The sequence below is a fragment of the Arvicanthis niloticus genome, chromosome 4 (assembly GCF_011762505.2).
Source record: "Arvicanthis niloticus isolate mArvNil1 chromosome 4, mArvNil1.pat.X, whole genome shotgun sequence".
NCBI classification, from domain to species: Eukaryota; Metazoa; Chordata; class Mammalia; order Rodentia; family Muridae; genus Arvicanthis; species Arvicanthis niloticus.
In genome coordinates, this window is record NC_047661.1 from 46,182,906 (window position 1) to 46,254,994 (window position 72,089).

Sequence of the window (72,089 nt, forward strand, 5' to 3'; positions counted from 1 at the left end):
GCAATGAATCCATTACTTAAATGTACCTTGCAGTTTACAAAGATTTGAGGTTTGAGATGGTTTGTAGCCACTGCTTAATGCCAATGATCACATCCAGTTCTATTGCCCTGCCTGGGGGCACCGCTGATGCTTTCCTTTCTGGTAGGCTGCTCGGTCTCTTCCTGGGGTAACGACAAAGGCGGGGCTTGCACGGCCACGCCTCCGAGAGGCGTGGCCGGTTAGAGGCGGTCGGGCGGAAGCTGGAGGCGGGAGTAGCGCGCGCTTCTGTGTTCCGAGGCGGTGGTAAGGTTCTGTGCTGCTGCTCGGCTTCACGCTTCAGCCGGTCCCGTTGCTGTGCGGCTCGCGTCCAGGCCCTGCCAGCGGTCTGCGCCCGCGGCGCTGGTCCCCGATGGCCCTGTGCAACGGTGATTCCAAGGTCGGTCTGTGATTGGCGTCTCTGCCGCCCTCCGGCAGCGAGAGCGAGGCCTGGTGGTCCGTCCGCCTCCCTCGGCCGGATCAGCGGCGCTCCGCATGTGCCAGTCCCGCCTGCTGCGCGGCTTTCCGGCTTCGGAGGCGCTTTGTTGGCTTTATTAGTGTGCGGATCCGAGCGGCCCCCGCGGCCGAAAGCGTCGAGTTCCAGCGCAGAGGGGTCCGGGCCGTGGGCCGCGATTCTTGGGGACTCCGAGGCCCTTCAGCCCCAAGGCAGGGTCGGGCCTCGCTTGTGGCGGTCGCGCCAGGCCGTCCTGCATTCTTAACAGCTTAGTGCACGCCTTTCTGTCTCCCAGTTGACCGCAGTTTCTGTTTCTGGTCCCAGGTGTGCTCCGTCACCCTCTTCTCCCGCCATCTTCCGAGGGGAAGAGCCTGTGGCCAGGTTCTGCTCCTGCGCACTCTGTCTCTGTCTCGTGTTTTACGTGCTAGTTTTGAGGGACGTGTTTTCCCGCCTTTGGGGGTCTTACTGGGAGCCGAGGTCTCCTCGGGTGCTGGAAAAAGTTGGCTAACTTTAGTTAGCCAAGACGCCAGAACGTTGGGCGGTTGATGCGCGCTTGTGGCCTTCAACTCCCAGTCTCAGACTTCGTTCTTTCTTGCCTGGCCTCTGAATTGGCTCCCTTTCCCTTCCGATCTAAAGTCGTCTCTGATCTGGAGAGCTTTCTTTCCTTTACAAAGTCAGTTTTGTCAGCGAGAAACTGCAGTGTTGAATTCATTTTTAGCAAGGTGTACATCACTCGTGTGCATGGTTGTGGCCTAGCTTTAGCAATCTGGTTAAATTTCTCTTCAGGTGTATGAAACTCACTGAGTGAGGATAGCTGTTCTGCAGCCAGGAATAATTTCTACCCTTACAAACATGGAGCTTAAGTGTCACAACCTCGTGAATGGCTTTTTAATATGTAGTAATCATTCAAAACCTGTATTGAACAAATGAATAAACATTGTGAGGTAGCTTCTATATTCTCAAATCTAAGCACCTGTCATGCTCTGAAGAATAAGTCTCACCTTACACTTCTGTACATTTGTCTTTAATTTTTAATCTTAAAACTCACTGGAAGAATTCATCTTTATGGTGGATGAGTTCACTGCGGTATTATAGAACATACTACGATCTAGGAGAGTTCACAAAATTATCTCAAACAGTGTGAGCATATTTTTCTTAAGATGATATTTTCTTAAGATGATATTTTTGATCATTGTGATATATTTGAGTTTAAGGTGAATAGCTAAGGTCAAGGTCATGTGGCAGAGTGAGCAACTCAACAGCTTTCTATAATTTCAGCGCAGGTGATCCAGCGCCCTCACGTGGCCCCTGTGGACACTGCATGCAAATAGTGCAGACAGACATGCAAGCAAAACACTGTTATAAGGAATTTAAAAATAAAATGCAAAAAACTTAATAAAAATAATAAACTAGTTCTTAAGCGGGCCAATTAGAATTAGCCATTACAGATGCTAGTACAGCACCATCAAAGTGGACTCATACTTCAGTTTAAGGCTAGCTTCCTACACACACACACACACATTTGTGGGTGTTATGCTTGCATGTGTGTCTGTGTACCTTGTGTTTATGCTTGTGTGTCCATGGAGGTCAGAAAGGAACATCAGATCCCCTGGGGCTGGAATTACCGACAGTTGTGAGCTGCTATGTGAGTTCTGAGAATTGAACCTGTGTCCTCTGGAAGAGCAGCCAATTAGTGCAGTGCTCATAACCCTAGAGCCATTTGCCTGTTTTTAAAGCTTTTAAAAATTCTGTTAAAATATTTTATGTAAATGAGTGTTTTATCTGGAAAGATAGATGGAAAGCAGTTGAGAAAGTGCCCTCCAGGTGAGGGCACTTTTTTTAATGTGAACGAGATGGCCGGCCTTGTGGGAGGTGCCAGGTCTGGGCAGGTGGACCTGAGTTGTAAAGTACTATACCACTACACTATAGTGAGTATGTTACTATGACATATCACTTAGCTATAGCCATGGGAATGGTAATTGGCAGCCACAAAAATAAGGAACTTGAAACTGTATTATTTTTCTTTGTTCAGAAATTTGTGGGCCACTTGTCATTGTCTAGCCCATTTTATCTTGTCTCTTCTGATGCTAGAAAGCTCTTGATTTTCTCAAAATGGTGGCAAACTGGAAACAAGACCAATAAAGGGCTTTTCACTTTTCAGGCAGGCAGGCATAGTCTACTGGGCTACATCTTCCTCTTTGTTTCCTTCATTACTCTTCTTCCTCCTTTCCAGTGAGTCTCTGGATCCTCTCCCCAGTCCCAGGTCTTGCAGAAACCAAGTGAGAGCCTAGACTAAAATAGTGCACTGGATTTATCACCCAACTTCAGTTGCTTTTGGAACATGTGAAATGTCGTTGCATTCATGCCCACTCTTCTGCTTTTGCATTATTGTCCAGTACATATCTCCTAGCACGTTTGCGCTACTGTCCTTCTTTTCTATGATAAGACATTTGGACCACAGGCAACATTGTAAGGAAAGGGGTTGGTTTGGTTTACACGCCAGTACACAGTCCATCATTTCAGGAAGTTAAGACTTCCCATGGAGGAATGTTGCTTGCAGGCTTGCTTTCTTGCTTCTTTCCAAACTTAAAATTGGCTAGCTTTCTTTAATACCCTAGGACTGTCTGCCTAGTTATGGGTGGTATTCTTTCTGTGGGTTGGGCCATTCTATAGACACTAGCCCTCAGACAGTGCCCCACAAAGAAGCCCACAGGCCTAAACAGAGGCAGTTGAGGTTTTCTTTCACCACCCACCCCACCCCCGGGACTCTAGGTTATATTAAGTTGGCTGTAAAAAATAAATAACACCTCTAGGTTTTGCTAAATTACTTTCTAGAGGTGTTAAAAATGTATGCTTAACAGTCAAGTTTGAAAGTTTAAAAGTAAAACTTAAGTGTTCTAGGTTAGATATGTGTGTGTATTCTGTTTTTCTCAGGTAGTAAAAGATCTTAAAGTGAATTTTGCCATAATTACACTCTAGCAGCAGGTTTTAATTACCTCATTAATATGTTTCTTAGGAATGCTGTCTCTAATGAGATGATCATACAAGTAATACGAATGCTGGCATAAGAGGCAGGGATCAGAACTGCTAGCAGAACAGGATTGTTTTCCTGCTTGACGGTGTACATTAGCAGGAGTGACCACATCAGTCTGTAGTGGCACCTTGTACTCACAGGTTCATGTGTCCACGAGAAGGTGTATACTAACATCTTCCATGTAAAAGAACGTCTGAATCCATAGCTTAGAAATACAACATAGGTTAACAGTTTGCATTTCTTTATGGTGAAGCTGACAGTGACCACCTATTTTTTTTTTCATTTTTTTATTGGATATTTTATTTACACTTCAGATGCCATCCCCTTTCCCCATCCCCCCACCCTTAGAAAACTCCTATCCCATGCCCCCTTTTCCTTTTTGCACTTAAACATTTTTAAAAAAATGTTAATCAAAGGCTTTATAAGTTTGGTATTGCTCAATCAGAAGTGTAACCCACCACCCAACCTAGATATATCAACTATCTTTGACTGGTGGAGATACGTGAGCATCTGCCTCCCTGTCTTCTCCCCCTCTTTCTCTCTCTTATCACCTAGCTTCTCCTCTCCTTCTTATCCTCCTCTCCTTACTCCTTCTCTTCCTCTCAGTACTCCTCCCACCTTAGCTCCTCCTGCATATCACCCTTCCTGTTGAAATAAAACTTTTCTCTCAAAATACAATTAGAGCATAATTATGCCAATTTGTACCAGTGAGGTACAAGATAGTCCTAATACCCAGTCCATCATTTTGTTGACTAACCAGAACCTCTGTCATCTCTCCTAACTAAAACACTTAGTTCTGAACCTGGCTTTTTCCTTGGCTTTAGAATGAATGTCAGCTGAAGACCATCCACTCAAATCTTTTCTCTCATGGTAAATAGCCAGGATTAGCTATGAGGCTATAAGTTTTCAACCCCGTCAGAAATCCAGAATGACTGAGTTAACTATAATTGTGGGAAGCACAAAGCATAGCTTCTAAAACTTAGCCAATTTATAGAGACCTCTGAACACCTGGACACTCCCTCTACTACAAAACGTTGGAGCATCTGTTCTTCCGCCTTCTGGCCCAGGATCATCTGACAGATCTTAGTGCTGCAGAATTATTAAGAGCTAATTACTCTGTCTAGGCAGATATAATCAACTATTCTGCAAGTGTGTCCTTTTCTGGACAGTAATTTGTCTGTAGAAGGAAAGAGGCAATTCTTGTCTAGTGGCTGTCTCACTACAACTGGAGTAACTCCAAAGATGCTCAATTTCTTCTTAGAATTCAATATAGGAAGCTGTCAGGAGCAGACAGGTCTCTAATCAAAATGAACATTAATACAGAAATGTTTGTCACGTCAATTCTGTGGATTTCTGATGTTTTGAAAACCAACTATCCATGTAAGGTAATCTGGACTGTTGTCTGTTGACTCCACTCAGCCAGTTCTAACTAAATAAAACATAGAAAACACCCTAATAATAAACTCAGAGCCATGAATTTCCTTAACTCAACAGGCTGACCATCTCAAATCAGTTAAAAAGGTTAAAGAAGGACTGGGTCTATGCCTTGTATTCTTAAATGTGTTATACTGGTACAATGCCTATGAGAGTATCAATATTCATCTCACTTTTATATCAATAAGAAGCTCGTACCAATGAAAACTTTAAAATTTATGATCAAAGTAAATTGGTGCCATTTAAGAATTTATATCTTCATCTTGATAATAATTGTACAGATTTCTACTAATAGGTTATGGCTATGCAATAAATCCTAGCTAATCCTCTCTATTCCCACAAAACCAGTACTTTTCCCTAGAAAGACAGCCCAACACTTACCACCTCAGTCCCCAAGCCCAGGGAATAGGGGCGCTGACTCTTCCTTAGCTTCTTCAAGCTGATGATGGGCGTTGAGATATTAGAAGAGGAGTGGGGGGGAAGAGTAATTGATAAGCCTCTGATGCTGTGTCTTCGCTGCCTCCAGATGGAATTCCAGGACCTCAGAGGTTTGAGCAGGTCTGCCCAGCTTGCTTGATGAGTAGATACACCAAGGCTGATCATTCTGCAATATACAATTCTCAAAACAAATTTTAGTATCAAGATAGTTTTTTTTTTTTTAAGAGGGCTGATATTTTATTAAGGATGTTGGTTCTAACCGCTTTTCTTTTTTCCCCCTCTTTTATTGGATATAATATTTACATTTCAAATTTTATCCCCTTACCCCATTCCCCCTCACCACCCAGGAACCCCTTATCCCATCCCCCCTCCTCCTGCTTCTATGAGGGTGTTTACCCACCTACCCCCCACTCCCCCTCCCCACCCTCAGATCCCACCCCCACCCCCCCCCAGTGTTCAACCTTCTAGGTACCAAAGATCTCCTCTCCCACTTATGCCCAACAAGGCCATCCTCCCCTACATATACAGCTGGAGTCATGTGTCTCTCCATATGTGCTCCTAGGCTGGTGGTTTAGACCCTGGGTAGCCCTGGCTGGTTGCTATTGTTGCTCTCCTCATGGGGCCACCAACCTTTTTGGCTCCTTCAGTTTACTCTCTAACTTCTCCATTGGGAACCTTTGATCAGATTAATGGTTAGCTTCGAGTATCTGCCTCTGGGTATGTCAGACTCTGGACCCCCCCTATTTTTTAAAACAGTGTAATTAAAAATTCTATTTTGTATATATGGAGACCCACTGTGCTACAGCATGCACGTGGAGGTCAGAGGAATAGCTTAGAGGAATTTCTTCTCCTGGTGCTTTGCCTCAGGCATCAAATTCAAGTCCTTGGGCGTGGCTACAAGTCTTTTCCTGCTGAGCCATTTTACTAGCCTCTTACTAGTAACACAGTTATTGTAAACAAGAATTTCTGTTTTGTTTTACTTGTAGCCGGAGAATGCTGGAGGAGACCTTAAGGATGGTTGTCATCACTACGAAGGAGCTGTTGTCATTCTGGATGCTGGGGCTCAATATGGGAAAGTCATTGACCGAAGAGTGCGGGAACTCTTTGTGCAGTCTGAAATCTTCCCCTTGGAAACACCAGCCTTTGCCATAAGGGAACAAGGATTTCGGTAGCCTCTGATTGATACGTCCGCAATGAGATTGAGTTAGAATTTGGAATGTTTTATAATTCATTTACTTGGGCATTGACTTTTTCTATAAAAATCCAGCATAGTTTTTAAAGAAAATTTCTATAGTTCTGATTTGGAATTAAAAAGGAATAATTTACACTTCTAGTTAAAAAAATTACTTTGCTGTTTTCATTTTTTTGTTTGTTTTGATGGTGCTGGGGAGTCTATCTTGATTTTCATGATACAGCAGACGGCCTTGTTGAATAGTTTATATTTTATATGATTTGTGGGTCACAGTTCGATGCAGTTATAGTGATGATTATTGTTCATTCCTTTTAGAGCATTTAATCAAAGGAAAAATGTACAAATGGTTGGTAGGGTATCTGAAAGGGAAGAAGTATTTATACAGAAGTCCCTTTTGTTTCCAACCCTGAAAAACTAGTTGCTAAAGGAGAAAAACCTAAGCCATATAAGGCGAATTCCAGTGACTCATGTCCCTGCCAGGCAAGATAGCCAAGTTATGTGAGGGTTTTTGGCTCAGCAGTTTTTTTAATATTCTGTCCTTTCGTATGGACTAGTGCTTGACTGGTTTTCCACAGTAGTGACTGCAGTGGCCATTCTTAATTGACTCAGACTTTTATACTAGGTGAATGAAAATCAATAAAAAAGGAAGGACATGCCCACTCTTAGGGATGGTGGAGGAGAAAATTTATTGCAGGAAAAGAAGAGAACACAGCCAGAGGCAGGCAGGATTGAGAAAGTCCAGAGCAAACATGACCTTGAGCCGGGTTATGTAAGGAGAGTTTGAAGGGTGGAGGAATTGCCTACCAAGAGGGGCAGCCTTGGCCAAGAGAATAGGGCTAGACCAAAAGGGTAGCAAACCAAAATGGCTAGATTGTGTAGGGGATAGCTGGGCTGGAGAAGTTCATGGTAGGCAATGGCATATGCCAGCTATAGCCTGAGGGATATAGGGAGCCTGCAAACCTGGTGGTCAGTGTACACTTTGATCTCTTAATGGGCACTTCAGGCAGTTGTCTGGGGTTTGAGACTTAATGCTAAGTGTACTGTGTTTCTTGTCTAATGTCTTATTTTTAAAAATTAAACTCTGCATGTGTAGCTTGAGGCAGTCAGAAGACAGTTTGTGGGGTTGGTTTTCTCCTTTCACCATATGAATCAGGGGTCAAACTCAGGTCATCAGGATTGGTAGCAAGTGCCTTTACCTGATGAGTCGTGTCACTGGCCACTGTGTATTTCTGCTTTTCTTTATAAAAAAGAAAACAAAACAATCTCTTGCCTTATAACTTTGGCTGTTACTGAATTCAATATTGTAGAAATTGGTGGTGATTCTCTTGCTTCAACCTCCCTCCCAAATACTAGCATTAGAGACATGTACTACAAGGCTCAGCTATGCAGTTTCTTGTTTTCTTTTTCTTTCTTTTTTGAGTCAGGGTCTTTATATAGTCCAGTCTGTCTTTGAACTTGGAATGTAACTTGAGGGTAAGGTTGAGCTCATGCCTTTCCTGTCTCAAGTGCTGCTCCTCCTCCCACTGCTCCTTCTCTCCTTCATACAGGTTTTCCTTCTCTATACCAGAGGCCTCTGCTGCACACTCAGCTTTTCAGTTTGTGGTCTAGGCAATTTTTCTCACCCTACTCACTCTTTTCATCATATTCCCAGGGGTAGTTGATACAGAGCTGTCTTGCAAGTGTGTTGAGTGTCAGGAACAACTACAGTATTGAAATCTGTACAGAGGACCTGTGTTTGCACCTTTTTTTTCTTTGCTTCAACCTTTATATATATCGTAGTATTAAATAATAAAAAAAATAGTAGCCACATTGTTTACTGACTCCTTTTCCAATCAATCTACAGGGCTGTTATCATATCTGGTGGACCTAATTCTGTGTATGCAGAGGATGCTCCCTGGTTTGATCCAGCAATATTTACCATTGGCAAGCCTGTTCTAGGAATTTGCTATGGCATGCAGGTATAGCTGCAAATTGAGTTTGAGAGTTGATTTAATGTTTTCTTCTTGTGATTTAAGCACTATTTGTCTTTAAGATAATTTATGCAAAGTACTACTGTATATTGATTGCTATTCTGTGATGGAACTAACCTTATAAGGAAACCTGTTTGTAACTAGATCACTTAGCAAACCACTATTTGTTTGTTTGTCTGTTTGTCCACCTGTCCATCCATCCATCCATCCATCCATCCATCCATCCATCCATCCATTCATCCATTCATCCATTCGTTTATTTATTTGAGATAGGGTCTCACAGTTAGCATTGACCAGCCTAGAACATGTTATATAAGTTAGGCTGGACTTGAACTCACAGAGATCCTCCTGCCACTGCCTCCCCAAGTGGTGGGATTAAAAGTGTGCACCTCTGTGCACCACCATGGTTCACTTTTAAACAGTGAGACTTCCTGTTGTTTCTCCTAGCTACTTTGATTTGTTGTATTCTCAGTTGTGGCCATTTTAAGCATTTATTAGACAAGAACAATATCATTGAACACGACAATAGATAACATTAAACCAAAACATGCTAAGACCTCACTTATCAAAGAAACAGTTTGATTAAACAAGATCAAGGGAATAAAAACATAAACCAGATATGTAAGTTCTCCCTGATGCTTGTAAGCCTAGGATTATCACGGTACAACACTTAAACATTGGCTTATTTGATTGGATCAACTGGAAACAGCTAGAAACCATCCTTACATAATGTATTATGATTAGTTGCATATTAGCACATTTTCTGTGCCCTTCTCCATCCCCCTCCTTTCACCCCCCCTCTCCTTTTCTCCTCCACCCTCCTTCCCTCTCTCATCTTGCAGAACTTTTTGCTGCATAGTCCAAACAACCCAGAAATCGTTACTTGTCCTGCTGAAGTTTCTTGAGTACTGTAACATTCACTTAAAAAATAATCTCTCCTCCTCTCCCAATATTAGTCAGGGTTCTCTAGAGGAACAGAACTGATAGAGTGAATCTGTCTGTCTGTCTGTCTGTCTGTCTATCTATCTATCTATCAAAAGGGAATTTATTACAGTGGCTTACAGGCTATGGTCCAGCTAGTCTAACATTGGCTGTCTCCTAATGGAAAGTCTTAAGAATCCATGAAACCATTAGTCTGAGACTGAGTCAGCTGAGACTTTTTCAGCTGGACTTCAGTATGCATCAGAATCCCAAAGAAGTAGGCTCTATTGGCAGTAAATCAAAAGCAGAGGTAAGCAGGCAAAGGCAAAAGTTTGTTTCTTGTCCTTTATGTTGGGTGCGAGGAGAAGGTGTCCTCTAGATTTTGGAGGGGACAAGGGTTCCTTTACCCTCAATCTGGATTTAAAGGTGGGTCTTCCTATGTCAAATGAGCCAATTAACTAAGAACTTCTCAGAGATGTGCCCAGCAACATTGTCTTCAGTTAAATTTTGTTATAGTCAAGAATAGTCATCATACCCATATTTGCTTTTAAATTCAAGAATATATATTAATTATATTATTTACTATATTAATAATTATGCATATACTCTTCCCCACCTTCTCTCTTAAGGCTTTTTTTTTCTCTATGTTAAGGATAGCCAAAAGGCTGGAGAGATGATTCAGTGGTTAAGAGCAGACGCCTGGGCTTGAATCCCTGAACCCACATGATTTGAGTAACATACCATAGTTGGCTACTTTTGTAATTTACAGATAAAATTCATGCCCTTTTTTCTTTTTTTTTTTTTTCTCTTCTTTCCTTTTCCTTTCTTTTTTTTTTTTCTTGATTTTTGATACAGGATTTCTCCATGTAGTCCTGCTATCTCATTCTGTAGACTCTAATTCAGAGTTCTACCTGCTTTTGCCTCCCAGGTGCTGGGATTCTAGGAGTGCACCGCCACTGCCCAGCTAGTTCACCCCTTTACTACATCATCATTGTTAATCTCTCCCCTCTCCCAAGTCATAGATTCTCTGTATAAGAGCCCTGCTGTCCTGGAATTTGCTTGGCAGACTAAGCTGGCCTTGAACTTTCAGAGATATGCCTATCTCTACCTCTGTCTCCCAAGTGCTGGTATTAAAGATGTGCTCCATCATGCCTGTATGCCCTTTATATTAAACACAAGACTTGATTGTCCTGCCCTCATCTAATGTCTGTTTTTGCCTCTCATCTTGTCATTCTCTAATTCAGCCATTCAAACTTGTATAATTATCATAATGGTTCATTCATATATATATATATATATATATATATATATATATATATATATATATATATTTTGTCATGCTCTAACTCCTGTGTTGTTGCTACAGTCTTTACCTGCAGCGGCTTTTAAATCTCAAAGTACCTTTGTAGATTAAATTCTGACTTAAGTATTAAAATTTTCTCTTTGTTTTTGAGATAGTCTCATTATGTAGTTCTGGCTGTCCTGGAACTAAACTCTATAGACCAACCATGGCCTGAGCTCACAGAGCTTCACCTGCCTATGCTTTCTGAGGGCCAGGGTTAAGGACATATGCTCCTGTACAGCTGGCTGAAACGTTTCTTTTTATTGTTAATTAAAGTACACCAAGTGGAAAGTCTGTCAGTGTTTAACAGAGATTAACAACCTCAGGTCAAATTCCTAGTCAAATTATGTTATAAATGTATGCCTCTTAATAATTTTATATGCTAATAATAGTTACCTACAGACATTAAACACTTGTTTACTCAGATATATTTATGGTACAAATAACGTTTTGAAGGCAAAGGATATAAATAATTATTAGCATACAAACTTCTTTTGATTCATATTAATGTATTAATCTTTTTCTTTGAACAGATGATGAATAAGGTTTTTGGAGGCACTGTGCATAAAAAAAGTGTTAGAGAGGATGGAGTTTTCAACATTAGTATGGATAATACGTGTTCATTATTCAGGTATATGTTTTAATTACATTTATTTAATTTTGTGTCTATCCATACATGTATGCCACAGTGTGTGTGTGTGTGTGTGTGTGTGTGTGTGAGTGAGAGAGAGAGAGAGAGAGAGAGAGAGAGAGAGAGAGAGAGAAGACAATTTGTGGGAGTTGGTTCTTTCCTTTGTCAGGCTTGGTAGCAGATGCATTCATCAGTCCAGCTATTTTGCTAGACCAATGTGTTTAATTTATATGTGTGTTAAATTTTTTGTTACACTTTTTTTGTGTCTACACACATGCCACTGGAGCATATGTTGAGGTCAGAGAATAACTGGGAGTTGGTTCTCTACTTCTACCATGTGGGTCACAGGGATCAACCACTTCCTTTTCATATTTAAAGGCCATTGCTTTTGGTTTTTTTTGCACTAGAGTTCTACCTTGCCTGCTGGGTTGTGCTTATTTCTAGGTGTTTTTGTGAACAGTTAGGCAATATGTATTTTCTTTTTTAGAAAGATACAATCAGTATATATAATTATTTTATATTAATGTAAAAGTTTATAGGCTATTTATCTAACTGGTTTGATTTTAATACCTCTTACTCTTAGGCCTGCTTGCCTGCCTGCTTTCCTTCCTGTGTGTGTGTGTGTGTGTGTGTGTTCATTCATTCCATGTGTGTGCATACTTTTGAGATCAGAAGAGGGTGTTGGATCTCCTGGAACTGGAGTTATAAGTGGTTGTGAGTCCTCTGATGAGGGTTCTGGGAACAGAATGTTCTGGAAGAGAAATCAGCGCTCTAAACCCTGGATCCATCACTCCAGCCAGTCTGATTATATAACAACCTGCACTTTACATATATGTGTACTGTACATACAGCTGTAGAATAACAGTATAAGCATCATCATTGCTGATACTATTAAGTCATTGAGACATCTGTTTTAAAGATAAAATCTCAGAAATGAAATGTTGAAATTACAGATTTATTTGTGATTTTTTTTAAGTGTAATTAGAGTACCAGCTTTATTCATCAGTTTGGTTTTCAAGCTTAAAAATTATTCTATGTGCGCGCGCATACACACGCACCCTATATGTGGTGCATGATATGTTTGTATGTGTGTGCATGTGCACATGTGTGCTGTATGATGTGAGTGTGCTATACGATGGGTATATGTTGTGTTTGTTTATGTGTGTTTTTATGCACAAGTGTATGTTAGACACCCTATTCTACTGCTCTCTGCCTCATCCTCTTGAGCCAAGTTCTCTGACTGAACTTGGAGCTAGACTGGCATCCAGGAAATACCTGTGACTTCCTGTTTTGTTAGCCTGCAGGATTAGGGTTACAGGTGGCTGCAACTGGCTTTTTATGTGGATACTGGGGATTTGAACTTTTATCCTCATGCTTGTTTTAAGCAAGTATTTTAAATCACTGAGCTTTCTGTATAATTCTCTAGTGTAGGTAAAAATAGCTGGGGAATGCTGAGAGTTCCTTCAGGACAGGCTGTGTGTAGTTGCCTGGGAAAGCTCTGGGTTCCTCCAGCCAGAAGTTAGGCCCCGCTGCTCACTAAAGGCCTCTCCACGGTTCGAGAAAGTCCATAGGTTTCCAAAACAAGTTTATTGGCATGACGGATGGTGGATGGATCTGGATGCATCCCCCCAAAACCCAGGGCAGACCTGAGTTAAATAGGGAGGGAAAGAGGGGGAAGGGGCTGGGCAGGAATACTTATTTGGTTCCACCCTCTGGCCTTCAGGTATCTCATTAGTATGTAAATCTCTCTAGGGCCTGAGGCCTGTTTATCACACCCTCCACTTGTGTCCTACATGACTGAAAGGTGCAGGTTGAATGGAGATTAGACCTCCTGTCAGTTCTCAATTTTTATTAGTTGTCTCCTTTTCAGGTTTAATATCTTTTATTGACATTATAATAATGTATGTATGTTCATATATAAATTTTGTATAAATTCTAACAGGGATGCATCGCTACATAGCTTTTACCTCCTGAATTTGTTTGTTTGTTTGTTTGTTTGTTTTTTTGAGATAGGGTTTCTCTGTGTATTTCTGGCTGTCCTTGAACTCACTCTGTAGACCAGGCTGGCCTTGAACTCAGAAATCACCTGCCTCTACCTCCCAAGCACTGAGATTAAAGGCGAGTGCCACCACTGCCCGGCCTCCTGAATTTTCCTAATCTACCATACAATAAACTTATATTTCTAAACAAAATGACTGTTGTAGTTAGGGTTACTATTTCTGTGATGAAACATTACAATCAAAGAAACTTAGGAAAGGATTTATTTAGCTTATTTATTCTTAAGTCACTATTCACCTCGAAAGTTAGTCAGGACTCAAGCAGGGCTGGGACCTAGAGGCATGAGTTATGTAGAGGCCATAAAGGGGTGCTGCCTACTGGTTGGCTCTTCATGGCTTATTTAGCCTGTTTGCTTATACAACCCAGGACCACCAGCCTAGGGATGACCCCACCCATAATGGGTAGGGCCCTCCACAGTCAATCACTAATTACAAAAGTGTCCTACAGATTTTCCTACAGCCAAATCTTAGGGAGGCATTTTCTCAGTTGAGGCTTCCTCCTCTCTAATATTATAATATTATAATATTATATTATAATATAATATTATAATCTTGATATAAGATTTGATTATAATCTAATATTCTAATATCATAATCTTGATACAAGATTCTAGCTTGTATCAAGTTGATATAAAACCAGACAGTTTGTTATCAATCATGTTTCTCTTTGATGTATTTGTGTGTAAATTTTACTTTTTATATGTTTAGGGGCCTGCAGAAGGAAGAAATTGTCTTACTTACACATGGAGACAGTGTAGACAAAGTAGCTGATGGATTCAAGGTTGTAGCACGTTCTGGGAACATTGTGGCAGGTAAAAAATTCTAAATTTTGCAGATTTTATTTAAACTAATTTTTCAGAGTGATTATGATTCTGTAAAATGTTTATTTTATTTTGTTTGGTTTTTTAAAAACTTGTATTGTGCCTGTGGGTCAGAGGACTGCTAAAGGGTTTGTTCCTTCACCTATTTGGATCCCATTAGGTTCAGGTTTGGTATCAAGTGCCTTTACCCATTGAGCTGTCTCGTGGGTCCTTTTTTATTTTTTTCATTGCTGTTGTAAATGTGGTAAGATCCATTATTAACCAAGGAAATTATTCAGTGGTCACATAATGCTTTAAAATGCTTAGTTTAAAAAATAAATATTCATATGAGTAAATTAATACATATGACTGTATGTGTATCTATATATGTGCCCAAGAAGCTACTAGTGGTGTGGATGCTCGGGAGCTGAGCTGCAGGCAGTTTGAGCTGTCTGATGTATATTCTGGTGATCACAGAATAAATAAAAAGTAAAGTTTAGAGCAGGATGTAGAAGTGACTAGTCATATCTTTGAATTGTGATAATGCTCTTAGTGGAGGGACAAAGATTTGCTAATGGATTGAGTGTGGCATAGCCAAGTTTTAGATGCTGGATTTTTTTTTTTCCTGAGTAACAGATAGGTGGAAAGGACTAATGGATGCTTTATTAAATGAAGTCCTAATGGAAAGGACTTCAGGATACTTTATTAAATAACATCAAAATAAAGGTGTCTAGGTAAGCAATGTACATCTTGATTTCAGAGGAGAAACCTAGGCTGGAAATAAACAGATGGGCAGAAGTATAGAATATTAGGTTTATGAGATCACTTAAGAGTTTATGAAGAAGATATTTAAGACCTGAGGTCTGGCAGACTCTCTATATAGAGATAGGCCAGATGAAGAGGGACCAGCAATGAAGAGTAAGAAACAGCACACAGTGAAATAAGTCAACTGAGAGTGGTATACTGGAAGACACATAAATTATAAATGCCTCAGATCTTGAGCCTGCCAAGTATGAGTTATAAGAGTTGAGACAAATTTTTTGATCCATGAACCATAAAATAAGGATAATGATGCGCATGTAAAGCCCCTAGCTTAGCACCTGTTGCTTAGCAGATAATCTATTAAACTCTATGGTCAAGTATGTGCAGTCATACAGTAAATATCCCCAATCTGAATACCTGAAGTTGTCCACAATCCAAAACTATTTAATTACTAACAAATGTTGCAGTTGCAAATTCTTTAAGTCCTAAAATGACAAGTTATAGTCAAAATGCAAGTACACTTAAAATACTATGTATTTTAGGCTACTTATCTATGTGACTTTCATGTTCGTACTTGGGTCTCATCCAAAAGTTAATAACAGTGTCTGTTGTGTGAGAAAACTTTTCTTGTGGAGACACAATACACAGTTGATAGTGAACCCACAACAGACCAAAATATGGGTATCACCAAGTCCAGTTAGGTGAATCAATGAATTTCCCTGGGGTTACAGGAATATGAGTGAGAGGTTACTTATAGCAGCAGGAATGACTGAGACAGTTGCATTACCAAAGCCTACCACAACATGGGTGACAGTTCACAAAGCTGCGAACTTGGAACACACTGCACTGCTTGTTGGCATTTTAACAGGTTGGAGAGTATCTTATTTAGGTGCCAAAATGGGTCTAAACTAAACATCTTCCAGGCAGCCCAGCTGGTTTCTGCTTCTTCCTGGCAGCTGGTCTGGTCTTGGTTTGTCTTTGTAGCTCAGGTTCTCCCATCCCAGAGAGACTCTAAAGAATCTGCTCAATTTCAGGAACTTCCTGAAGCTATTTGGATTGTTTACCTTTCTGCTTAAGAGCATACTAGGAGGCAATGTTTCAGTCTTGGAAACTGTTACACTATGACAACTTAAAACACTTCTCAACCCAGATATTTCAGAGTAGGGCTATTCAACCTGTATTTGTAGTTACTGGAACTGGCAAAGAAAATAATAGAAAATACTGAAAAGTTTGTTGTATAAAGGTTTTTTAATGTTGGGCATTGGAGGTTGCTGAGTATTTGTGGAAGTCATGTAGGACTGAGAACCAAAGTTGAGTTGTTTTCTATATTAAATAGAAAAGAAAATCACAGTAATGATAGAGAAATACGAATCTAGTGAAATAGTCTCTGCTCTGTCCTAAACCTCATTTTTTACTGTATACTTTATAAAGATTACAGTAACATAACTTTGTTTATTATATATCTTCTGTCTGTGTAATTTAAAGTTGAACAGGGCACATACATTTAACATTTACAGAGAAAGATTGTGAGGAATAGAGAATGGATTGTGAATGTTAGTTGTATCTTCAACGTAAAGTTGCTTTATGATTTGTTTTCTCCATGAAGGCATAGCCAATGAATCTAAAAAGCTGTATGGTGTACAGTTCCACCCTGAAGTTGGCCTTACAGAAAATGGGAAAGTAATACTGAAGAATTTCCTATATGATATAGCTGGATGCAGTGGGAACTTTACTGTGCAGAACCGAGAACTTGAATGCATTCGAGAGATTAAAGAGAAAGTAGGAACATCAAAAGTGTTGGTAAGTGTTTGATCTACAGTGGTCTACAGACTTAGGTCAGAAATATTGCAATTCAGAGTACATTGATTAGCTCTGACAACTGACATATATAGTTTGTGTGTTGCATCCCCTCAGAGTCTTTTTTTTTTTAGTTATTGTACATATCTTGATATATACAGTAATCATACAAGGTAGCAGTGTCTCTATTTCTTGTTTATCCTGCTTGATTTTTTTTCTCTTCATTTTATTTACAGGTTTTACTCAGTGGTGGGGTAGATTCAACAGTTTGTACAGCTTTGCTGAATCGTGCTTTGAACCAAGATCAAGTCATTGCAGTACACATTGATAATGGCTTTATGAGAAAGCGAGAAAGCCAGTCTGTTGAAGAAGCCCTCAAAAAGCTTGGAATTCAGGTCAAAGGTATATAGTTCATCATGGAGAAGTTCATTTTCACCAGGGGTATTTCTTCAAGCTGTGTGTTTTAGTTCAGTCCAATCTTAACCATGTAGTTTTCCCTATAAACTAAAGTCTAAACACACCTTTTAGTTCATATGCATAATTTCCTCTGTTTGAAGAAAAGTTCATTGACTGTTATATTAGGTTACTGAAATTTGTAAGCTTCCATTTTGGATTTACCATTCTGTCCTCAAAATCTCCCCTCCCTTATTTCACAGCGTTCTTTATGCAAGTGGGTACCTAAGCCCGTCTATAAATACAGGTTGTTTTCAGTTAAGCTCATTTGGAGAAAGTAGACTAAAAGTCTAAAATTAGCAAGACATGTTTATTGTATGCACCTGTAATCCCAGCTTCTTAGGAGATCAAGGCAGGAGAATTGTTTGATACCAGGAGCTTGGAATTAGCTTAGGCAACATTGCCAGACATAAAGCAAGCCATGTATGTAGACAGGAGCATGAGGATCTGAATTTATCTTTAGAATCCGTATAAAAATCCAGATGTGTCTGTATGTCTATAATCCCCCTCACTGGGAAGATGGAGACGGGTGAATCCCTGGGGCCTGGTGGCCAGCCCACCTGACTCAACTAGTTAGCTCCACGTTTAATGAGAGACACTATAAAAAGTTGGTGGAACATGGTGGAGAAAGGGAGACACTGATGTCTTCCATGTGCAGCTGCCTGCTTGCAGACACAAAATTGAAAAGATTCTCAGTTACTGTTACTTTAAAGGTCAGTGATGATCACTAATAAACTTACTTTATATTTCTCCTCTGAAAAATGTATAACTGATGACTACAATGATGAAATAATATAATAGATTAAAAGTACTGTTGGACACAGTTATATTATCAGTTCAGTTGATGCTAAAAGGCTGAGAATAAGGTAATTAGTGCTATATAAGCACTTTGCTTTTTGAAATAAGACTACCAGCAAAGGCATAAACAGGTACAGTGATAAAGGTGGAAGGAATAAACAGTTCAAAGAAGACTGGAGTAAAATGCAGGTGTCTGAGGATAAGCTAATCAATTTTAACTTTGATGGTCTCTTAGTTGTCTTCTTACAGAGTCCCAGCAGGGACCTAGCATGTCTTTACTTGTCCAAATATTTTTGCAATTTACAAATTACAAAATTTAATGGACTTTCTTATATGAGCTTGATTGCAAAACAATCTATATTTGTAGAAGGGCTTAGATACTCACTTGCATAAGTAAATATGCACGTAAATTTACAAATTTTCAAATATATATGCATACAATGTATATACAATGTATATGTGTACATGTTATATATATAAAAAATGTAACTGTCTCTCTTATGTGGGGTTTACTGTGAACATTTTGAGGTCAGGCTAAGAATAAGTTGGCCTAGAGATGCCTTTAGTTTTAGTTTACTAGTGTTTGCAATAATCATTTTTGTGTAGTTACATTTTTTTCTAAGGTAGCCTTCAGAGTAGAGAAACTTAAGCGGGACAAAGACTTGGACTAGTGGAATGAAGGAGTTCAAAGTCTTAGTGCTAAAGTGGAAAGGAAACCAATAGGAAACAAGCTGACTTGTCCTGCAGATTTCTAGGGGAGGCTCGGGAAGTGGGAACATTGGATTTTGGGAGAAATAGGTCACTGGGCGTGTCTAAAGCAGGGAGTATTTGAAAACACGAAGCAGAGTATGCTACCTCTGTGCCCGCCATGAGAAAGCTAATGGTTTACTAAGAGACCTTGGACTTGCAACACTGCACCAGGCATAGTTGTGGTTACAGGTAGGTTCAGTAGGAACAGAACTAAGTGACATTAAATGGTGATTCCTTCCTTCCTTCCCTTGCTCAGTTTAACTCTACAAATGTTGATGGGTAGGAGCTTGTGGCTAACTGACCAGGTTACAAGAAGAAACTATAGTATCTGATGGACTCTAATTGAAACAGCCAGCTACTTCATCATCTCATGCTGAAGCTTATTGGTAGTTATGCTCTATTACCAAATAGTGGTCATAGTGTTTTATCTTTACAAGCTTCTCATTTCTGATAGTGTTAGGAATCAACACACGGCCTCGTAGGCAAATACTTTACCACTGAACTACCATGGTTATTTGACCTTATATAATAATAAATAAAAGAAGACCCACTTAATTGCAAGTGTTCATATAGAAGTTCGGAAGAATCAGTGTGCTGGTCTGAGGACTTCTGTAGAGTCTGAAGTTTTCTGTAGAGAAGCCACTGCTTTTGACTGTCTTGGGGCTATATGTATCTACAGGATTGTTCTAGTTTAACACTGAACAGAGAGAAAGCAGTCAGCACTGTCCAGGGTCGTTGCCTCCTATCTAATGCCACAGAGGTTCTGAGATTGAGAGACCTCTGGTCTCTAAGTCTGGCCTCTCACTGCTGGTTCATGGCTAGTTTTTTGAACACATAGGAAAATGTAAGGGATATCAAATGGTGGGTATGTCTTGGTTTTCTTTCTATACTTTGACTTATTTATGGTTTAAAGAAATAGAATAGTTTAAAATACTTCTCGCATCTCTCCCAGTGATAAATGCTGCTCATTCCTTCTACAATGGAACAACTACTCTACCAATCTCAGATGAAGACAGGACCCCACGGAAAAGAATTAGCAAAACATTAAATATGACAACAAGTCCGGAGGAGAAAAGAAAAATTATTGGTGATACTTTTGTTAAGGTACCTTTCTTTTAATATCTGCAATGTATACTATTTTATGTTTGTTTTAGTGGGTTATTATTATTTCAAATACCAAACTTTGCTAATTCTGTTTTATTTTTGAATATGTACACTGTGTGTGTGTGTGTGTCTGTGTGTCTGTGTGTGTGTCTGTGTCCTATGGACAGGTAGAAACTATTTTGGTTTAAAAAGTATGCATGTCGCTAAGCCGCTGTTCTAGGCACTTAGAAATGGACCTTTCAGCTGGCACTGCACTTCTGTTGGGTATACCAGTGGCCAGATTTTAGGGAATGTTGAACGGAATGCTCACATACATTCTTTAATCATGTGCAATGTACAATGTTTTCAAAAATTTATTTTTGGTAGTTTGATGGATCTACTTTCCTGCTTGGTACTTCAGAAAGAACCAAATTTAATTGAAACTTTGTTAAAGGATTGATTTCTCAGAAGCCTGTTCTGCTCTTGTGGTAACAGATTGCCAATGAAGTAATTGGAGAAATGAGTCTGAAGCCAGAGGAGGTTTTTCTTGCCCAAGGCACTTTACGACCTGATCTAATCGAAAGTGCGTCCCATGTTGCAAGTGGCAAAGCTGAACTCATCAAAACCCACCACAACGACACAGAACTTATCAGGAAGTTAAGGGAGGAGGTAAAGGCTTGTGAGAATTTTTCCATAAAGTGTGTACATGGAGCGTTTCCTGTTTCTCCATCCTTTCTTGTTTCTGCTCAGTACTTTGAAGGTTGACTAACCATTACCACAAACTAATTGTAGAACATATGTATTACCCTCAAAAGTATCACAGGAGTGCTGGCTGTTGTATATTCTGGCCGTCATTCGCTGTTTGTATTTCTGTTTAATAGCCATCCTAATAGCTCTGTCATTGTTCCCTTGATAGGTGGTATCTGTTATTCTTTGTCCTCTGAGACAGGACCTCCATGTTCCTTGAATGCTGACTTTTTACCCTCCCAGCACTGTGATTGCAGGTGTGCACCACTGCTGTGCTAACCTCAGTGTGGTTTGATTTCCATTTCCCTACAGTAATGTCTAGAGTCTTTTCAAATGCTAATTGGTCATTTGTTTATCTTGGAGAAACGACTTTACATACCCTTTGCTCATAAACTGAGTTTTAATTTGATATCAGTTAGAATTATTTTTTCTTGGGTCTGGAAAAATGATTGTGCAGTTAAGAGCACTTGGCTGCTTTTCCAGAACTGGAGTTGAATTCCCAGCACCTGCGAGGCAGCTCACAATCCTCTATAACTCCAGTTCCAGGGTTCTGATGGGCCTGCAAGTGGTACATATATATACACAAGCAGACAAAGTACCTATGTACTTGAAATAAATACATTTTATTTATTTCTTACTGTTTAGTGACTTATTCTTTTATTTTTGATACTGTTTAGAAAAGTATTGTTGTTTTTTTGTTGTTGTTTTTTTTTTTTTTTTTAGACAGGCACTCTGTGTAGACCAGGCTAGACCTAGAACTCAAAGAGATCTGGCTGCATCTCCATTCCATGCTAGGGCTAACGGTGTGTGCCACCACACCAGCTCATTTGGACTCATTAGCATGAACATTATTTTTTCTAATTATCTTCCTTGTGTCCTGTGAGAAATAGATGAGAGCTTATGGGTCTCATCATTTTTTTTTAAAGATTTTTTTTTTTTATGTGTTTGGTTGTTTTGTCTTTATGTATGTCTATGCATCACGTACACACCTATACATACTGTGGTTAGAAAGGGTGTTGGATCCCTTAGAACTGACCTTATACTCGTATGTGTGCTGAGAATTGACACTGCATCCTCTAGAAGAGAGGAGCCAGGGCTCTTAAACCCTGAGCTTATCTCCAGCACTGGAATTTGTTTTTCTTTATAAGACTTGTAAGGGTAATACTTAAAGTATATTTCAACAAAGATTATGAATGCCACTGAATAGTATTCTAATTCCTTCCAAGCCTCGTAGGAGAAGATATCTTAAATGATAATCTAATCTTTTAATTAGTCCCTTTTTTTTCTTATAGGGAAAAGTAATAGAACCTCTGAAAGATTTTCATAAAGATGAAGTCAGGATTTTAGGCAGAGAGCTTGACCTGCCAGAAGAATTGGTTTCCAGGCATCCTTTTCCAGGTAAAAACACACCTGGGTTTTGTTTGTTGGTAGACTGTCATGTGGTTTCAGTTCAGACCATTCTGAATCGTTAGTCTTTTTAGGGAATATGTGGCATGACAGAAGGGAGAGAATGTCAGGGAACACCATTCTCTGAAATGCCTACTGTATTTATACTATTATGTGACTCATTCTCTTTTTTGTTTGTATTTAGATACTATGACTCCTGGGAGTCTAGCATATAGCATTGGTTCCAGATAAGGAGTTGGAGCATAGAGATACTTTAATTATATTTCTACAGAATTCTTAGTTGTAGATCTAGGATTTTTATACCATGAATTCTGTTTGTATTTATCATATATTCCATGGGAAAAAAAGAGAATTAAATCTTTATTTCTCCTTTTTTGTTTTTAAAGATAGATTCTCTTAAAAAATAGTGAGATTCCCCTCACTCCCACATGCAGGTGGCCGTGGATGCTCTGGGTTCAGGCATTTGGGGTTAGCCTGGTCTACAGAATGATTCCAGGGCAGCATGAGCTATGCAAAGAAAGCCTGTCTCAAAAAAACAAAACAAAACAAAACAAAACAAAAAAACAACCCTTGGCTGTTTATTTGCTTCTAAAAACCTAAAGGGTTTTTTTTTTTTTCATGTTCTAATAAAGTAACATATCTTGTGCATGCCTTTTATTCTGTTTTAGTTTTAGTGTGAGATTTATTTTGTTTACATGTGGTTTTGCCTGTGTGTGTGTGTGTATGTGTGTGTGTGTGTGTGTGTGTTTTCACCCTGGGCATGCCAGGTGGCTAAAGAAGTCAGAATAGCTTCTGAGATAGTTGGTGCTGGCAACTGAAACCTAGTACTCTTAACTACTGTGCTGTCTCTGTACCGTGTTGTTTATTTACTTGCTTGCTTACTTAATTAGTTACTCTAGAACTATTATATTTGGTAAATAAAAGTGCTAGCTCACATGTTTGCACTAAACAATATTTTTACTTTTGTATCTTAGCTTTAAACAACCTATGAGATAAGGTGATTCATTATATTTTTTACATTTGTCTATGATAGATTTTCAGTAAATTACCATATACAGTATGAAGTAAAATATTTCCAGGAACTTTTTTTTTTTTTTTGTGAGAATACATAGATTTGTCAATTTGGATGGGAAATTAATACATATACTTAAAATTAAATATCTTGTGTTCATTTATTTGGTTTAGTTTTAGATTGAACCCCATGTCTGTACATACTGAACATTGGCTCTACCAAAGACCTATATTTTCAGCTTTGAAATGTAGAGTGCTAGGAGTCAGTGGTAGACTATTTGCTAGCGTGCATGGTGCCCTGGGTTTGCATCCTAACACTCTAAAATAAAAAGTCAAAACAAAACACCATGTGATGGCAGTTAGATCCTAATTTATAATGGTGTTATGTTTTAGAGATAGTGTCAGTTTTCTCTTAAAATTATAATTATAGATTTAATGTTCAAATTATTGTTGTTATTTAGGTCCTGGCCTGGCAATCAGAGTAATATGTGCTGAGGAACCTTATATTTGTAAAGACTTTCCTGAAACCAACAATATTTTGAAAATAGTAGCTGATTTTTCTGCAAGTGTTAAGAAGGTAATAAATGATTTGACATATCTAGTCAATACATTGGACAAATAGATTGCTGTTATATTCTTGTTTTAAAATGAATTTATTTTATGTTTGAAAATTCAGAACAATATTTGCTTGCAATGACTGTAGAAATACTGACACAAAGACTACTAGGTAGATTTGTCTGTATAAGCAAATAAGGCTGCAGATCCCCTGTGTGGAAAAGTTCCAGGTAAGCTATATAAAATACTCTTTCATAGGCACTGCAAGAAAGTAAGTCAGAAATTAAGTAGAAGGATCAATTCAAGAAGGCTGTATGCTTCCTTGAAGGCAGCATCCCACTAGTTCACTTGAGCAGAAGTGTCTGAATAGGAGACCTTGGGGCCATGAAAGTCTGTAATTAGATCACAAGTTTTCTTAGCAGCACTTTAGCTACAAATTGAGAATGTGTAGCAGTCTCCCAGTCCCTGGTGGGTTGTTAGTTTAGAACTCATGTGTTTGAAAATAGCAAATTAGTAAGTAAGTTTCATTTGAGGTGGACCTGGATTTGTACTGCTTCTAAGAAGTCAGGCAAGTAGCATGTGGTTCTCTGTGGAGTAATCTTCATCTGTTCCCAAAGAATTCCCAGAGTTTCAAAAGAGTAAGCTTACAAAGAACAAAACACAGCCATAAGGCCCAGTAAGGTGTCAATCCTGGATACTGGAGTTTGCATATAGAATATGAGAAAGTGAAGTAGGAGAAGCTATTAATAGTATTATTTTATGATACTTAAAAACTGAGAGAATTAAATTCTAGAAATGTTAGTAACTGAAATTAACATGTAAAAAGAGAATTCAAGCATAGATATTATGAAATCCAGAAATAAAACAAATAATCAGAAAAAATTAAGGATAGAAGAAGTTCAGGTAGAATTGAGAAGTTCAGCTTTAAGTGTCTCCAGAGGTTCACAGTGGACAAGAGTTTTTCCAAATTGGTGAAATATAATGACTTTTTGATTGAGCAAATGACATGTCACACTGGGTAAGTGAAACAACTTGACCCTTGCTAGGGAATTGTTCATGAAACCAAGACTGCCAACAACAGCAGCAGCCATATGGGAACAAGCACATACCTGCAAAACTAAGACTGTTACATTAAAAGCAATAGCAAAACTAAGCTACTCTGCAAATATGTTGTGGTTATTTAGCTTAGTGTTTTTGTGGGATTCCTAATAGTGGGAACGGGGTTGTCTCTCTTTCACCTGCTCTTGGGACCGGTTTCCTCCTGGTGCATTGCCTTGTCCAGCCATGATATGGGGGCTTGTGCCTAGTCTTGTAACCTGTAATGCTCTGTTAAGTTGATATCCTTGGGAGGACTGCTCTTTCCTGAAGGGAAGTGGATCTGGGGGGGAGGGGGTGTCACAGTCCTGAGAGGTGGAGACAAAGGAAACTGCAGTCAGGATGTATTGTAGGAGAGAAGAATTAAAAAATCAAAACAAAAAACCCAAGGTGCTCAAGAGAGATTACTGGTGCACACCAAGTTGTTTAAAAAAACAAACAAACAAACAAACAAAAAAAAAACAAACAAAAAAACCAAACCTAAAGCAAGTGTTCAGTCATTTCTAGATAAGAGCATTTATTACCAACAGCCATTGACATGAGGAATTTAAGGCAGTAGTTTTTCATAATGGTTTGAAGTAAACTATGAGGGAGATTTTGTTTTGTTTTCTCTTATTTTTTTTTAAAACATAAACTTTATTAGAAAAACTTGTAAGCCCCCTCGTCCCCTCAGTGAACTGTGTAATTAGAATAACCATTCTAAGGTTGTAAAGTTTCTCATTGGGTTTTACACTTTCACTATTGAATATATTTTAATCCAGCTATCGAAGACCAAAAATGAAGTCTAAGACAACTAGGAAAACAATTAACTTTATATCTTTGTTCATTATTCATGTCCATCACCTACTTTCAGTCCTTCTTCATCTCCTAGTATTTTGCCTTTCTTGTAGCAAATAGAACAAGAAAGGCTTAACTATAAATAATATGTCTCTTTTTTGAGACAGTCATGATCCTCTACCTCATTTCCCTTAGTGCTAGGAGTCCAGGTGTGGGCTACGTTTGGTTGTAAGGGAACCTTTGATACTTGCCCACCTCTAGAATTTCTGACTTTGGTGGTCTGGAGTAAGGCAGTGGCTTTAGGAAAAGAAGTAAGATAGAGGGTCTCAGATGTACAGGAGGGATTGGGAAGCAAATAAGGTTATAAATGAGGAAGACTGACACAAGTGTACAAACTGTATATATGTATTAACTGTATATAACCACATAAAATAGTCAATGACAAAAATACTACTGTTTGAGAATTAACAAATATAAAGCATTAAAAAGGATTGCTTTGTCAAAAGGACAGAAAGGTTGATTCAATTTAAGTATCGATATTAAGTATCATATAGAAATCAAAGGTTTAACTTCAATAAAGTCAAGCTAATAAAGGAAAGATGTACAAACTGCATATATGTATTAACTGTATATAACCACATAAAATAGTCAATGACAAAAATACTACTGTTTGAGAATTAACAAATATAAAGCATTAAAAAGGATTGCTTTGTCAAAAGGACAGAAAGGTTGATTCAATTTAAGTATCGATATTAAGTATCATATAGAAATCAAAGGTTTAACTTCAATAAAGTCAAGCTAATAAAGGAAAGATAGATTAGTTGGGAGAATCACCAGTTCAAAATAGAGCAAAGGGGGCAAAATACAAAATGGGAAGGTGACACACAAAATACATAAAAGCGACAGGAAAGTAAATATTTCAATGTATATATATTTAATTCATATTTCTTCCCCCATAAATGAATTTCTGTTGTAGTATATAGCACACAGCATATTCTACATGATCGACTATTAAAAACTAGTAGGTACGGGTACATAAGCTTATGATTTTTTTAACAACATGAACAAAATTGTCTGTCTGGTTTTCTCAGCCTCATACACTATTACAAAGAGTCAAAGCCTGCACAACAGAAGAGGACCAGGAGAAGCTCATGCAAATTACAAGTCAGCATTCATTGAATGCTTTCTTGCTGCCAATTAAGACTGTAGGTGTACAGGTGAGTTATGTGATCTTACTGGGGATATAACTTTGTGCTGCTTGTTTTTACAAAGTTTGAATTTGAAATTACTTTGGAAAATTAAATGTGAAATCATATTCTAAGCTTAGAAAGGTAAAATAATTTTATAGATGTTATAGAGTGAATGAACTTATAAGAACTGAACACTTAGGCAAAAATCTTATAGCTGTAGTGTTTTTGTTTTGTTTGTTTTACCTCTAGTCAAAGGAAAGCTTTCAGAATCATTTATTTCACAGTTTGCTGATAGAGGTCAGGTCCTTATTTGTCTGTACACTTAGAATATGTACTGTGGCTTGAGAAGCATTTCTTTAGCTGCAAGAAGGCCTCAGATGAGTATATACATTGGTCATTAATAATAGTTTATTTTTGAAGACTACCCCTGATATTCTACCTCATTCGATACTTTTGTATTTAGCAAGAGAGGAATCTGGAGGAATCTAAAAGACACTTTCTCTTTTGTGTCTGTCTGTGATATGTGTGTATGTATGTATGTGTATGCAGGGACTCATGTAACCCAGGCTGGCCTCAGTCTGTATGTAATGGAGGCTGTACTTGAATATACTATCTCCCACCTGTGCCTCACAAATGCTGGGAGTATACACACATGACAGCACACTTGACTGAGCAGCCTGTTCTTCAGAGTTCTATCCTTAGTACCATTTACAAAAGAAAGTGAGCATCAACCTCATGGTACAGAATACAAAAGGACATTTAAAACTGAGTGAACTTGTCACTATAACACCAATATTGATAAAATAAAGAAAAATGGCAAAACTATTGTAGAGTATGCTAAGGAATTAAAAACATCATTTAAACTAAAGGGAAAATAGTGAATGAGATAAAAGGAGGCAAGGAAGAGGGAAAATCATAAGAAATAAGGTTAAGTAAAAGAAAAGAATAAAAAGTAGAGAAGAATGGGAAAAGAAAAAGAAATTGTTTTAAAAACTAGCAAAGAAAAACCAAAAGTAGGTTTTCTAATAGTGAAGAAAAAATACACAACCAGTTTTATATAACTATAGAAGGGGAATTAAAAAACAAGCGTAAAGCAAAGAAAAGACAAGCCCTAAACCCCAATGTAACAAAATCAGAATAACTACTATAAACAATAGGCAAAATAAAAGAATAGCTCTTTGTTCGTGGTGCTTCCTAGCTGGTTGGGTGTGTCCAAATGAAGCTGACTATCTCCTTCCCTGCCACCAGGTGTTAGAAAGAAACTCTTTGATGTGGATGATGAACACAGACTTTGTATGTTCTATGGGAAGCTTATGGCCACAGAAGCAGTTACCGATACTCTAGGCGAATAGTGGAAGGGTTCTGTGGTCTGAATCAGTGATGGAAATAAAGTAAGGTTTTCCCATTTAGCAAGGCATTTTGACCCATGGCAGAATGTGCCTGCTATTGAGTAAGGGGCATCCTTGTTAGCCCAAGGAGAACTGGAAACTGGAAGTGCAAGTCTGTTCACAAATGCATTGTAGATAGCAATCTAAATGTTCTAAACTTGGTTATTGTAAAAAAAAAAAAAAAGAGAGAGAGAGAGCAGGATACCAGGACTGACAGATACTACTGTGCCTCTATCATTTGGGAACTAAAAAAGAACTAGCAGAATCAGAAAGCTTTCAGTCTCTAAACATGTTGTTAGAAAGCCCTTAAAAAAGGTAAGAAGCCCATGACCAAAGCACCCAAGATCCAGCATCTTGTTACTCCACATGTCCTGTAACACAAATGCTGACTTATTGCTCTGAAGAAACAAGGAGGACACTGCAGGATATGTTAAACTATTGGCCAAGAGAATGAAGGAAATCAAAGAAAAACATAAGAACTGATTATAATATCACTGAGAGCATCTACTTGTAAGTTTTAGTCCAGTCAGAAACAAATCTTTAAGAGGGATAAGTAAGTAATCATACATTCAGACAGCTCCTCCCCCTTCTACTAAAATGTTAAAGGAAGAACAGAAAAGGAGCACGTTTACTTAACAGTCTGGGAGATAGATAGCTCAGGGACTAAGAACATTTGCTATTCTTTCATAGGACCTAAGCAGATCCTTAGTCATGCTGTTCCGAACAACCTATAACTAGCTCCAGGGCATCTGGTGGGTTCTGGATACCACCACTCCATCCCTTGTCCCGCCAATATAAATATTCATAGAAAGATGATGTATTGGTCCAGTCTTTTTTTGAGGCCTGTAGCTTGGAGAAAGGCAGTTGCACATGGCATGTGGAGCACAAAGCATGTGTCCTATGTATCTTGCTTGTTCTCCTGTAGGTATGGTAGGCAAATGTGCAATGTCAGCTAAAGCTGCTGCCCTTCAGGAGCTTCCTCTTGTAGTACCAGTTAGACCTTGGAGCCTGATGTAGGCTGGGCCTCTCATCCCTCTTAGACTCCTGATTGTGTGCCTTGGGGTGTTGTTTGTCCTGTTAGGGCTATCTCTTTAAGTGTAGATCTGTACTGTGGAGGAGTGCTGCCTTCCTGCTACCATTCACAGTTACTATGAGGCTTTGATGCACCTTAAATTGTATTATGCTTAAGTCTGCCCTTAAAACATTTGCTGTTGCCATGTCTTTAAACTTTGTAACTTTACATCTCTGATCAACCCTTCCTCATCCTTCTTTACCTCCCTCAACCCTAACTTTCTCCAGCCTCTGGTAACCACTATTGTACTAATATCTTACGTAAGATAAACTTTTTAAGTTCTACTTGTGAGCGTGGTCATGTGCTTCTTGTCTTTTGGTGCCCATCTTACTTTACATAGTGTAAAGATTTTGAGTTCTAAAATGAAAGGATTTTATTTTTCAATCATCTGAATAGCACTTCATTGTGTATATATAGTAATTTTCTGTTCTATTGATGAATACTTAAGTTGTTTCCATTCATTTATTTCTGTTAGTATTTGAAGTTTATTTTTAAACAAAATACTTCTTTTCTTTACTCAATCGATAAATATGGGTATTAGATCTTCCCTGTCAAACTAAATATGCTGGTTTGCCATAGTTGGGCAGCCATTTGGAATGACTTCCAAGTGGACTCCTGTATGTTTCATATAAATTGTTGAAACTATAATGGTTTCTTTATTCCTGAATTGATCCAGGTAGGATTTAATTAGGGGTGTTTTAATTTAGGACCTAACTTGTATTACTAGACAATTTGTAGAATATACTTTTCAGATATATCTTAAAAAGGAAAAACAAATTACTACTAATAATGTCGCTTTAAAAAATATTTTCTAATCCATCTTTTGACTTAACTGTTAAAAGTTGATTATATTTATTTTTACAGGGTGACTGTCGCTCTTACAGTTATGTATGTGGAATCTCCAGTAAAGATGAACCTGACTGGGAATCTCTTATTTTCCTTGCCAGACTTATACCTCGAATGTGTCATAACATTAACAGGTATGGGAATGAGGGTGTGGATGAAGTGAAAGAATATGTACTTTCAGGTCTTTTCCTAATGAAAGATTAGAAGGCTTAATTACACATGTAAGTAAGATGGAAGATGAGAGTGGTGTAGACACTTCTCTTTGTAATGTGCTTTGGTTAACTTGCCTTTTTCTTTTGCTTTGGATATGGTTGGGGGAGTACTTAATATTATCCTGTATTTTGATCCCTCATCACAGCATAATTATTTTGCTTATTTAAGAAAAAATATTGAAAGAAAGAATAATTTGGGGGGGGGGGCTATCTAGATGGCTCAGCAGGAAAAGGTTCTTGCTACTAAGCCGGAAAAACCTCAGTTCGACTCCTGGGATCCTCATGGCAAGAGGAGAGAAGGAATTTTGACAAGTTGTCCTCTCACCTCTACACATGTGATGACATATATGCATCCATAAAAGCTGAAGGCAGCTGTGCAGGCTAGTTTAATATCAACTTGATATCAGCTGGAGTCATTTGGGAAGTGAGACTTTGAATTGTGACCATGACTTCATAGGATTGACCTGTAAGCAAGCCTGTAGTGCATTTCTTAATTAGTGATTGATGTAGGTAGGACTGCCCAGCCCATTGAAGGCAGTGCCACCCCTGGGCTGAAAGTCCTGTTGTTATAAGAAAGCAGACTGAGCAAGCCAGTAAGTTGCATTCCTTAATGGCCTTTGACTCCAGGTTTTCTCTATTTGAGTTCCTGTCTTGCCTTCCTTTGATGATGGACTGTTGCCTGGAAGTATAAGAAATAACCCCCGCTCCTTTAGTTGCCATTTGTCATGGTGTTTTATATATATTTATATATAGAAGCCATAACTAAGGCAATTGGTAAATTGTATGTAAATTGGTATGTCTTTGACCTAAAGAACTAGTGTATAGCTTTGGATCGGTGGTGGTGGTGGTGGTGGTGGTTATTGGAAAGCAAATTAAAATTGGGCAGTGTTGCAGAAGGAGGACTTGATTGAACCTCCATAGTCCGTTTGGTTAGGAAGACATGTCAGGCCACTGGATTCTCTTACACAAATGCCAACAAGAACATAGGGTAGAGAAAGGAAACACTGATAGAGAATTTTGAGAATCTCAGCAGTGTGTCCTTGGACCAAAAATGTTCTCTGCTGGAAACAAGGAGGGAGAAAATGCAGATTTAATAGCTTATCTTTAAAAAGCCCACTAATGAGATAGTAGCCACTGTCTGTTTATTACAAAACAAAAATAATCACATGTCTTTTCATCTTTACCATAATGTAATTTGTATATCATGTAATTTGTGTATCAGGCTTCATTTCAGATCATGAAAAGCTTACAGAAAATTTCTTTTGAACAGTCTAGATTTAAGTAAAATTGGCTTGCAGTAAAGTGAATATAATCTCTCAAAGTAGTAATCCTACTTCCATAAATACTATTATTGCTTGTCCTTGTAAGATAAAGCTGGACTTAACTATTAATGCTCTTTGTGTCACACATCTGGAGGATGCTGCCCTAAAGATTGGATTAATACTTAGATTATGTCATTGATTAATACAATAGGCTTAGTAACCATGGGGGAAATCGTAACTGTCTGAGAACCAACCAGAGCTCTCCTGTGTGTCTGTGATTATCAGCCCGTCACAGGCAGTAGTTACAGATGAAGTAACATCTGTCTTTATTGTTCTTGACTATGCCAATTTAATTAGGATTCCTTGAATTCAAAGTGCTTTCTTTTACTTAGAGAAAGGCAGTTTAGTGTGGTTTATATTATCAAAGAATTACTAAATATTATATTTAGTGTAGTATATATTATCAAATAAAGGATGTTTAACACTTATCAATCAAAAAACTCGAATTGTTTAGTGTCAGAATTGCTAATGAAATGTTATTTCATAGTTGTCTCGTTCCAGTTTTTTTCATGAATATTATTTGCTTAACCAACAATAGTTGCTTGGGACTTCTTTTGTCTTTAGTTTGTACAGAAACTTGAAATGCATCTGTCAGGGTTAACCTGGAAGAGTTGTGTTAATGAGAGAGAGTTAATCTGTTAAGGAGAGAGTTGGGAAAGCCAGAATTGCAGATCCATAGAACATGCCACCCTGAACTGTCCTGAGAGGATTGAAAGTCCCACACACAGTTTCTCACAGTAGTGTGTTTTCTCTGACCTATTTCCATCTAGAGTTGTCTATATCTTTGGCCCACCAGTTAAAGAACCTCCTACAGATGTTACTCCAACTTTTTTGACAACAGGAGTGCTCAGTACTTTACGCCAAGCTGATTTTGAGGCCCATAACATTCTCAGGGAGTCTGGTAAGTGCTCATTCTGTTTATCACTGTATGTATAACAGGGTTTTTATAAGTTTGGTCTTATTATGGGAGTTTCCATAATACTGCTTGTTAAATACAGTTAATTTTTCAGCTATTCACAGACACTTAAGAGTAGCAAAAAATGTGCATAGCCATGCTTGTCTTCACAGCAGCCAGTGTGGACCACAGCACCATTCTTCTTGTTTGAGCTTTTACCTAACTGTTCTTGTTGGGGTCTATTTGCCTTTGTATTTTCAACATTTTCAGGGCTTTTTGTTGTTCATGATTTCACTATTGAAAAATCACCCTGAATTGTAACACTGAAGAGCTAGCTAGACCCCAGAGCACAAGAAAGCTGTGGTATACCTCATGTGAAGACCCATGTATTAGATAAGTTACCTTTTGTGAAGATCCATGTGTTAGATAGGTAAGTTTCCTCATGTGAAGATTCATGTGTTAGATAAGTCAAGGCAGGAGTTTTAGTCTGAGTAGCTCTCACTTTTGAGACTATCGTGTCTCAGCCTCTCATGGTGAGAGTACAGATATGAACTATTATATCCTCATGTGATTCGGCTGTGTCCACTTTCGACACTGTGGAAGTGTTTGAATTCTGTGTGTGACAAGTGTTTTATGTGTGCAAGGAAGGGAAAGAGTGAGAAATAACAAGAGATTCTTTACTAGATTTCCTTGAGTTAGGTTAGAATATTTTTCCATTGTAGGATGATACTAAGCACTACAGGGTTCTTTCTTTAGGGTATGCTGGGAAAATCAGCCAGATGCCAGTGATTTTGACCCCATTACATTTCGATCGAGATCCACTTCAGAAGCAGCCTTCATGCCAGAGGTCTGTGGTTATTCGAACCTTTATTACTAGTGACTTCATGACTGGTATACCTGCAACACCCGGCAATGAGATTCCCGTAGAGGTAATTTATGCTACTTTTTCTAATATACTGTGTGTCAGTGCCTCATGTATATTACATGGTACAGTGACAGAAATAGGCTGTGACAATTTAGGTTTTTAGGATTGATTCTTTATAGGTTCATTTTTCTCTCTGTTTTCACTTATTTAATACAGTGTAGCTGAAAGGGATTTTAAATCTAATACAACATTGATATACCTGCTGTTTCTGATTATTATGTAGTTAACCTAACCCTGTTGATTTTTACTTAATATAAAGAGTTTTCTCAGATAAAGACTCAATCCTAGGAGTGGAGAAGAGTTGGGATTTTTAAGAAATAACAATGAGATTTGATGATATTTACAATTACAATTATTTTTTAAGATGAAATCTTTTGTACCTCACGCTGTTTGTGAACCTTGGCTGAGGATGATTTTGACCCTCTGATCATCCTGCCTTCTCCAAGTGCTGAGACTGGCATGTGCCAGCCTGCTGGGGATTGAACCCTACAGTTCATGGTTTTCTTCACCACTCTCCTTGTCTTTCACCAAAGTGAAATTCCAAGGAGTCATTTATACAGCAGCCTGTGAAAAGTGGAACTGAGGCTTTGCTAAGTGGAGCCCTTTGTTACTGCACTAATATGAGGCTCTGACAGGGGCTGCTGTGTGGCTGGGGGTGTAGTTAGCATCTGTTTCTTATGGCCAAGTTTGTCAGCTCTTCAAGACAGTCAGGTGCGCAACTGTCTTTGACAGAGGTTGATATTAGAGTGCCTCCTGTGAGATTTTGGTAGTGCTAGAATTGTATATTTAAGCCATAGATAATTTACGAAGTATTAATGCATAAAGTGACATGCTTGGATGCTATAGCATTGTCAGACACTTTGAGGAGTAGTGACTCTAAGTCACTGTATCTGTGGAGAAAAATAATCTAAGTTTAGGCAGAACCATCTCTGATATGTGAAGAGTAACAGCAGAAACTGATCATGTTTTAGTTTTAGGGTGCAAGCCTAAGCCCTGTAGGATTATTGAACATGTGGTATATTCTCATTTTTTCTTGTAATCTTTGTTTTGGTAAACAGGTGGTGCTAAAGATGGTCACTGAGATAAAGAAGATTCCTGGAATTTCTAGAATTATGTATGATCTAACATCAAAGCCCCCGGGAACTACAGAGTGGGAGTAATAAATGTGTTGTTGAAGAACTGTGTGCAATTGAGGCTCATTAGAAACCACGTGTTAATGACTTGCAGTGCTGTGAACAATGTTCCTGAAGCAGCTACTTCATATCCAAGTTCTCATAGCAGCAAACCATGGCTTAGTGTGGAGCCGAGGATGATTAAAAGGCAAGGAATAGTTAGTGTGTCTAGGTAAATAATCAAGGCACCATTAGCCAAATGCAGACAGATTGTTCTTGCTTTTGCCTCCCTTATTCTTATATATGGATTCTTGATATCTGTATATGATGATGGAAGACTAGCTTCTGTCTGCTTGCTCATGTCTAGGAACTGTTAGAAGCAGAACACCCTTCAGTTACCAGTATGACTTACTGTGTGTGCCTTTTCGGGAATCTGAATTTTTTTTTAATTTTTTAATTTTTATTTTTTTCTTAAATGGGTGAAGAAAAGCTATTCATGCCATAGAAAGGTATAAGAGAGCTGTTTTGACTTTTTTTTGACATGATACAAGAAAAGTAAAATATAAGATGCTTCAAAGATGTAGCACACCAGGAATTTATTATGGAAGGACTTAGAGTTTGATGATGTCACAGCCATGGGTAAAAAGGAATGACCATGTTTCCTACAGATGTCATGCTTTTCGCTGTCATCTTGTCAATATAAACAAGAGCGTTGTTCTCCCAGCCATGTGTCACCAGTTTCTACAGCTGTGTAGAAAGAGTTATTAATCTCTCCCCAAGGCCGTCTCAGATACTCTCTGCCAATGAGGCTGTCTCAGAAAAGATTAAAAGGTGAGAACTTGTTCCCTTTCTTTGGGAGAGAAAATGTTTCTTTTACTTAGGAAAGAGCTGTAAAAGGACACCCTAACTCTGACCTGTAGACAGGTTTATTACTCCTAGTTCAGCAGTCTTGACTGATGTGGGGTGTTTGCCAATATCCTTTCTGCTACCTTCTGGAGAGGGTTCAAAACCAGTGCAGGCAGGACTTAATGCCATTGCCAGTAGTTCTCAAAGGTTCTTGATGACATTCACACAAGCCTGCGAAAGTAGACAGTACAAAGTGAAGTTCTAAGAAATACTACCATGTTTTTCTCACTTGCTTTTACCCCCAGTTGCAGTCTAATGTCTCGTTTGGCTCTTTTCTATTACTTGAGTACCAGTTTCTGTTTAAGATTTAGTGTTAAATGAAAACAAAAGGACACATAGCAGAAGTCATGGTTTTGGCTTGTCTAGAGGATAGCCAGCAACTGCTGCTTAACCAAGAGGGAACGATCTCTTACTGCAGACATCCACGCCAGAAACAGTGTTTGTCTTCTACAAAAGGTCAAGTGTTTATTGTCCCAGTGAGAAAGTTCTCCTGATGGCTTTCTAAAAGGAAGATGTGATAGATTTAGGCAGATTGAGGGTTGTGTTATTTCTGAGTGGGAACTGCCAAGTACAGAATGTTTACCAAGGTATCAATGCATTTGATTACATCAAAAACCTTGTTCTAGCAAAAGTATCTGGTGTACAGAGCAAGAATCAGGAAGAATGTAAGATGTTCTTACCCTGAAGTTTGTTTTGTGGCATACTGGTCACTGCCATGGTCTGTGTACAGCTGGTCAGGTGATCGTGTACTCTGGGAAGAGCTGCTCATTTGTGACTTTTGCATTCTAGACATTGATGATATATATATACTACTCAAAAAGATTAGAGTTAAAATGTACTTAGTGTTTTTCTAATATGTTCTCTTAGATGCCTTTATGTATGTAATCCTTAATGCTGAAAAGAAAACTTCTCCAGAACACCTCTGCAGAGGATATAGAAACTTTGTGAGACTGAACTAGTTTTCATGTTTACTATGTATTTTCCTGTGTGGTCATTTTGCCTGGTACTGTATAGCTTACTTGATGTCACAGTAGTTCATGTGGTCCATTGAAAATAGTCCAGTCAAGGAGACAAACGAGCTTAACTTGGGAATGGTTACCAAGTGACTTTAAGAACCAACTGCCAGGTTTTCTTGGAGGAAGCCATCCTTCCATTAAGGATATCCTTATAGGCTATTTACTTTTTGCTTGGACTTCATGCATAGTAACATTTATCACTTGATGACCTAGGCAGTTTTGGCGTACACTATTAGTTATTTGGGTTTGAGACACTTGTCTACATAATTGTGTTGTATTATTTCTTTGTAACTATTAGAATAAGTGAAATCTGAAAATGTGATTTATTCCAAAATTGGCAGACCAGAAAAAATTTAAAGCCAAATAAATAAATCCTAGCTTTATTTTAGTGGACGTAGTGATGGTCCATCTGTGGGATATAACAACCTAACATATTTTTTTTACTTTTTTTTTTTGTTTGTTTGTTTTAAGAGTAGTTTATTTTATGTATATGAGTACACTATAGCTGTCTTCAGACACATAGAAGAGGACATCAGATCCCATTACAGATGGTTGTGAGCCACCATGTGGTTGCTGGGAATTGAACTCAGGACCTCTGGAAGAGCAGTCTCTTAACTGCTAAGCCATCTCTCCAGCCCTTGATAGAAGTTTTGAGGACAAGTTTTTAGATATATCTCAGTGATGGGATTATACCAATTCTTCTCCCCTCCCCCCCTTATCTTGTAGCATGTAACCAAATATCATAGAATTGATTTCCTTGCTGTGTTGTGACTTAGCTTCTGATGGACAATTTTAGAGAATAACTGAATTCTATTCTGTATAGAGAATGAAGGTATTCAGGTAAAACAGACAAAACTGTCTGTCTTACTGATTTGCCTTGCTATTAAGGATATGTGGTTCTAGAAAGGTCAGTTTAATCTCATTGCCTCATCGATGAAGTTACAACATCAACCCAACCCTGAATGGGTACTCTGTGTTCTTGAAACAGTATTTATGTGGCTCATTCTCAAGTTCATCCTGTATTTGAGGACAACCTTGAATCTTCTCACCCTTGCCTGTCCCACCTCAGTCCTGTGCTCAGGTTATAACTGAACCCAGAACTGTGTCTATGCTTAGCAAACACTACCGATTGAGCCACGTGCCTAGGTGCATTCTTAGTTATAAGCAAGAAAAAACAGAGCAGGAGACGGTGGAAAAGCTGGATAGTGCTTTTCTTAAAACAACAACAACAAAAAAGACCACAAACATTTATCTGTGGCTACCAGCTGAAGAACATACTATCAAGATTTGGTCATCTCAGATTCTTAAAAATGGTCCTTTGCAGTGTTTGCAGACTGTCTCTTTACTATGTATTTTTGGAAGACCTGCTAGAATATGTTTCTGCTTTGACAACAGATAAGTATTCATAACTATTAACTTGGCAGAGCAGGAGCTGGATTTAGGCTTTCTGAGTCCCTGTTGACATTCTGTGTACAACTAACCAGGAGTAGATCCACAGTCACAGTATCATCTCTTGACAGGAGTTCTGGGGTCCCCATTGCCTTTCAGAAGTGATACCAACATTCTCACTCCCAGTGTTCTGACCATGCTTTCCCATTGCTCTCCTGTGTGAGTCTCAACACTGTCCACTCTCTGAAACTCTTCAGAGTGATGTTAGAAGTCAGGCCCTCACCACCCTTATTACCTCAGTATTGGATGCCTCTTTAATTAGCCCAAGTCTAGGTTTAACTCAGTACAGGTTAAATGTTACTGACTTGAGAATTCCCTCTTGTCTTGATCAAAGTAGCTATACCAGATGGCAGAGGAAAACTATCTTACCACATGAGGCTTTCACAGCAGTAATGGCTTTTGATGCATCTGTGTTTTTGTTGGGGTTGGGAGCCATCATTGGAAATTGAACCTAGATCCAGTTATAGTAGGGGAACATGTAACAGCCAAATGAGTCCCCAGAATATCAAGATGCCACTTTTCAACAGTAGGCACACTATACAGAAGAGTCATATCCCATGGAAATGTTCACCTTTTTATTGGATCCCAACCTTGGTTGCTGTCATCAGGAATTTAAAATACAAACTCAAATCTGACTAAATTGGTCTGTGTGGGGGGTGTGTGTATGTGTGCAGAGTTTCTCAGAAGGAAAAAATTACTATTAAGGCATATAACTGGTTTCTTGTCAAACAGGTAAGGAATGTAAACTGTAGAGTCTTGTTGAGATCCTCATTAACTAAGTTCAGACCCTGAGTCCAGACTTTTGGATCTGATTGCATCTGTGTTCCACAGAAGGTAGACAAACCAGCCTGTGTAGGGAATCTGAAGGGCAACTGACATTGTTACCCATGTTGAGATCTGTATATCCTCATGGACTTAGATTCACGCACTTTTTTCCTACTCCTTTTTATTTCCTCTTAGAAGAAATCTACCCTTGTGTTATAGCTGCCTGCAGTTCTGAGATTGCTCAGGTCATGAGCTAATAAGGCTGAGTTAGTACTACATAGCTGGAAACACCTTAGGAGCTGTGCCATTTGGTTATTAGCTATTAGAACTAAAGAGACCTCAACTAGTCATTTAATAGCACCATTGTAGTTTTTCTATTAAGATCTTTGTTTCCTGTGAATATTGTGGCAGCTTTGGACCTTATTTAGAGTTAATAAAGACACAAAAGAGGTTGGTTATTTCTTTTCATGTGTTACTTTCAGAATCACCAAAATATGAGTTGTTGAAAAACCCGAACGGAGTAGAATCTAGTGGAGTCACATACTTTTGAAGAACACATTTGTACTGTGTTTACATTGACTGTAACTATTACAACCTTGATATTTACATAAAGTGAATGTAAACATCCTCTGAAAATATTTTTTATAAAGTGCTACTTGTTCATTGAGATGAATAGTGTAGTTTTTGTGAATTGCTGTGTAATTGCTAGTGACTGCCATGTTTTTATGTTGCAATAATATTGACTATAAATCGCTTTGCTAAATTAATGTGAAATGACTAAAATCTCTTCTGTCTTCAGTAAATTTTACAAAGAAGTAAATGATGATTTCATAATTTGTCATTAAGTCTTGGTGTCTAACAAAAAGAGAAACAAGAACCAAAAGGACCCAACATGTTTAGATTGTCAAAACATTGCATATACTATCAGGGGTTCTGGACAGTAAACTTAGTCAACTTCCCTTAGGTGTGTAGGAATCTGACAACATCTTGTTCAGATTAACAGTGGACACAAATCTTTGGGTTGCTCTTTAGTTAAATGACCAACTAAAGGTGTGTATATGCATGTATGCTTTTAAAATTAGCCACAAACATGATGTTCTGAGTATTTGTTTTATGTAAATCTTTATTCAGCTTCTCAAAATGCAAAATTTACTAATTTAAGATATTTTATAGTGCAGCAAGTCAAACCTCGTGACTGATGTATAAGCATTTGTCTACAGCTACATCACAAGCATTGGGTTCTTATCTGTTTATAGCTGTATTATGAATGGAGCAAAGCTGTCTCCTTTCAGAGAAGATAGAGGAAACCATGGGCAGACATAGACACAGTGCTGACAGCCACGGTGTTCTGCCTTGTTAGTGCTTCAAAACTGGGACCTGATACAGCTTTCTGCTAACCCAGAAAATAAATTTAACTTTATTTTTTGGGAGGTTTTTTACTATCTTACCACAGCTTTAAAAAAATGTTTCTGAGTTTAAATATGGAGAGTTTATAAACCAAAACTGTCATTCAGCATTTAAAAAAATGCCATACTTAACATGGGCCAGTTTTGTTGTTCATTTTAAAAGTTATTTGTGATTTATATTACAAGAGTTTATGTAGATTAGGTCCTAAGAATTTAGAGATCCTTATCTAACCTTGGTATTAAGTTAAATCCTTATTAAATTTGTCTTTAATTAGAGTACTGTGCCTGCATTACTGTTCTTTTAGACAACATATTACTGCCAAATATACTAATTTTTCTTTTAAACTGTGTTAGTGAAAATTATTTAAAAATTCCCACTTAATATGGCTATGTAAAATAATAGAATACACAAGAACCCTTTGTTAAGGCGTCTGTCCAATTACATTGCAGTGATTGTCATTTACTCTAATTTGTGGAATAAAACAAGTATTTAGCTAAGTGCAAGAATTTTCTATCTTGTGATTCTAATGCAACCTCTATTTGATTATAAGTGGCAAAGATATAATTTTGATAGCATTTAATTGGGAAAGTACCAAAAGTCCATATACATTCAAGGACTGTTTACTCCATAAACTTCTCTAAAAATTTGGAAAATTTTAAATACAAAGCTTAGGACAGCGCAATATAAGAAAAAAGCTAGGATGCTGAATCATCATTCACTGGTGATATTCTATGACAATTCATTTTAGAATAAATATTTCCCTTTTATGAGTAAAAATTCGTAATTTTTTGTGATAGTTATTTTAAGATTTGTTTTCGAAACTTTGTATATGTGTGTGGCTGTATGTGTGTATGTGGATATGAGTGCAGGTGCCCTTGGAGATCAGGGGAGGGTATCAGACCCTCAAGCTGGAGCTAGAGGAGCCACCAAGGATTGTGCTGGACCCAAACTGCCTTAAGAGCAGGATGTGCAGAGTTACATAGTGAATAACCAGCTAAAGTGACAGCCTGCTGACATTCTAGCCCAGTAGAGAATAACATACTTGTTACTTTTTAGAGATTGTAACATTTCTCCATCCAAATCCACCTCTATACTTCTCTCTTTCAAATTAATGACCTCTGTTTTTAGTAATTGAAATAAGTTGTTTTGTTTTGTGTGACAGTGTTTTTCTCTGTAGCCCTAGCTGTCCTTAGAACAGGCCTCAAAGTCACAGAAATCTGCTTGCCCCTGTCTCCTTAGTGCTGGGATTTAAGGCGTGCACCAACATGCTCACCTCGAATAACATTTTAAATAAAAGTTGAAATAAAAAAATGGCTAGATGTAACTCTTAATTGAAAACTCTTAATTGAAAATATTTCTGTCTGACTTTATTTCAGGTCCATTTTCTTGCAGAAGTAAAGTTAACCACTTCAGTCTCAGGCAGTTTTTCAAGTTTTTTATTATACTAATTTTTTGTTTATATGTTAAAATACCATGACCAGAAACAACATAGAGAAGAAAAAAATTATTTGGGTTTATGGTTGCAGTGGGAAGCAAGTCCATTATGAGCCAAGCATGGTAGTGCACACCTTTAATCTCAGCACTCAGGAGGCAGAGGTAGATAGACCTTTGTGAGTTTCAGGCCATCCAGAGCTACATTAGTGAAACTGTCTCAAAGAAACAAAATATTGTCTGTCATGCTGGGAGAGCTGAATGTCCACATCTTCAAATGAAAGTAGTGAGCTCAGAGTGAAGAAAATGTGCGGCTTTAAAATCAAAGAACACTTCCAGTGCTGTTCTCCAGCAAGGCTGTACCTCAACCTCTGCCAAAGAGTGCTACCAACTGGAAACCAAGTGTTTAAATGCCAGATCTTATGGGCACATTTCTCATTCAGATCACCACATGTAATTTATATACCACTGTCTCATGTAGAACTTTTTCCATTAATTTACTCATTTTATATGGTAATATCATCCCACCTTCTAAGTTTTATCCTCATACATGTCCCCCTCCCCTTCTCTGAGGAGGGTGAGCCCCAACCTGTAACCCCCTTCTCAATCAAATCACTGCAGGACTGGGCACATCCTCTCACTGAGGCCAGACAAGGCTGCCCAGTTAGGGGAATGGAATCTACAGTCAGGCAACAGATTTAGGGATAGCCCCCACTCTAGTTGTTGGGGAACCCAACACAAAGACCAAGTTGCACATTGGGTATATATGTGCAAGGGGCCTGGGTCTAGCCCCTGGGTGGTCTTTGGTTGGTGATTCCATCTCAGAGAACCACCAAGAAAGAGTCCAGGTTAGTTGATTCTGTTGGTCTTCTATGGAGTCTCTGTCCTCTTCAGGTCCCTCATTTGTTCCCCCAACATTTCCTCCCTGACCTCCACCTAATGTTTGCCCGTGAGTCTCTGCATCTGTTTCTATTGGCTGCTGGGAGGAGCCTCTCAGAGGACAGGTATGGTAGTCTCTAAAAGCATAACAGAGTATATCATGCATAACAGAGTATATCATTAATAGTGCCAGGGATTGTTTCTTACCATGGGATGAATCTCAACTTGGGGCAGTCATTGGTTGGCCATTCCCACCATTTCTGTTCCATCTTTGCCTTTGCACATCTTGTATGCAGGATACATTTTGAGTTAAAAATTTTGTGGGTGGGTTGCTGTCCTTATCCCTCCACTGGGAGTCCTCCCTGATTACAGGAAGTGGCCACTTCAGTATCCATATGCCCCACTGCTAGGAGTCTCAACTAGAGTCACCCATAGACACCCTTAGAGCCTCCCATCTCATCCCAGGTCTCTGACGCATCCTAGAGACCCCTCTTCTGTTGATCTCCATTCTCTTTCTCATGCTCTCACTACACCTGATCTCCCACCTCGCTGCTTCCCTCCTTCTCCCTTCTCCCACCCAGTTCCCTCTCTTCATCTACCTCCAATATTCCCTCTTCTGAGAAAGATTTCCTTCCTTGGGCCCTGATTGTTATTTGGTTTCTTTGGGTCTGAGGATTGTAGTTCAGTTTTCCTGTTCTTTATGGCTAATATCCACTTAGCCATATCAGTGAGTACATACAGTGCATGTCATTTTGGGTCCGGGTTACCTCACTCAGGATATTTTCTAGTTCCATCCATTTGCCTGCAAAGTTCTTTTTTTTTTCTCTGATCAAGGCTCCAAGCTTTAATGTTCAGCTCTCAATTTAAAGGGGAAGGCCCAACCCAAAACCCCTCCTGGTTTCAGCCGGAGATGAGATGGGTAGGATAATCCATAATTTGTTCTAGGCCACAGCCAGCTATATCTCAAGGCAAGCCCAGGGGCAGTTCTGCTTGTGTTCTGTGCAGCTAAGGTGGGTAACTACCTAGATCCTATCACTTGATCTGTTGTGGTAAGCAAGGTCTCTCAGGCATGCTCAAGGCTGGGGGGAAGGGCACAGTTCCCCCTTTTTTAGTTTATAAAGATGAGCAGTGCCAGCAGCTTGATGGGGTACACGATTTCATCCCATCTGGGTACAGAGTGGCTGGGTGACTGTGCATGGCTTAGGTTGGCATCTATATTGCTCCTATATTACCTGTCCTCGAGGAAAACATACATAGCATATTGATGTATGCCTCTGCCTTAGGTTTATAGGAGCTCAAGAATACTCTTAACTGTCATTGACTAACTCGCCATCATTTGCACACTCTTTCCCAAATAGACCAAAACTATGTTCAGACCAAAGGACCTGTGAGCATGCACTCAATGCAATTCTTCATAGCGATGAATAACTGCCATGACGAATGGTTGGGCTTGCTGAGAGAGAGATCCTGTGCGAAGGCAACCTATCTGCTTTAGACACAAGATTCAAAAGTTAACAGCAGCATGATTATCCAAGCCATGTAGGAAATAAGTTGAAAGTGGAAATGTTTCAGTATCTAATCCAACTGCTGGTTGACAGAGATCAGACACACAGACTAGCCACCAGGTATATAGTGAGTGACTTTAAGTATTGATGGAGACTACATGCCAGGTTAAATCAGTTGGCTGATAAGGATTTTGAGCCATCTTCATCATCAGAATCATAACTATTAGGCTCAAGATCTGTGTCCACTTGACGGACCAATCTTTGAGGCATCCATCGTGCTCCATTTTCTTTTTCTGAAAAAATATAGACCGAGCCACAACCCCAAATTAAAACAGTGTCAGGACCATTCCAAGTATTAGGGAGTCTCTCCATTTGACCCTGGCAAATGAACTGGAAGTAACTGGATGACAGTGGCAACCTGCTCAGACTGACCTTTAACATCAGTTGCCTGCAAAGTTCTTGATGTCCTTATTTTTTTATAGCTGAGTAGTGTTCCACTGTGTAAATGAACCACATTTTCTTTATCCATTCTTCAGTTGAGGAGCATCTAGGTTGTTTTCAGTTTTTGACTATTATGAATAAAGCTTCAGTGCACATAGTTGCGAGAGTGGTGGGATGGTGGAAAATCTTTTGGGTATATGCCTAGGAGTGGTGTAGCTGGGTCTTGAGGTTTAGAACCATTTCCAATTTTCTGAGAAGCCACAAAATTGATTTCCAGAATTGTTGTACAAGCTTGCAGTTCCAGCAGCAATGTTCCCCTTGCTCTACATTCTCGACAGCATGTACTATCTGTTGAGTTTTTGTTCTCAGCCATTCTGAGTGTAAGGTAGAATCTGAAAGTCATTTTGATTTGCATTTCCCTGATGACTAAGGATGTTCAACTTTTCTTTAAGTGTTTCTCAGCCATTGGAGATTTCTCTGTTGAGAATTCTATTTAGCTTTGTACCCAATTTTTTAAAATTAATTAATTTTTCATTGGATATTATATTTATATTTCAGATCTAATCCCCTTACCCCATTCCCCCCCTGCCCAGGATCCCCCTATCCCATCTCTGCTCCTCCTGCTTCTATGAGGATGTGCCCCTATCTACCCCCTCACTCCCACATCCGCACCCTCGAATTCCCCCACACTCGGTGTCCAGCCTTCATGGGACCAAGGATCTCCTCTCCCACCTATGCACAACAAGGCCATCCTCCCCTACATATATAGATGGAGTCATGGGTCCTTCCCTATGTGCTCCCAGGATGGTGGTTTAGACCCTGGGTAGCTCTGGTTGGTTAGTATTGTTGTTCTCCTCATGGGGCCACAAACCTTTTCTGCTCCTTCAGTCTTCTCTCTAACTCCTCCATTGCGAACCCCTTGATCAGATCAGTGGTTAGCTGTGAGCATCTGCCTCTGAATATGTCAGACTCTGGCAGATCTCTAAGGAGACAGCTATATCAGGCTCTTGTCAGCATGCATTTCCTGACATCCACATCAGCATCTACCTTTGGTGGCTGAACATGGGATGGATACCCAGGTGGAATGGTCTCCAGATATCCCCTCTTTCAGTTTCTGTCCCACATTTTGTCTTCATATTTGCTCCCTTGAGTATTTTACTCCTTCTAAGAAGGACCAAAGCACCCATACTTGGTCTTCCTTCTTCATGAGCTTCATGTGGTCTGTGAGTAGAATCTTGGCTATTTCAAGCTTCTGGGCTAATATTCACTTATCAGTGAGTAAATACCATTGTGTTCTTTTGTGATTGGGTAGGAGTGTTCCCCTTGCTCTACATTCTTGACAGCATGTACTATCTGTTGAATTTTTGTTCTCAGCCATTCTGAGTGTAAGGTAGAATCTGAAAATCATTTTGATGTACATTTCCCTGATGACTAAGGATGTTCATTTTCATGACAGGGGGCATAATGGCTGGAGCTCTTGACTAAGTGTGCAGCTTTGTGGTTGGCTGCATTGTGATAGCAGAGAGGAAGCAAACAGACGACAGAAAGTAGGGTCTGGATGTAAGATCCTCCTCCCACTGACTTCCTATAGCTATGTCTTGCTTCCTGAAGGTTCCATGACATGCTACCCTGTCAGCAGCACCAGCTGGGGAATCAGGCATGAGCTTATAGTGGACATCTCACATTCAAACCATGTCAAACCATGTTAGTAAAGTGGTTGGTTTTCCAGAGCCTTACAGGGCTCAGGTGTTTTCTTTCTTTGGAGGCAAAAACAAGTCTAGACAGAATCTGTCACTATTTCTGAAAGAGGCCTGACTGCCTCAAACCTTCAAGGATCAAACAAGGCTGGGAGAGTGCAGAAAATATAGTCACTGTGTTGACCCAGGAGTCTGGGCTCTGCACATGTGATCAAACACCCACGGTCATTTATGTTTTTCTGAACTAAGGATTCTTGAAGTCAGAATTGTGTGGAAATTATATTTTGCCTCAAAGTACCATAAAAGAAACCCCACCATTGCAAGTAGTGGCAACATTACTATTAAAGTGCCATTCAGTTTGAGCCTTAGAAACATTCATCCACAATCAGAACATCATTGCTTCATTAAGTCCTCAGTTTCTGAGAAAAACTTGCAATAATGTATGTCCAGGATCTGACATAGCTCCTTTCCACAGGTCTAAAGTAGATCATGGGTTTTGGTGCCTGTATCTCAGCATGCATTTGCCATGGGAGATTATATCTGTTCATTTGTGAAATGAAGTAAACCAAAACAGTCATGTGAGGTGATGTTCTGGGAATGAGGCATTGAGCACCCATCAGTGTGCATTTCATAAGACCCCTCCCTGTGAGAGTACAGAGGTCGCCTTTTGTCACCATTGCTAGATCTTTGTTGAATTTTGTGCCATTTGGAGGAAGCTATCACTGAGACCCTGGTAGAAATAGACCAGCATTCTGAAGGTTCTCAAACTGGATACCAGATGCTGGTGTACAAATCAGAAGCCTCCTCAACCTGAATCTAATTCATGATGTGAGAAAGGGTAACAAATGCAGAGACTATTTGAAAGTATAAAATAGTAATTTCAAAATATTAGTATAAGGGCTGGGGAGTTGACTCAGCAGGTAAGAGCACTTGATACACTTCTAGAGGACCTGAGTTTGGTTCCCAGAACCCATGTCAGGCTGCTCACAACCATCTGTATTTTCCTCTCCAGGAGATCCAATGCTTTTGTCTTCTAAGGACACCTGCACTCATGTGTACATAACCATGTGCAAACACACACCAACACAGAATTAAAAATAAAATTTCCAAAATATATTAAATACTAAGATCACAAAGTATACTAATGATTTTATGGTTTCCAGTATAGCATTTCCTCAAAAAATTAGACTAATCTTCCTGAATGATAAGCAAACCTTTTCTAAGAGGTAGCCTTGGCAACCAAAGGGTAATTTTTCAGAAATGCCTGCCAAGGTAAGAAAGGGAGGGCAAAGATGAGATCGGGCATTCTGAGAAAGTTGTAAAGAAAGCCTTAATTAAGCTCATTAGGGATTATTATGCTGTAGCAGTGTGGAGTGACCATTCACATAGTGTTTCAACAAACAATCTGGATAAAGCCAAACTTTGAAGCCATTTAGGGAGCATCTTCTGAGAATCTGTCTATTCACTAAATATAGTCACCAGCTTTGGGAAGTATGAAGGGAGAATACGTGAACCATCCACACATCAGAAAGAGAAGACTAGTGAGAACTTTGACAGACCACTGGCCAGGGTCAGGAAGTCACCTTCATGTTCACTGTGAAGGCTGAGCCTGCTGTGGTAAAATGAGCATTGCTCCCATAGTTCACCAGTGAACTAGGAATGAGAGACTCTGGGCGTTCTCTCTGGGTCAGTGGGAGACTATACTTAGCTAACAACTGAGAAATCCTATAGTGAGGATGAAGTGTGGCCCAGGTGACTGATGATAATGATAGTCTCATATGCAAAATGTGCTGAGGGTTATAGAAAACGTATTTCTATTAGTATATTTATATATTTTATTTTATATATGTATATATACATACATACATGTATGTATTATGTGCACAATATGAATGTATTATCTTATGAAGGATGTGTGTGGGGTGTATTTTTGTGCATGTGTGGGCAGGACCATGTACGCATACATATGTGCCTGTGGTCTAAAAGGCAAAGATTGACATTGGCTGCCTTCCTTGCCTGTGCCCCACTTTATAAATTATGGCAGTCTTGCACTTGAACTAAGAGCTGATTTGTCTAGGGTGGCTTGCTGGTTTGTCCTTGGGCTATCTGTCATGCATGCTTTCCCCACATTCCTGTGAGTGCTGAGGATCCCAATTCTGGTTCTCCTACTTTCAGAGCAATAGCTTTTAACCACTGAACCATCATCTCCCCAGTCCCACACCATTGAGTTTGTATAGGAAAATATATAGAGGAGAAAGTTAAAACCGACACATTAACCTAGTAATACTGCATGAGTACTGACTGGGGCTGGAAATGAACATGGAGTCATGAAAATGATTGGTCGGCTAAAGTAGTATGGCAAGGGAATGTTCTGTTTCTTCTGATTTCTATTCGGCAGTTTTGTCTTACTTTTAAGAAGAAAATACACAGATGAAAGAGTCACAATTTGTTGGTAAATTCTAGAAACTTAGACTATAATTTCAAATGTGTTAACTTTATGCACACTGAGATTTTCGTTTGTATTCTTTGTTTAGCTCCATACCACATTTCTAAATAGGGTTGTTTGATTCTCTGAAATCTAACTTCTTGAGGTCTTTGTATATATTGCATATTTTCCCTCTATCAGATTTAGGATTGGTAAAGATCTTTACCCAATCTGTTGGTTGCCATTTTGTCCTATTGACAGAGTCCTTTGCCTTACAGAAGCTTTGCAGGGTTTTTTGTTTGTTTGTTTTTGGTTTTGGTTTTGGTTTTGGTTTTTCTAGACAGGGTTTCTCTGTATAGCCTTGGCTGTCCTGGAACTCACTCTGTAGACCAGGCTGGCCTCGAACTCAGAAATCCGCCTGCCTCTGCCTCCCAAGTGCTGGGATTAAAGGCGTGCGCCACCACCGGCCAGCCCATTTGTTGATTCTTGATCTTAGAGCATAAGCCATTGATGTTCTGTTCAGAAAAATTTCCCCTGTGTCCATGTGTTCAAGGCACTTCCCCACTCTTCTATTAGTTTCAGTGTATCTGCTTTTATGTGGAGGTCCTTGATCCAAGTGGATTTGAGCTTTGTATAAGGAGATAAGAATGGGTCAATTTGCATTCTTCTATAGGCTGACTTCCAGTTGAACTAGCACCATTTGCTGAAAAATGCTGTCTTTTTTCCACTGGATGGTTTTAGCTGCTTTGTTAGCTTCAATTCTATTCCATTGACCAACCTGCCTGTCTCTGTACCAATACCATTCAGTTTTTATCACTATTGCTTTGTAATACAGCTTGAGGTCAGGGATGGTGATTCCTTCAGAAGTTATTTTATTGTTCAGAATAGTTTTTGCTATCCTGTTTTTTTTTTTTTTTTTGTTATTCCAAATGAATTTGAGAATTTCTCTTTCTAAATTTGTGAAGAATTGAGTTGGGATTTTAATAAGAATGACACTGAATCTGAAGATTATTTTAGGCAAGATAGCCATTTTTACTATATCAATTCTGCCAACCTATGAGCATGGGAGATCTTTCCATCTTCTGAGATCTTCTTCAATTTCTTTCTTCAGAGACTTGAAGTCCTTGTCATACAAATCTTTTACTTTCTTGGTTAGAGTTATATCAAGGTATTTTATATTATTTGTGACTATTGTGAAAGGTGTTGTTTCCCTAATTTCTTTCTTATTCCTTTTGTCCTTTGAGTAGATGAAGGCTACTGATTTGTTTGAGTTAATTTTATATCCAGCCACTTTGCTGAAGTTGTTTATCAGGTTTAGGAGTCCTCTGGTGGGGTCACTTAAGTATACTATTATATCATCTGCACTAGTAATATTTTGACTTTTCCCTTTTGATTTGTATCCCTTTGATCTCCTTTTGTTATCTAATTATTCTAGCTAGAATATTGAATAGATAGGGAGAGAGTGGGCAACCTTGTCTAGTCCCTGATTTTAGTGGGATTGCTTCACGTTCTCTCCATTTAGTTTGATGTTGGCTATTGGTTTGCTATATATTGATTTTACTATGTTTAGGTATGTGCCTTGAATTTCTGATCTTTCCAAGACTTTTACCATGAAGTGATGTTGAATTTTGTCAAATGCTTTTTCATTATCTAATGAAATGATAGTGTGGTTTTTTTTTCTTTGAGTTTGTTTATGTAGTGGATTTCTGTATATTGAACCATCCATGCATGCCTGGTATGACATCTACTTGATCATGGTGAATGATCATTTTGACATGTTCTTGGGTTTGGTTTGTGAGAATTTTATTGAGTATTTTTGCATCAATATTCATAAAGGAAATTGGTCTGAAGTTTTCTGTCTATGTTGGGTCTTTGTATGGTTCAAGTATTCACGTAATTTTGGCTTCATAGAAAGAACTGGGTAGTTTTCCTTCTGTTTCTATTTTGTTGAATAGTTTGAAGAGTATTGGTATTAGGTCTTTTTTGAAGGTCTGATAGAATTCTGCACTAAACCCTTCTGGTCCTGGGCTTTTTTCAGTTGGGAGACTTTTAATGACTGCTTTTATTTCTTTAGGGGTTATGGGACTGTTTAGATTGTTTATCTGTTCCTGCTTTAACTTTGGTACTGGTATCTGTCTAGAAAATTGTCTATTTCATCCAGATTTTCCAATTTATTTGAGTATAGGCTTTTGTAATAGGACCTGATAATTTTTGAATTTCTTCATTTTCTGTTATTAAGTCTACCTTTTCATTTCTGAATTTATTAATTTGGATACTATCTCTGTGCCCTCTGGTTAATCTGGCTAAGGGTTTATCTATCTTGTTGATTTTCTCAAAGAACCAGCTCCTGGGTTTGTTGATAGTTCTTTTTGTTCCTACTTGGTTGATTTCAGCCTTGAGTTTGATTATTTTCTGCTGTCTACTCCTCTTGGGCATATTTGCTTCTTTTTGTTCTAGAGCTTTCAGATGTGCTATTAAGTTCCTTGTGTATGCTCTCTCCAGTTTCTTTTTGAAGGCACCCAGATCTATGAGTTTTCCTCTTAGCACGGCTTTCATTGTGCCCCATAAGTTTAGGTATGTTGTACCTTCATGTTCGTTTGTTTTTTGTTTTTCGAGACAGGGTTTCTGTGTGTAGCCCTGGCTGTCCTGGAACTCACTCTGTAGACCAGGCTGGCCTTGAATTCAGGAATCCTCCTGCCTCTGCCTCCTAAGTGCTGGGATTAAAGACGCGAGCCACCACCGCCCGGTGTGCCTTCATGTTCATTGAATACTAAATAGTGTTTAATTTCTTTCTTTATTTCTTCCTTGACCAAGTTATCATTGAGTAGAACGTTCATTGTTCAGCTTCCATGTATATGTGGACTTTCTGTTCTTTTTGTTGTTATTGAAGGCCATCCTTAGTTCGTGGTGATTTTAGGATTAATGGGATTATTTCAATCTTTTTGCGTCTGTTTTGTGACTGATTATATGATTAGTTTTGGAGAAGGTACCATGAGATGTGGAGAAGGAAATATATTCTTTTTTTAAGGATGGAATGTTCTATAGATATCTTTTAAATCCATTTGGTTCATAACGTCTGTTAGTTTTACTGTGTCTCTGTTTAGTTTCTGTTTCCCTGATCTGATCATTGCTGAGAGTTGGGTGTTGAAGCCTCCCACTACTATTGTGTGATGTGCAATGTGTGCTTTGAACTTTAGTAAAGTTTCTTTTATGTGTGTGGGTACTCTTGCATTGAGAGTTCATCTCGGTTGATTTTTCCTTTGATGAGTATGAAGTGTCCTTCCTTATCTTTTTTGATAACTTTTGGTTAAAAGTCAATTTTATTCAATACTAGAATGGCTACTCCAGCTTGTTTGTTAGGATCATTTGCTTGGAAAATTGTTTTCCAGCCTTTTATTCTGAAGTAGTGTCTGTCTTTGTCACTGAGGTGCGTTTCCAGTATGCAGCAATATGCTGGGTCCTGTTTATGTTTTCAGTCTGTTAGTCTATGAATTTTTTTGGGTAATTGAGTCCATTGATGTTAAGAGATATTAAGGGAAAGTGATTGTTGCTTCCTGTTATTTTTGTTGTTACAGGTGGAAATATGCTTGTGTTGCTATCCTCTTTTGGATTTATTGAAGGAAGATTACTTTCTTGCTTTTTCTAGGCTGTAGTTTCTCTCCTTGTTTGGGAGCTTTCCTTCTATTATCCTTTGTAGGGCTGGATATGTGGAAAGATATTGTGTAAATTTTTTTTGTCATGGAATGTCTTGGTTTCTCCATCTATGGCAACTGATAGTTTTGCTGGGTAGAGTAGCTTGGGCTGGCATTTGTGTTGTCTTATAGTCTGTATGACATCTGCCCAGGATCTTCTGTCTTTTATAGTGTCTGGTGAGATATCTGATTTAACTCTGATAGGTATGCCCTCATAAGTTACTTGACTTTTTCCCCTTACTGCTTTTAATATTCTTTTTTGTTTTGTGCATTTGATCTTTTATTATGTGACAGGAGGAATTTCTTTCTGGTCTAGTCTATTTGGAGTTCTGTAGGCTTCTTGTACATTCATGGACATCTCTTTCTTTAGTTAGGGAAGTTTTCCTCCGTAATTTTGTTGAAGATATTTACTGGCCCTTTAAGTTTGGAATCTTTGCTCTTTTCTATACCTATTATCCTTAGGTTTGGTCTTCTCACTGTGACCTGGATTTTCTGGATGTTTTGTGTTAGGAGCTTTTTGCTCTTTGCATTTTCTTTGACAGTTGTGTCAATGTTTTCTATGGCATCTTCTACACATGATATTCTCTCGTCTCTCTTGTATTCTGTTGCTTTCATCTATGACTCCTGATTTCTTTTCTAGGCTCTCTATCTGCAGAGTTGTCTCCCTTTGTGATTTATTGTTTGTATTTCCATTTTTTTAGATCCTGGATGGTCTTGTTCAATTTCTTCTCCTGTTTGGTTGTGTTTTCATGTACTTCTTTAAGGGATTTGTTTATGTTTCATCTTTAAGGGCTTCTACCTGTTTACCTGTGTTCTCTTGTATTTTTTTAAGGGAGTTATTTATGTCCTTCTTAAAGTCCCCTATCATCATCATGAAAATTGATTTTACACCTGAATCTTGCTTTTTCTAAGTGATGGTGTATCCAAGACTTGCTATGTTGGGAGAACTGTGTTATGATGACTCCAAGAAACCTTGGTTTCTTGTGCTTATGTTTTTATGCTTGCTTCTTGACATCTGGTTATTTGTAGTGCTACCTGCCCTCATTGCCTCTGATTGGAGCTTGTCCCACCTGTGAATCTGGTTTTGTCAGAACTCCTCAGAGTATAGCTGTCTCTGTGATCCTGTAGTTCTGAGATTCTCTGATCCTGAGATCCTGGGTATGCCAGAGCTCCTGGGAGTCAAGCTGCCTCTGGGATCCTGACATCCCGGTATGACCAAGATCCTGAGATCCTTTGATTTTGGGTGTGCCTGGAAGTCGAGTTTCTTCTGGATGTTGTGGAACTCAGTGCAGAGCTAGTGCCCAAGGTCTGCTCAGGGCACTGGCTCAGACTGGAAGGGAGAGTAGTACTTCTGGTGTTAAATAATAAATAAAATGGTATGTGTAAAAAAGTTCATTAAATATATCTAGGCCTAACAGAATTTTTTGAAGGTATTTTGTTGGTATCCTAGTCATCAATGAGGTAATAAGACTGTTGTCACCTCTTTTGATACTTTATGATGAAGCAGGATACTGTTTCTTACCTTTGGAGTAGAGAAAACCATGGAGTTTGCTATAGTGAGACTCAATGCTAAACAGGAGGGGATAGTTTCTACAAATTAAAATGAAGCTTAAACTCAGAATTAACATTTCTATCATTTATTGTTTCAAAGCATATGGGGATTTTCTGAAGTTTCTTCTCAAAGCGTTACTTGGCTCCCAGTCCAGATCCACAAATTGCAAGTGATTGCAAGGTCTGTGATTGAGACATGAAAATTATGTAGCAAGTAGTGACAAGCCAAGTCCACTGGGACATACACATGTACACTCAATCAAGGTGCTTCACTAAAGCGTGTGTGATTTCCATGCCAGTCAGTTTCTTAAAACTCATCTTATTAAAATGGCCAGCATACAGATATGTTTAGCTCTAGGACTTCTTGCATTTTTGTGGGCTGAATTGGGTACTCAAATCAAATCAGAGGAACTACAGTGCAGGTTGATGGCCAAGTTTAATTTGTCTGGATATGTAGATGCCAAAAATCATTCACTTGTTATTGCAGGACTGTTTCCTATCCATTCCAGAATCATCCCAGTAGATGAAGATATTTTGGAGCCAGTATCACCCCTGTGTGAAGGGTAAGCCATCTTCTTTCTTGTCAATTCAAATGGGGGTGGGAGGAGGAATGGTGAGCATGGGTTTGGGTCTCCAGCTGGAGTCTTGATTCTGTACAGAGCATTTGCTCCTCACAGAGTGCTCTGTGGTACAGCAGCAGCTAAGAGGTTGCTAGGTGTGTACAGTTAGGGGCTGCTACCCAGATTTGTAGAATCAGAATCTGTTTTTAGAAGACTCCTGTTGATTCATGTGTGTATTGAGGTTTCAGAAGAACAGATGCTGAATTTTGTAGTATTGCGTTTTTACTGTTTAGTAGCAGAGACTAAAACTCTTTTCAAGAGAAGCACACTGTAGGGGAGCACTGATTTATCTGAGCAAGACCTACCCTGGCTGACTTTTGCCCATAGTGTTTGTATCTCTACATTGCCACTTCAGGAAATAAAATCCATGCCTGATACTAGAATTTACCAGTAATCTGTTGTGAGAAATGTAAAGCATGGATAGGACAACTATCTGTTCATCACACACACACACGCACACACACACACAGACACACATACATACACACACACACACACACACACACACACACACACGAATGCCACAAATTAAAGAAAGCAAGCAAATTATCAATAAGTTTATTGTTATTAGAAAGCAACATTTTCACTCTCTGTATTATTTTTTATATTTATATATTCACATTCTTATATTCACATATATATTTTGCCTTTAAATAGTTGTAACTGTAACACAAACACAGGTTTAGCTGGAAATGTGACCTAACACAGCAGGCATTTCCCTGAAGCTTCATGACCATTACTGCTGGCAGTACACACTGTATATTTAGTGGTTTCTGCTAGTTCACATCCTCACCAATCATAACTTTCCTTTGATGTGTTTCATGCTCCATACTTGAGTTGTCCTTGTGTGAAGGGTGATAATCATGTCTACATCATCAGAAAATACAAAGGTTTCTGATGGATCCTGCCCCCAATCCTATGACTGTGTCTCACTCATACAGTGAAGCAGAGGCAGTAGAGGAAGAAGATATGGGACTTTACTTACAACTAGATTACTGTAGAGTCAAGTATTATTTACCACAGGAGTTTTTACCTCTTTAATTCCCAACAACTTAGATCAGATGAGAACTTAGAACGCATTACAATGTAACACACTGATAGTTTAGAAAAGGAATTACTTCATTTGTTCTACGTCCTGCACTGGACCTTCTGAAGGTTTCTCTCCCAACAATGTTAGATGGTAAAGGCTAGTACACAGATTTCAAAATATCAATTTCCCTTCCTTAAAAATAATGTCTTATTACATTGTAGTTGAAGGAGAGAAGTAAATATGTCCTATTTTAAATAATTCCCTAATTAGGGTTATTTTGGAATTTGTTTAATTATTGAAATTAGGATTTGAGTAGCTACATCTTGGTCTTATAATGTTAAAAATTACATTTATTTAAATTTAGATCTTTATGTTTATTTTCCACCAGTATTTGTCAATATTTCCTTCTATCTATCCAACCCCAGTGTTTTCAAGCCTCTTATTATTTTTCCATGTAATTCAGCTTTTTCTTTCAAAGGTCAATATAATATTCAGAATCCAAGGTCAAACTAAGCAATATTAATTTTTTATTTTTAATCATAAGCTTTAACTAACTGATTCAGAACCTCAACTTGGGGTTTGGAGGAACTTTGTTCTGAAATAAATAACTTTAATGCAATACTAATTTCAGCTGTCCATGTGTTAAAAGTACATAAAACAGGAAGACTTTGTATTATTTTGAAAATCTTTCTCAAATAGGCAAAAATAATGAAATGGAAAAAAGAAAGGAGTATTTTAAGTTTTGTTTGATAGTCATAAAAGCAAGATTTAGATGTTACAAAATATTGTGAACCTCATAATAAAAATTAGTCAACCGAGTAAAATGTATTCCAAATCCCATCTTCTTAGTAATTATTCTGTGATGATTTAAAATAACTTCCCTGCTAATCCTTAAAGTACTTCATATACAGCATTAATTACAGAGAGTCTTCATACTGCCCATTTCACTTACAATTGTTTTCTGCATCATATTCTGGATGAGTGTTTTGTAATGATGGAAAATATTCTTATACAGTTGAGGTTCTATCTGTGAATATATTATTTTGTTCTAGTTCTCCAGTACTATGAAAACCTCTGCACTGCCCTTTGGGGTTAGATAGCCTTTTCCCCATGGGAAGATTGCTTTGTCAGCTAAATTCTCAAGGGTTGGAGGTACTAGTTCAAAGCAGGGGAACAGTTTTCTAGCTCTTAAAAATGTATCTTTCTTTTAAAAAGATACAGCTACATTTATTTTAAACATTGATGACATCATTGTTGTTAGTCTGGAAAAGTCAGCAGGAAGCGGTGCTGTGGTGTCTCCTGCCCTCTTATCTCTTCACTGCACTGCTCCACACTCATTCCCCTAATCACTGATTTTTCTATTTCTTGATAATAACATGGTCCACCATTGTAGAAATCCAACACTGTCTGAACTTCCCTCCTTCTGTCTCTGTGTCATCCTCTAAGCCTCAGCCTGGCTGTGTGTTCCTCCAGGGCTGGGTGCCCTTATGAAGCACATTGTTTCTCATCTACTTAGATGGCTGCCTTTACCATGTTGTAACTGCTTGGCTAATTTTCTGTGCTTATTCTTTCACTATCATATTATACTGTCTGAGAAGCCAAAGAACTACAACCTATATGAAAAGTCAATTAAAGTGATATGGAAGGGAATTCCATTGTTCCAAAGGAATATTATATATATATATGTGTGTGTGTGTGTGTGTGTGTGTGTGTGTGTGTGTGTGTGTGTGTATATATATATATATATATATATATATATATATATATATATATAATTTTTATGTGTGATCCTTCACACATAAATTTTTATTGTTTTGCCTTCATGTATCTATGTGTACCATGTACATGCTTGGAACATGTAGAGGTCAGAAGAGAATATCTAATCCTCTGAAACAGCAGTCAAGGATAGTCATGAACATCCATGTAGGTGCTGGGAATTAAACTCAGATCCTCTGCAAAAGCAACAAGTGTTCTTAAATGTTGAACTATCTCTCCAGTGTCTTGTTGTTGGATATTTAATAAAAGAATTTCCTGAACAGAAGACAAATGTAAATATCTATAGAAGATTTTAAGGCATAAAGTCATGTGGGGGTACTTGTCTTTAGTAAGTTAAAATGTGCTTTAACGTTGAAGAGAGAAAGAAGAAAATAGAAGTTAGATGACAAATATAGGGGGAATTTAAAAATGTGGTATTGAATTGCAATATTGATTTTAATGGCTACAGAATTAAAAGCATGATACATCAGGTTTCTGTTTATATGTGAGAACCAATAAATATTCCTTAATATTAAAAGTAAAATCTCAGATTAGGGTTATGTGATTTCAGTTGTATTACACATAGTTCTTGTAATGCTTTTCTGCACTCCTGCTTTAAGTGCCTCAGTGTATTTTAGGAATTTTATAATTACAATTAATATTTAGAAGAGCGTAGGTCAAGTTAAAGAGAAGAATCTTATGGCCCCCACGGACTTCCAGTGAATGTGGAAAACATGTTCAAAGAGACTGTTGTGTATCTGCATGTGAAGAATATTCTGACTAGAAGAATATTTTTGTGATAAAGATATATTTGACCATTTGAGAAAATCACAGCATATAAAAGATACATATGTATGGTAAAAAAAAAAATCCAAAAGTTGCTTCCTAAAATTATTAACTGATAGTGAATTTGATTCACTTGAATATTTTAAGATTGTAATGTCATTTGTGAAAAATCGATGTGTGCAGACAGTTGAGATACCTGCTGCTGCTTCAACAAAAACGCTGTAATCCTCACTTAACTGAAGCTCCTTCCCTGAAAAACCCCACCCCCACTTCAACAGCCAGTGCCTCACAAAAGCTTTTCCTTTCCAGGTTTAACTTCCGGGGTTTCCGATGGATGAAAACTATGATCCACACTATCAAGGAAATTAACGACAGGAAGGACATTTTGCCCAACCACACTTTGGGCTATCAGATCTTTGATTCCTGCTACACCATCTCCAAAGCAATGGAGTCATCTTTGGTGTTTCTTACAGGGCAGGAAGAATTCAAACCCAATTTTAGAAACAGCACTGGATCAACTCTGGCAGCTATGGTTGGAGCAGGGGGCTCATCCTTGTCAGTTGCTGCTTCAAGAATTTTAGGGTTGTATTACATGCCTCAGGTATGTCCAGATATTGTGCTGAGTACTTACCTGTAAAGAAATAGAAATGGGGGCAGGAGAGAGGGCTAAGAGGTTAAGAGTGCTTGTTCTTGCAGAGGACTTAGATTCAGTCCCCAGAACTGATAGGGCAGTTCACAACCATCTGTAACTCCAGTTATGGGAATCTGAAGCTATCCTCTTCCTTTGGCTTTCATAGGCTTCCTTATGCATGCAGTGCCATAAACTCATGCAAGCACACACACACACATAGAAATGGTGGCACACACATTTAATCCTAGCACTCAGGAGGCAGAGGCATACAGGTCTCTGAGTTAGAGGCTAGTCTGCTCTACACAGCTAGTTCCCAGACAGCTAAACTTATACAAAGAAACCTTGCCTCAAAACAACAACAACAACAACAACAAAAAAACCCAAAAAACCACCAAACATATTTAAAGGAATCCAGTCTTTAGAAATTATAGGAAATAAGAAAGGCAGAAGTTGAGATAAGCTATAAGATAGCTTAGGATGGGTGTGATGGTATTCTTAGTGACACTATAGGACCAAACCTAGGATGGATGGGATGGTTTTCTTAGTGACACTGTAGGACCAAGCCTAGGATGAGTGGGATGGTGTTCTTAGTGACACTGTATACACAAGCCTAGGATGGGTGTGATGGTGTTCTTTATGACACTGTAGGACCAAGCCTAGGATGAGTGGGATGGTGTTCTTAGTGACACTGTATAACTAAGCCTAGGATGGGTAGGATGGTGTTCTTAGTGACACTGTATAACTAATCCTAGGATGGGTAGGATGGTGTTCTTAGTGACACTGTAGGACCAAGCCTAGGATGGGTAGGATGGTGTTCTTAGTGACACTGTAGGACCAAGCCTAGGATGGGTAGGATGGTTTTCTTAGTGACACTGTATAACCAAGCCTAGGATGAGTGAGATGGTGTTCTTAGTGACACTGTATAACTAAGCCTAGGATGGGTAGGATGGTGTTCTTAGTGACACTGTAGGACCAAGCCTAGGATGAGTGGGATGGTGTTCTTAGTGACACTGTATAACCAGGCGCCAGCCATGAGAGCTGGAGCTTACTTACAGGTGATTTCAGATTACTTGATCCAGAACATCCGGCTTGCACTAACCGAGTTGTGATGCAGTAATTATAGACTTTGCACTAGTCACCATGCTCCACAGTACTGGATAAGCACTTGGTGGTTGACCAATAGCTGGAACAAGGCATATATTTTGGTTTTTGTGTCTGTTGATGCTTATTAATCATGACCTAAGCCATCATACTCACAATCTAAAATGGATCTGGGAGTTTCACAAAATGATATCATTTGGGATACTGTCAAAAGCTGAAACAACTTCACAGATTGCTGTATTTGTGCAACCATATACATACATGTCTGCCTTGGCATAAACATGAAGGTTAGAGGACAATTTTATAGCGAGTTTTTTTCCTTCCACTTATTTAAGGCAGGACTTTCTTTCTTTCTTTCTTTCTTTCTTTCTTTCTTTCTTTCTTCCTTCCTTCCTTTCTTTTTTTTGTGAAAATCTTTATTGGATATTTTATTTACATTTCAGATGCCATCCCCTTTCCCCCTTTCCCCTCCCTAGAAAACACCTCCCTAGAAACATCCCCACTTCTCCTTTTTGCTTTTATACAATTTTTTAATGTTAATTGAAGGCTTTATAAGTTTGGTAATGCTCAATATCAATCAGAAGTGTAACCCAATACCCAACCTAGATATATCAATTATCTTTGACTAGCGGGGACATGCAAACATCTACCTCCATGTCCCGCCCCGCCCCCTTGTCACCTAGCTCCTCCTCGCCTTCTTCTCTCCTTACTCCTCCCACCTTATCTCCTTCTACATATCACCCTTCCTGTTAAAATAAAACTTTTTTCTTAGGATTTTTCTTGTTACTGCTGCTGTTTAGTATACTTCAGGATAAGTGTCCCTTGAGCTTCTGGCCAATTCTCCTCTTTCTGACTCCCATCTTGCTATAGAAGTATTGAAATATATGCCACTGCATCTATTTTTTTTTTTTTTTCTTAGATTTTGGGGTTTGAACTTAGGTCATCAGGTTTGCATGGCAAGCACTTTACCCACAGATCTGTTACCTTAGCCCTGTCTTTGCTTCTTAAAAAAAATGACCTTTCCTATAGATAGCTTCTATGCTGTTGTGGTTGTATGATTCTAAAGAAGAGTATAGATGGTAGCCAAAGGATTAAGAATCAAATGAAAGACTAAGAAAGAGAACATGGGAGTAAATTGGCTTCATGAAGGAATGGACAGTTCTGGAGCTGCGGAATTGTAACAGAGAAGACCCTACTGACAGTGATGCATTAATAACATAGTAAAGCAAGTGAGTGATGTGGAGACTTAAGCTACAGAAATGCATAAAAATGGTCACCTACATATGGTGAGTGACCAAAGTTCCATTATCAAGTTCCTAAAGATGAGGGACTCATGTTGGGATTACTTAGCAAATTACAAAACAAAACAAACAAACAAACAAAAAACCCCCAAAAACCAAACTAGCTCCTGTGCATACTTTTGGGCCTATAAAATGAGAGTGTTGAAGAATTTTGTTGTAGAAAATTGCTTAGACCTGAGGTTTGAAGTACCTTTGTTAACCTAAATTTTAGCGTCTATTCATGCAGAAGTCCTGCCACAAGGAAATAAATAAAGAAAAAAAATTTAAAAAAGGAAAGAAAAGAACAAAGCTAATTGAGATAGAAGAGGAGTGAGATAGTGTAAGCAAAAGAAACTAGTGCTGTCAAGGATGGGGAGTGGACTCATTCCATTATTGTTATGCATGAAAGACTGAAGGTGATGAAGAGAGAGTCTGAATGTTGTAACTCAGGGGAGTCACCATATTTCCAGGAAGGATAAAAAGAAGAGCAAATAAATGACTCTCTCTCAGTGCCAGCTTTGAAAAATAGTCCATTGAATTTTATCAATTGTCAGCTGCTCAAACCCTCTTAGGGTTGACAGCACAAACCAAAGAACTTCCATCATTAATTCCTGCTCTTTGAGTAAGAGTAGAAAGTTATTTTTCATAGGAAAGTGTGAGGAAACTGAGAACTATTTGGCTCCATCCATCTCAAAATATTCAGAAAGCTGTAATTTAATATTTGGCCCTAGCTTCCTAATAACTATAAATATTTTCAATCTTAGGTGGGCTATACTTCTTCCTGCTCAATTCTTAGTGACAAATTCCAATTTCCATCTTATCTTCGTGTAGTACCCAGTGATAAGATCCAGTCTGAGGCCATGGTGACTCTTATCAAACACTTTGGTTGGGTCTGGGTAGGTGCTATTGCAGCTGATGATGATTATGGAAAATATGGAGTAAAAACTTTTAAGGAAAAAATGGAGAGTGCCAACCTCTGTGTTGCTTTCTCTGAAACCATTCCAAAAGTCTACTCCAATGAGAAAATGCAGAAAGCTGTTGATGCAGTAAAGACTTCCACTGCCAAAGTCATTGTGCTTTATACTTCTGATATTGACCTCAGTCCGTTTGTGCTGGAAGTGATTCATCATAACATAACTGACAGGACATGGATAGCCAGCGAAGCCTGGATTACCTCAGCTCTCATTGCAAAGCCTGAGTATTTTCCCTATTTTGGTGGAAGTATTGGATTTGCACTACCAAGAACTGTTATACCAGGACTAAAAGAATTTCTTTATGATGTCCACCCTAGCAAGGATCCAAATGATGTCTTGACCATTGAATTCTGGCAAACTGCTTTTAACTGTACCTGGCCCAACAGCAGTGTGCCTTACAATGTGGACCACAGAGTGAATATGACTGGTAAAGAAGACAGATTATATGACATGTCTGATCAGCTCTGCACTGGAGAGGAGAAGCTGGAGGATCTGAAAAATACCTATCTGGATATGAGTCAGCTAAGAATCACAAACAATGTCAAACAAGCTGTGTATGCTATAGCTCATGCCCTGGATCTCCTCAGCAGATGTCAAGAAGGACAGGGACCATTTGGTACAAATAAGCAGTGTGCATATATACCTACCTTTGAATTCTGGCAGGTAAGCTGTTTTACCTCATGGTATAGTGTGCCATTCACACATATTCATACCAATAGCCATCAAAACTATTTATTGTTGTATTTGATAGTCACAATTTTCTTGCATGGTCACTTAAAAGAAATCGTTTGCCTGTTTGGCCTGAATGTTTGTTTCAAGACCTCATTTATTAACAGAATTATTAGGTTTGTTGTAAATAGAATCTATATCCCTCACAAAAAAAGAATTTCATTAGTAGATAAGCTGACTTTTTAAAACATAAGCAGAAGCTAAAGGTAAACATTCTAGGACTAACTAAATTGTCGAGAGACTCCAATTTCTCCTAGTTTGCCCATTTCTATCCACAAAATGGGACTTGACTTTGTAGTCTAGCATGATTACTTGGGTTCAGAATGCCATGCTTATATTTTAAACAGCAAGAAGGAAAAAGTCACAAAGATCATTTCTGGAAATCATATACAATTCTTATATTCGCATAGCCATATCTTAGTCATGTGGTCTTATCTAGCCTGAAGGGGACTACAAGATGGAGCCTTTATGCAGCGTGAGAACTGTAGAATGGTATGTCTTCCAGGGGTGAAAATTCTGTGACTTTTTTTTGGAGACTTACTTCTGTGTCTCCTGTTCTTGGTCTCATGTTAAGTAATTCATGTTGACTTACGAGTAGGCTGGGTGGTTTTATGCAGTCTGATCATGACAAGAGTGGTCTCATCCAAGATTCTCCCCTTTACCTGGAAAAATAGAGCTTGAGAATCCTGCTCTGGTCCTGGCAGCCCTGCAGGAGGTCCACTTAGCATCTCTGATATGTTACTTCTTCCTTGCCTGACCAACATCACTTTGTTCTTACATAACTCTGTTAATCCAACAGAGGGCATAGTGACTGGGACCTCTGAATTTCCCTTTAACTTTGAGTTTCAATCACTTGCCTCCTGTTTTAAATCTCACTATTCAGTACTTTGTGGTACTTCCCCCCTCCCCCTTTCTATTATTTTTCTTGAACTTGATAATTTTCATGAGGATTGATCAGTGATTTTTGTACTGTTTTTTTATTTGGCTTTACCTACTTTTTATGATTTGGTTGAGTTTATGCATTTCTGGCATGGATAACACAAACATAAGACTGTATCTTTCCAAATTCTGACTATCAGAAGGCATATCATGGGCTGGAGGGATACAGCTCAGTACTTGATAGAGTGCTTTTCAAGCATGCACAAAGTCTTGGCTTCAATCCCATAGACCACACAGAAATCTGGGCATATGGTGCATGCCTATTATTTTAGCACTCATGAATTGGAGGCAGGAGTACCAGAAGTTTGATGTTATTCTCAGTTACATAGTGACTTGTCTGGGCTACATAAAATCTCATCTTTCAAAAAAGAAAAAGGAAGGCACATTATATAAATATTTCTCATTATTGCTGGTACTATTAACTTCATCAACTTAATTATAGTAATATCACCATATTTTTTTTCTATATGAAGTTGCCATGTTTCTCTTGAGAAATAATAATTATCTTGTATTGACTATTTGAGACTCTGTATTGCTTTTTATTATACTTTTTGCACACAGTTTTAGTTCTCATTGACAGTTCTTCCTTAAACTTTGTTAGCTATTATTATTGTGTGCCTTTCTGGTGGTGGGCTCAGTTCCTGATGATGGAGACATATTAGTAAAAAGACCATGAGCAGGCCTCTGCTATGGCATCTCATCATATTTGACTTTCTATATATAAGTAGAAACACTATTTAACTAAAGGTAAGTGATTACTTCTGTCCAGAAATAATGTAGGAGACGTCTCCGAATAAATAGGTTTAAAATGAACTCTTCAAACTGAGGATCTTCTTTAATAGGACACTGAATGAGTGTGTGTGTGTGTGTGTGTGTGTGTGTGTGTGTGTGTGTGTATGAGAGAGAGCTTATAAACTTAGATCAAAGCTCAGTGAGATGAGAGAGTGTCTTGGCTACTCATGGAAGTACTGGTGGAGTATATGTGGATGAGTTTTACCTGGGTCTTGCCAGATGGGGAGACAGAGATTTCCAAAAGACTCAGAGGATTAGGCCATTTGAGCTTCTGGGGGTGGAACACTCTTAACTCTAGAGAGATGAATCCACAGTGGCAGGCTTTGTAGCTTAAGTTGGAAGGAAGACTCGATAAGGTCCTGTTCACATAACTTTGAGTGGTCATTCATCATGCAAGAGGATTTTAAGATAGACCTAGTCTCTTAAGTTAATGTAAGGAAGTGATCCTGAAAATGTGGAGTCATGTTTGTGGCTGTTCTTGTCCTGGCTGTCACTGACAGCCTTGATTATGTATCTGAAAGGTGTAACATACTGAGATAGGTAATGAATTCTGGTTCTAGCAGAAGGTCTGACTCGAGGAAGGGCCTACTACAAATGACTTCAGTGAGGTTGAGATAGGTTGTAGATTTTGGAGTAATACAGGATCATAATAGTATATTTGGGAGAAGAATGGGCCAAGAATGTTGGCTTGAGTACAAACTTACTGAGATTTCTCCCAACAGTTCAACTGGCCCATTCTACATTTCTGGAAGACTGAGAATGTCAATTATGGTGGTGAAAACCTTTAATCTCAGCACTTGAGGCAGAGACAAGCTGATCTCCGTGAGTTACAAGCCAACCTTGTCTACATAGCAAGTTGCAGGCAAGCCAGGATTCTGTCATGAGACCCTATCTCAAACAAAACAAAACAAAACAAAACAAAACAAAACAAAACAAAACAAAGCCAACCAATCAATCACCACCACCACCAACAAAACCCCAAAGATGAGGGTACCAGTATACTTAGAGATAATACTTAATCTCAAGAATCTTAATCTCAAGTATTAGAAATGAAAGCTGGGTATTATCTGACTTTAGGGACCAGAGGAGCCTGAACTGAGGGATAATGTATTCTTTAAGGATGATAAAATCCTTTTGATTTTTTGTGGGAAATACCTCTATTCATCTGCTGAAGATATTCGCACGAAAAAATAGGTATTTGAGTCCCTTGCCTGGAGGTAGGTGAATGAACTATATTTTCTAATCTTGTTCTGGCATACTCTACTATGTTGGACAAGTTGTAAAAAGAAAGTGGTCTGAGGGCTCCTTTAGGATTAGTCTGACAACAGGTCAGGAAAGCTTTGGAAATGGACCATAAGGATCTCTGATGCCTGTGAAAATATTGCAGCTAGGACTTGGATGGCCTTGGCCCTCTAAAGTGTAGCTTGATGAAAACCAAAATCTTCCACTGGGAGGATTCAGGGAGTAACAGGCTGAGTTTAGGGGAGTGTGTCTAGTGTAGGATAGTCTAGTGAGACATGTATGACATTGCTCCTGACTCTGGAACCTGTGAAGGGGCCATACAGGGTTAGGTATAAGAAATCTCCAAGCTCCATCCTGAATTACAACAGAAGGGATAGTTGTAAGACACAGTTATAGCTAAATGTGCCTTTAGGGGCCCAGAACTCTCGGTCTGAGAATGAGTATAAAGGCTACATTTTGATACAAAGAAAAAGGATTCTTTTGACTTTTGAGAATTTTAGGATAAAACTAGAGTAATTTAAACAAAAAATACAACCCAAGGATGTCAGAGGGAATAGAGGATTTAAGATCCACTTTGTGGCCTACTGAAAGTATGATGATTACTAGACCCTCTGATGAAGTCAGAGTGGAGACTCTGTCTTATAACACTGACTTGCCTGAGGTACCCAGTTTTACTCTGCAGCCAAACCTGTCTGTCTGGTCAGGCTATCCACAATCTGAAATTGCCCCCAAATCAGCTGTGAATGAAAGGAGAACCTTCCTGTGCTGAAGAAACCTAAAACCTGCAGAAAATAAAAGCTGATACCCATAGCAGCTAAGATCAAGAAACCTGGTCAGTGTGGAAGAATAGGCACAAATTGCTGACATCACTGTGTCCCACTGAGTGATGGTGGACTCTCCAGAAGCAAGGAAAGCAGCTTCTACACCTTGTACAGAGGATAAGGAGAACTCCTCAGTTCCTTAGGGCCATGCTGTTGGCCATCATTAGTATCCAGACTGAAGAGTGACCCAGGGAGCAAGGAGACTGTTCCCAGGCTAGCCTTCAAAAGGTAGAAGGACTATCCAGGTATGGGACAGGAAAGTATTTACCAGGCCAAGATTAATATAAATACTTTAGTAAAGAATAGATGCTGTGGACAGAAAGACTGGACAAATTCTCAGGAGTCTGGGGAAAGGGATAGAGGCAGAGGGAGTGAGAGATGGTGAATGAATCACTTTGTGAACAGTACAGGGTATCTGTTTGGGGTCCTGTTTGAATAAAGTTTAGTATAAGAGTTCAATATCTTGAGGTAGTAATTAAAATATTCTATTTTTTGAAAAGGGGTGTGTGTGTATGTATATTCTCTCTCTCTCTCTCTCTCTCTCTCTCTCTCTCTCTCTCTCTCTCTCTCTCTCTCTCTGTGTGTGTGTGTGTGTCTATGATCACAGAAATCAGAAGAGACTTTGGGTCCCTTGGAGCTGGAGTTAGAGGTGTTTGTGAGTCTCCTGAAGTTGGTTCTAGGATTTGAACTCTGGTCCTTTGCAAGATCAGTAATTGCTCTTACCTTATTGCTTTAGCCACTACTTAAAATTATTTTTAGATGGTCTTATACATGTACATAATGAATTTTAGTTCTTTCATCCTGTTTTATGTTGTTTTATTCCATCTCCTTCTCAAACTCTTATGACAAGTCCTCCTCCTTTTATATCTTTTAAAGAAGAGAGAGAGAGAGAGAGAGAGAGAGAGAGAGAGAGAGAGAGAGAGAGAGTGTGTGTGTGTGTGTGTGTGTGTGTGTGTGTGACTCACTGACTTTAATTAGATGTATCTCCATGAGCTTGATAGGAGGTTGTTTATGGAAGCATGGACGACTCATCAGTGGATAGAGCACCAAAGCAAGTGACATCACATCATCCAAACATCATTAACTATCTATAGTCCCATAGTTCCTTAGGGAGGGATGTGACCTCATGACCCTTTCTTCTTCCATGATAAAATGTTGACAGGCCCAATTTAATGTAGGCCTCGTGCAGTTAACCAAAGTTACAGAGAGCTCATAAGTGCATCTGGTATGTCATGTCCAAAATACACTGGTTTTTGCAGTCTTATCATTTGAACTAGTATTACATTCTTGGTGAAGCAGTAGAGCTTTGTAAACCACTTTTCTTTTTTAAGACTGAGGAGAGATTGCAAGTGCCATTAGGAGTTGGGTTCTTATTGTTTAAATAAGCTATCACAAGTCATTGGATCAGGCTCCAAGCAGTTTATATCTGATTAATAGAAAGTAGAGGATTTTTGATTTCTTTTGTCATGTTCATCACCTTTTTTTGTGGTGTGACTACATTTTGTGAACTCTGATAGGTAGGATTTCGAGTAGATGGTGTAAGAGGCAGAGGAGAGATAAAAGGCAGGTGACCTGCAGTGGGATTCTAGAGGTGAATATATTACAATAATTCTCTGCCATAGTCACCACTTTTGGATTTGTTTTTCAAGACAGGGTTTCTCTGTGTAGCCCCGCTGTCCTGGAACATACTCTGTAGACTAGGTTTACCTCAGACTCACAGAGATCCACCTGTCCTTGTCTCTGGTGTGAGCCACAATTGGCCAATTTGGCATAGTCATTTAGTGAAAGCTTTCAGTACATAACCTTAACCCATTTGACAAAGATAGAGAGGAATAATTGTCTTTGCATAGAACACGAAAATAATACTTAGTATATGCCTTATCCAAGGTTACAATACTTAACAGAGCAAAATAAACAAATAAAAGATACTCCCCCTCCCAACAACAGGTAGATCATCAGCCACTTTAATTCAAAACTGTTCTATGAGGTTGTTCAGCCTTACTGATCTCTGGTGAGTTAGTGACTGTACCAGGCACTTTGGTTGGAAAATTCAACAATAGCATATGGTGCTGAGGAAGATCAAGAATATGCCCTGGTGTGATGGGTTATCTTTCCCATCACATGCTGTTCATATGCTGTTGCCTTGCTAAGTTTGGTCAGGTGCAGCAAGGGTTATCTCCTTGGAGAATTCTTGTTGCTACCCATTGATTACCCTTAAGTATAACATCACTTTTGTGGACTGTGGTGCCTTGGACCCTGGTTCTCCTGCACATTCTTTCCCCTGAAACAGTATGGAACTTAAGGATTCAGAGCCTCAGTATTTCTTTGTTGGCATTTGTTAGGCAGATTCCTACTATTTTTTTTTTTTCTTTTTGGGTTTTTGAGACAGGATTACTCTGTGTAGCCCTGGCTGTCCTGGAAAACTCTCTACAGATCAGGCTGGCTTTGAGCTCAGGATCTGCCTGCCTCTGCCTCTGGAGTGCTCTGATTAACAGCGTGTGCCACCTCCCCTGGGCTCCTACTAACAGTTTAAAAGACCAGCTCAGGTGGCCATTTCTTGGGAAGTGAAGAATTTTCAGTTTCCTAAGGCAGTTAGTCATTGCTTCACTTGTGTCTTTTCTTTTTTTAATTTCAGTTTTAAAAATTTTACTAAAATAGAAAACTAAAGATTCCTGAGTCATCCTACTTTAAAAAGTTAAACTAAAATTTATTCATTTATTTAACTTAGTATATCAAAATACTATTTAATTTGTTAAAATAACTATAATGTAAAATAATATTGTGAAAAATGCTAACAAGTTAGTTTACACTCTTTTGTTTATTTGTTTGTTTTTTGAGACAGGGTTTCCCTGTGTATCCTTTGCTGTCCTGGAACTTGTTCTATAGACTAAGCTGACCTCCAACTCAGAGATCCATCTGCCTTTGCCTCCTAGGTGCTGGGATTAAAGGTGTGAGCCTTCACCACCCAGTGATAGTTCACACTCTGAGCTAAGAATTTTAATTTTGATAATTTATCTTCTAGGCTAGGCATGGTGGCACACACCTTTAATCCCAGCACTTGGGAGGCAGAAGCAAGTGGATCTCTACAAGTTCAAGGCCAGTCTGGTCTACAAAGCAAGATCCAGGACAACCAGAGCTACATATTAGAAAGAACCTTCAGAAATTCCACAATCTTCTGAGTTAGCATACATACTATGCTAGTTAGCATACAGAGTAATGGGCTACATGATGGCATTTCATTCCTGTGGGTTATACTTTATTCTGTTCATCCCTTGACTCTCCCTCTTTGTGTTCTCTGCTATTCTGTCCTTCCCCATTTGGTCTGTTTCTGATTTTGTATCAGACATTCCATTAGCTTTTCTCCTTTTCCTTAATGTTACTGGTTCCACTCTCATATTCCTTGAATTTCATCTCTTTGTGTCTGTGTCTGTGTCCGTGTCCGTCTCCGTCTCTGTCTCTCTCACACACACAAATCTAGCTGTCACATATGATAGAAAATGTGGTATTTTTTTGACTCTGGCTTATTTTACTCAACTAACGATTTCTAATTTTATCCATATTTTTTTTTTTTTTTTTTACAAAAGTCTTGATTTCAGTGTTCTTTATAGCTACATAAAATCACTTTCAAGGGATTGGGGCTGCATGATCCTCTCTCCCTTCCATGACAGGGAGGGGTTGGTCCAGCTTTGTTCAGGTAGTCAGAGATGCTGTGAGTTGAGGAGGGCAATAGCTATTTTGAGGCTGGAAGTCAACATTCCATACCACTCCCATAAATCCCTCTAAGATCTTTTTTTAAGCATATGTGTATTGTGGTTTGAATGTCTATTCTGGTTTTATTTTATAATTCTTTCATTGACTGAGCTATTGGTAAAGGTTCACTTCTCAGTACAACTCAATGAGGAGAATTGAGAGTGTTATAACAAAAATAAACTAAACACAGGAAAAGTCTAGAAATGTGCATGACATTGATCACACACCAGTGATCTATCATCATTGACCATAAAACTAAAAACAAAAAAGGTACTAAGGAGTATGGTATAGGGTGAAAGTAATGTTTAGGGCTGGTGTGAAACTTGTAAATAGGAAGTAGGTAGAGACAGTGGAGAAATAGAGGAGAAACAAAGTTAGATGAAAGAAAGGAGTGAAGAAAGATATAGAAAGTGAAACAGGAAGAGTTTTGAGAAAAACACCAAAGAAATGCAAAGAGAAAATAATAAAAAAATCACAGCAATAAAAACTTCAAACCCAACAGGAATTAAATGTAAGAATGGTCATAAAATAATAAAGTAAGAGCATTTAAAAAGCACTAAATAAAGTGAAAATGTTAAAGGTAGAGAGGGTGTGGCAAAACAGAAACAATGAGAAAAGTAACATCCAGCCAACCAACTGAGGGAGAAACAAGTGCACACAAAGGAACACCAACGAAACAGACAGAAAACAAGCCCAGTAATAAAAAATCGAGTAGACAAATTTAACACATTATTAAATGGAATAACAAATAGAAACCTAGAAAATATAAATAATAAAGTAACAAAGTGATGAATGTATAATAAATTGGAAAAAAGAAAATCAAGAGAGAGAATGGAGACAGGGAGAGACAGAAGGAGGGATGTGAGGAGAGAGAGAGAGAGAGAAGAGAGAAGAGAGAGGAGAGGAGAGTTAACATGTATTACTTTTGGAGACTTCCGGCCTTATACATAGGGCAAAAGTGTCCCTTGAATCTGTAGACTATTTTTCTTTCCTATGGTTTATGTTGTTGTGGTCAATACTGGACAAGTGTCTTGTATACTTAAGAGCTGTGCAGACCTCCTTAGCATTCTTTCTGTATGGACCGGTGCCTGCTGTCTGCATGTAGCTTTACCCTCCATAGACTGGGAAGGTTCTCTTCTTCCCCTTTTCTTAGCCCCCAGGAGACTTCCTAGATTGTGTTCTCTGGGGTGGCTAATGCTTTAACTGAGATGTGGCCTCTGTGCACATCGAATTTGAGAAGCACCCACAGTACTGAGGTTGATACAGGTGAAGGATTTGAGTTCACACCTTCAAGCACTCCTGTATAACCTTCCTGGAAGCATGCAGCTGTGGGTATCATATATGCCCCTGGAACTTTAGTCCTACAGCTGCAGAGAACAAGTATGTTACTTCAGAGTTTGATAAACTGGCCTCAGCCTGAGAGTTATCAAACTCCAGGGTTAAACTCTCAGCTGGTAAAATCTCTTGACCTCGGTTGAGGCCACCTCTCTCTATGCAGTTCTGAGCAATGCTGTGGCTCCTGCTTACTAGTCTTGTCAGCATCAGCTACCTTGCTCTACAAAACTGACTCCTTTATCCTTCTCCTCTCTCAGGACCTGTGATAGGCCAAGTTGAACCTTCTTGATATGTGGTTGTTCCCTAATCTTAGGTCCCCAGAATGGCTTCATTTTGAACAATATGTCTCCTCTGGAGATGGTACTCAGAGCTAGCTTCTGAGACAGATAGAGTGACAAAGTGGACTTCCTTTCCACCACTGACCCTTTTGCTGGAGGAATGAGCTTTTTTATTTCATTCATTTTTTTTTTAAATCGATTCTTTATGGATTTCACATTTTGTACTCCAATGGTGTTGCAGAAGCCTAAGGCCTTGCACTACACCAGTGACTCATTGCAATAAACATTTCCAACTATAGCTGTTTGGACCAAAGGGTATATGTACTGAGTGACACACCATGACACACCACAGCTTCCCCCATGAGGAATGAGCTTTT

General features: G+C 38.7%; 2 protein-coding genes across 2 annotated transcripts in view; both read left to right on the forward strand.

Annotated features, from left to right (window-relative positions):
- The first annotated feature begins 210 nt into the window (after nt 1–210).
- On the forward strand, nt 211–36,795 carry Gmps (guanine monophosphate synthase). The gene is made up of 16 exons (XM_034500948.2): nt 211–415; nt 6,362–6,543; nt 8,411–8,525; nt 11,334–11,431; nt 14,197–14,300; nt 16,657–16,850; nt 17,084–17,249; nt 19,801–19,952; nt 20,427–20,600; nt 21,971–22,076; nt 23,558–23,673; nt 26,615–26,740; nt 30,038–30,153; nt 32,324–32,454; nt 33,205–33,377; nt 34,432–36,795. Exons 1-16 carry the CDS (start codon nt 389–391, stop codon nt 34,531–34,533), a joined length of 2,082 nt encoding a protein of 693 aa, XP_034356839.1. The 5' UTR covers nt 211–388; the 3' UTR covers nt 34,534–36,795.
- A 17,181-nt stretch (nt 36,796–53,976) lies between these two features.
- Nucleotides 53,977–72,089, forward strand: part of LOC117707495 (vomeronasal type-2 receptor 1) — a 24,049-nt gene continuing 5,936 nt past the window's right edge. The window contains exons 1-3 of the mRNA XM_034500886.2: nt 53,977–54,212; nt 58,150–58,441; nt 61,617–62,489. Of these exons, the coding sequence (XP_034356777.1) occupies nt 53,977–54,212; nt 58,150–58,441; nt 61,617–62,489 (1,401 nt within the window). The remainder of the gene's footprint in view (nt 54,213–58,149; nt 58,442–61,616; nt 62,490–72,089) is intronic.

Excerpts from the sequence above, each read along its gene's own strand:
- Gmps (XM_034500948.2), top strand. The coding sequence starts at position 389 with ATGGCCCTGTGCAACGGTGATTCCAAG. Across the intron at positions 6,544-8,410 it reads ATAAGGGAACAAGGATTTCG|GGCTGTTATCATATCTGGTG; the intron begins GTAGCCTCTGAT and ends ATCAATCTACAG. Across the intron at positions 19,953-20,426 it reads TTGGTGATACTTTTGTTAAG|ATTGCCAATGAAGTAATTGG; the intron begins GTACCTTTCTTT and ends TTGTGGTAACAG.